Raw genomic sequence first — 68,595 nt, 5'->3', positions numbered from 1 at the left:
GCCCCTGCTCGAAGCTAGCGAGGGCACAAGGGCAAGGGTAGCCCTTGCTTGAGAGCCAGTGAAGGAAAGAAGAGAATAGAAAAAGGAAACAAATTTAAACAATTAAAAGACTAAAATCATTTCAAGCCTTTATTTGAAGTAAAATTCATTTTACACCCTTATTTGAGATAATATAACCACTTCAAACTCATATTTAAAATAAGATCTACTTTAAACTCTTATTAGATAAAATGAAAGCATTTCATGCTCTTATTTTAAATTTCCCCTTAAGTCTATTGAGAAATACGCTTGGTCTTTTGAAAAGTATATAATATTTTTTTTTTTTCCGTTACACATTTCATTTTCGTAACGTGTTGCTTAGTTTCAACTAGTCAGTACTTAAATTACGTAATTCTTCACTGCGGTTTATAATTGACCACATATTTGGTGGGGCGCTGCATAAACAAAAGCCGTCAGCCATGACTTCATCACTTGAAGAACTTCGCTCGCCAAGTTCCAAGTTCGGAATACGCGCGTGATTACGTATGCATGATCGACGTAGGGACGTGCGCACGATGCAGCTGTCGGATTCGCACTTTGCTTCTTCTTTCTTCGACCGCTTTAAATAATCTCCTCCCATGTCTCGTCCCGCCATCTGATCTGCAGCGCTGCACACCGGCTCGATCTTTGCTATTCGGAGCCCATCAACACACGCTCAATCTCTCTCTCTCTCTCTCTCCAGCTCCGTGCAATGGCCACAGAAATCAAGGCCCACGCGGTCAGTCCCGCTCCGCTTCCCCTCGAGGGCCGCGTCGCCATCGTCACCGGCGGATCCCGCGGCATCGGACGCGCCATCGCCTCCCACCTCGGCTCCCTCGGCGCCCGGCTCGTCGTCAACTACGCCTCCAGCTCGGCTCAAGCCGACGCCCTCGCGGCCGAGCTCAACTCGTCCGGCTCCGACCCTTCCGCGCCTCCGCGCGCCATCGCCGTCAAAGCCGACGTCTCCGACCCCGATCAGGTCAAGCGCCTCTTCGACGAGGCGGAGCGCGTGTTCGGATCCCCGGCCCACGTCTTCGTCAACTGCGCCGGCGTCATGGACCCCAAATTCCCCAGCCTCGCCAACACGACGGTGGAGGAGTGGGACTCGACCTTCAAGGTCAACGCGCGGGGCGCGTTCCTCGGGTGCCGGGAGGCTGTGAACCGGCTGAGGCGCGGCGGAGGGGGGAGGATCGTGATGGTGACCACGTCGGTCGTCGGGGGCCTCTTCCCCGGGTACTCAGCCTACGCAGCGTCGAAGGCGGCGGTGGAGACGATGACAAAAATCGCGGCGAAGGAGCTGAAGGGGACAGGGATCACGGCCAACTGCGTCGCGCCGGGGCCCGTAGCGACGGAGCTGTTCTTCGCCGGGAAGACGGAGGAGATGGTGAAGAGGGTGGTGGACGCCTGTCCGATGGGCCGGCTTGGGGAGGGGAAGGACGTGGCGGAGGTGGTGGGGTTCCTGGCTAGCGATGCGGGAGAGTGGGTCAACGGTCAGGTGATTCGAGTCAACGGGGGATTCGTCATTTGAATCTGTCACCGTTTAAGGGCTAGACATGTTTGATGAAATGCGATTTTGCTTTGGCTGAGCAATCACATCCCTTTCTCTTCTCTCTTGTAATGTAACTTAGATTCCCTTTTTTTGGCCGATTGCAATGTACTTGTTTACAATAAAGCTTGAATATTTGATTAAACCCTTTTTTTCTAAAATGTGATATGAACTTTCAAAAATAAAATTCGATTGGAATATGAATGGTGTGATCCGGGACAAATATTCAATATAATTTCGGTAATAGTATGAATTTTATGATGTCTTATGAAGTGTTCGAAAAACACCTCACAAAGTGTTATGGCAAATTATGAAAAAGTTATCTGGCTCTGCTTTCATACATTGCAATTCCAATATATGCACTATTAATTAGGTAAGTCGTGACGGCTCACGACATACAATACAAAACAACAGAAAGTTCAACTAGAATTTTCCATTCGACGGGAAAAGAGAGAAAAGTACGCTGTAGAGACGTAGGTTGCCCAATCTTCTCGGAAGCGACAGAGCCCAGATGAAGTTTTAGGCCGAAAAATCTGAAACGGGTTCGAACTGGGCTGCAAGGACTCCTTGGAGAGAGATGCGGAATATGGGTTAGCCAATCCAACAAGGCAAACGAAACGACTCGGGAGGGAGGAGGAGGAGAAGATATTCGGAGGGGGACGACGGAATAATTGGACAATTTATGTGGCAACGGTTTCTTCCGTGAAAGCGTTCTTTTTCTCACTTCTTTCTCTCACGCTCCAAGACACCCAAGAAAAAAAAAAATCAAAGACTTTCTTGCTTCATGACTTCATCTAATGTTCCTGGATAAATATAGGAACGAATCCTTCGCGGGTGTTGAGGAAATTGTTTTGAATTGGATAGAAAGGGAGAGTCTTGACAGTTGGAACTGAGAAGCGGTGGAGTGGATGGCTCAGTTCACGGCTCAAGGAACCATGAAGCTGCTCTTCAACGGCGAAGGTCGCTCGCTTAGGCAAGGATCGAAGGACCCATTTCGCTTTGGGCTCGGATCAGTCCATGTCCGCAAGCGCAGGCTCGGGTTTTTCGATTCCTCGGCCGAGCACGGTTCTTGGCGGCGAAACGGAAGAGCGCACGCGAAAAGTGCTAATAAGCACAGTGAGGAAGGCGTGCATGGAGAGGACGACGGGTACGACGGCGAGTTCGGACTCGATGATGAGTTGGCGTGCTTCAGGGGTCTGGTATTGGATCTTTCTTACAGGTTAGTTGGTTGATCTTGTCGTACTCGTCCTTTGCTCTGTTCAAGCTTAAATAGCTTCGGCATTATCTTTATGAAATTTTTGCCTCCCGTTTCCAGGTGATTAGCATTTTGATCATGGGTAAAAGCGACTTTTGCTATTTCCTTTGGTTTGCTGGCTTTCATATTTTTATCAGTTCTTCAAGCAAACTTTGTTAGGCCATTGCATGGGTTGTCTACGTTGTAGTTAGTTTGGTTTTCTTGGGATTCTTTCTTCTCTTGTTTGATTGGTTTTCTGATTGTTGTTAACCTACTTCAGGCCAGTCAATGTCGTTTGCTGGAGGCGTGCGATTTGCTTGGAGTTCATGGAGAAGGTTGTAATAAAAATGGCTCATTCGAGTGTTTCAGCTGAGAGTAATGCATAATTGCTAGGTTAAGGCCACGATGGTTGATCACATGCTTTTACTAGTTTATGGTAGTTATCTTCTATGAACGATTAGGTCGTTAGAGCATGCTGGCTTGCATTATTTGCAGATCGAAGTCTAATAGAAACAGAAAATGGAAAATCTCCCTTTGGAGTAAGTTAAAGAAGAGGCCACCACTCCGCATACCTTGAATGACAATATCATGCTTTTGAAAAATGGGCAGATGCAAATTAGCTTGGAATTGGATATATATGTAGCTGTTGGAGCATAAACATTCCTTTCGAACATGACAACCCTGCTTTGAATTTTGACATTAAAATATTGCCGTATGTCTTTGGCTGTCTTGACATGTTGAAAGATACCATTTAGTAATTTGATGACTATATGATTTAAAAATAATGGAGACTCCTTTCAATTTTACGTTCTCGGTTTCTATTTGTTCCAGGCTGATGTACTAGAATATTATGATCAGACAGTGAACTCTCCTAGTGGATCATTCTACATACCAGCAGTTCTAAGGGTATGCACTGAAGGCACATTTGTTGCCGGGGCTCTAAAAAATTTTCCACTGCTCTATGATTGTGTGAATATCTCATGTTCTTCTTGCTCATTCCCAAAGCCCTTATTCAGGATTTTTATCTGATCAATGCTCTGTTTTCAGTTTCTGCCTAACCATTGATGCCCATCTGCTTCCCTCCAGGTGCCACATTTACTGCAGGTTGTTAAGAGGAGAAGAGTGAATAGCAACCTTAGTCGTAAGAACATACTGTACAGAGACAGCTACATTTGCCAGTAAGTAATCAGCCGGTTAACACTATCATCAAACTCTACTCGTCTAATTAATTAGCAGATGAATTTTTAGTTGATGAGTTCTGTTTGCTCTGTTAGACAGTATTTGATCTAGAAAGCTCTGAAGTCATGTATCGTGTGCTTATCTACAATATCAGGTTGAAGATCAGTCCATTGTCTTTCTTTTTGCCTTTGTATAGGAGCAATGAGCCGTTGAGCCAATTCCTTTGGATATACCATCAGTTGACACAATGTTTAAATGTTTCTCAAATAATACTAGGCGTTGCTTGCTTTAAGAGGTTGATACTATGCCGGCTTATCGGCAAGGTTTAGTGGCTTTTGAATGACTATCCGACATTTCTTCCAAGAACATTATGTTGTTTGTTACTCGAAAGAATTGAATTGTTTGTGAACACTTGTCCTCAAAAAGGTGTGGTGTCATTGACATTGAAAGAATCACCAAAGCAGGCCATTTTTATTACTTGCCCAAGTGATTTGTGAGCTAAAAAGTAATCTTTTGCTCATTCATAGGTACTGCTCCTGTGGTGAGAATTTAACTATTGACCACGTTCTTCCAATTTCACGAGGTGGAAAATGGACATGGGAAAACTTGGTAAGATTTCCTTTTCACATCCCCTAGAGCCGTGCAACTTTCTTTTTAATCTGTTGGTCAATGCGGCTTTTCATTGCCAGGGTTTTTGTGAATCAAGGGTATTGCAATATAAATAAGTTAGTTTTCTATTGCAGATAATTCCTTTTTTTATATTGACAATTCGACGCTTTAGAGATACATCTAGTAATGATTTCTATGGTCCATTTACTTCGATAGCTTTTCTGCAAACCAGTCATCACCACTTTCTAATTTAGCATAATAACCTCAAGAAGAATATATATTCATATGCATGTCATTGAAGATTGAGTGCTCCAACTTTGCTTTGTGGAATCCCTCATACCTGGTTGAGATGCAGTATGTTCTTATTATGGGTTGTGAAGTTCTTTAGCCCAACCTTGGACTTGTAAAATTTGTCAGTTTTCTCTCTGTAGAATAGTTTTTGTCTTCCATATGTTTTCTGCAAATGGCGGAAGCTAATTGACAAACTGATTATAAGAGCATCGTGTCATCCTGGACTTGGTGAATGAATTGTACAAGAATTCCGGCTTCTGCTACAATCGCTTGCAAAACTTGCTGTGAAGTCAGGTTGTGCTTTTTACAATGTGTTGCTGTACTGTTGAGGGGTTCAGCATCTCGAATCTTCCTTGTTCCTACACTAAATTTTGTCTGGGAATTGTTTAGTAAGAAAGTAATAGCACTGGTGGTGGCTCCAAGGAGATCTTACTCTTGTTGACGTTGCAACAAATGTGACTTAAGAATGAGATAAACTTGCTAGAAAGTTAAGTAACAGTGTGTTCCCGGAAAGCATTCCTAGGAATTCTAGGATACTGCTGAAAAATGCTGCTCTGTGTGACAGGTAGCTGCCTGTGCCAAATGCAATTCCAAGAAAGGTCAAAAAACAATAGAAGAAGCAAATATGAAGCTGCTCAAGACCCCCAAGGTAATAACTACTGTTGAGACATCTAATTGGCACCAAGAAGTCTCCGTTTTACTTGACCTTAATTTAGTGATAACAACTAGATTGATAGCAATAACTAGATCGAGAATAAAATACTCTATTTTCATTTTACCAGCATCCTTCCTTTCTTTCTCCCTCCTCCCTGATATTGTCTCATGGTGAAAAAGAAGGAAAGAACGAAAAGAAATGATTTTACCTGATGTCTCAGGCTCCAAAAGACTTTGACATACTCACCATACCTTTGACGAGCGCGGCGGCGAAGATGTTGAGACTAAGGAAAGGCACTCCAGAGGAGTGGCGCCAGTATCTTGGTAGATCCTCTTCCGAGCCCTGACGCAATTTGCTGTGGCATTTGTACATTCTTATGCTTCGTACATACTAACAATAAGCGTATATGCATTCCGTTCCTTCGCATAAATGTGGAACGCCACATATGTATGTCTTACTTTTAGGCAAATGATGCATTACGCAAGACAATCGGAAGAAGAAAAGGAAAGAACAAAAAAATCTGATATTACTAGACAATGGCAATGTATATATATTGGTGGTCTTCTGTGCATTGACCTTCGACTCCCTCCGTTCCTTACAATGCTTTGAACTTGACTCCATTCTCGGGTTACTTTAATTTTACTTTAACCCTTTGTTCGCGGGAGCTAAATCCATGTAAAGATAAGGTCAATCATGGACATGGTCCTAGATTGTTCATGCCTTGTCTTTGTATGGTCAGAGCTACACGATTGTTTTGGCCAAGACACTGTTTTAAGATTGCATAGATCCTAAGGAACAGTGGTGAGAGCTCATTTCGTTCTCCTCAACTGACATTAGAAAATGATAAAAGATATCTCTGACGCTGAGTGAATTTGAAATGGGTGGGTGTGTGATGGAGGGAGAGGTCTCTTTCCTGGTTCGCTGCCAAAGTTCTTCGTTAGTGATGTAATACTTGTCACGGGTTTACTTACTGCCACAGGACTGTCAATGCTGGTGAATAGTTTCCCTCGAAGAAAGAATGAATCCAACGTTAGAAAGAGAGAGAAGTACTATTTCACGTTGCATTCAATTCGATTCAATTCTTTGAATTACATACATCTGCAACAATGAATACACCCCCTCCTGACCCCAATTCCAGTCGAGTCGTCCCACCAAAACCAGGCCTCTGGTCTTGCATGTCGTATGTCCCCTCTCTGGATAAGCCGACCGACACCTCCTTTGTCTCCGTCGCATAACTTCGTCGGCGAAAATCTCTCAATAATCCATCTCGAAAGCTTGGGGATTTTTATCGTTTCGTCCATCCAAATAGATCGAAAGCAGCAGAAGAGTCATTCGGATGCGCCAATGGTCTCTGGGTTTTTTGAAGGATGAGTTTGCCTGGACAGAGTACCGAAAGCTCTCGAGAAATGGAAAAAAAAAAACAGAGCTTAGCTTTACAAACACATGCAGATTGCATTATTAAATGTGCGTTTTGAACTGGACGATGTGGTGTGTGATGGTGATCATGAAAAGGGGGATTCTCATCCCAGTCAGTGGAATTTATCATGGGGTTTGGATCAGTAGTCCGTACTCGCCCCCTAAAACCCTAACCTGTGACACGCCGAGTCAGGCTCGGCATTTACTATGATTGCAGGGGTATTTGAAGCTCTCTGTTTTTCCTTTTTTTGAGAACTTCAAGAATCTTGCAGGTCATTTCTCATCCCTCACTGCTCAAAGACTGGTCGGTTTGGCTCCGGTCCTAAAATCCATCTTCTTCTTTTATTTATTAATCTTTTATTCTTACAAGAAATGGGCTTTTCTATTTTTCTTTTCTTTTCTTTTTTTGGCCTTTTTTGCTTTATAGATTAGAGAGAGGGAGAGAGGAGCAGCAATGAAGATGCCCCGTTGCCCCTGGGCATGCTCAAAAGCCTTGTGGCCCCTAGTGATGGACTCTGGCACAGCTGCCCTGAAAAAGTCTCTTCCATTATAGAGAGAGGGACAGAGAGAGAGAGAGATAAATTATTTTGCAATTATTATTATTGTTGCATAAAAATCAAGACTGTACATCCATATATCTCACTCATGCAACAGGTATGGGGTCATGTGCATGGGGGATGCAATTTCAGTATGATATAATTATAGCACTTAGTTTTATACGATGAGATGGATAAAACAGAGATGAGAGGTTGATTATAATTTAGAAAGACCAAGAACAGTAGCCATAGAATCCAAGATGCAAATAAAATGAAGGGTATATGGTAGACAGGTATTTCATAACTCATATATGAATGTCATGAGATTATTTATCTTTAAAAAAATAAACAATTAAGTTCGATCGTTTCTTTAGCATTATCAATCTGCCGACAGATATCGAGGCCATCAAAGATTTAAAAGGGTCCCTCTCTGTGTCTCCGTCTCTCTCTCTCTCTCTCTCTCTATCTCTCTCACTTTGAAGCAGCTCATTCGAGCACTCGACTCAATTTCTCCTACCTGCTCTGTTTTTCTTTCCCTCTCTCCCTCTGCAAATTGACGTTACTTTGCTCCGTTTCTCTCGCCCATGGAGTTCTGCCGGAATGTGTCGGTTCCCGGAGACTCGCAGCCGAAGCTCGGTGGCTTCGCAAGCAACAGTCTTGACGAGCTCTTCTCCAATCAGAAGCCGGTACACTCATCTTGCTCTGTCTTGCCTCTGTTCCGCACCCAGTTTATGTCGTCTTTCAAGAAACGTGAAGAGCGAATAAAGAACGGCACGGCCTTTGCTTTGCTTCATACTACCTACTGTTTTTTCTTTTCCATTTTGGCCGTAATGCATGGACTCGGACCGTCTTGGGCTCACCTAAAACCCACTTGTTACTCTGCTTCCATCTTCTCTGTGCTCTCTACTCCTGTTTTGCAAGTAGCAACAGATGCTGCACTTAAAAGACAGCATTTTTAAAATCGTACGGGCTCTTTAGTCTTACTATTTTTGCAAATTTATGCAACGTTCAGGAAGCTGATGTTAGCATGGAGTGGCTGTCAGTCTTTGTGGAGGACTGCTTGTCCAGCAGTGGAAACACACTCCAGGTCCAAACGCTACCGACGCCTTCCTCAGCATCAGTTCCTTCCAAAACGCCCAGCAAGCCTTCCTCGACAAATTTGCCGTCGCTCCACAAGATTGTGGTCACAGGCAAGGCGAGGAGCAAGAGGAAGAGAATCGCAGCCGCCAAAACCAAGAACAACGCGTTCCTGATGATGCCCGCTTGGCCCAACCACTCCGCCGACCCGCTCTTGCTCCACCAGTCCCACTGGCTCGCCGACAGCGAGCTCATTCAGCCCAAGAAGCAAGAACAAGAACAAGAACAGACCAAGAAGCAGGAACAAGAACTGCCCAAGACAACCACCACCAACATGCCAAGTAGTCCCACGCAATGCGACGCAGAGGAGGAGGAAGCGGTGGAGAGCAAAGAAGACCACTCGGAGGAGAGCGGAGGCGGCGGCGGCGGAGGAGCAGGGCAGCAGGGGACGGGGAGGAGGTGCACCCACTGCCTGTCGCAGAGGACGCCGCAGTGGAGGGCGGGGCCAATGGGGCCGAAGACGCTGTGCAACGCGTGCGGGGTGAGGTACAAGTCGGGCCGGCTGCTGCCGGAGTACCGGCCGGCCAAGAGCCCCACCTTCGTGAGCTACTTGCACTCCAACTCCCACAAGAAGGTCATGGAGATGAGGAGTTCGAACGTCTCCCTCCTCTCCCCTTCCGGCGAGAGGAGGTGAAAAAAAAAAATCCCAGAGGAAAGGTGAGGGGTTTTTCTCCAGTCAGGTTAGATTAGGTGATTATTAGGTAAAAACTTCTACGTTAAGATAGGAAAAATATTTGTTATCCATGGCGAAAAGACCCTTCGTTTAGTTATTAATTCTCAATGATGATTTCTTGAGGCTCTGGCTGGGTTTCATTTCATTCCATCGATGCGGTTCAGACATTCTTTTTTTTGGGGTTCTGGGTGTTGCGAGAGCATTTGAGGTTTTGGACTCGATTATGGTGTGACGATTCCTGGGCAATTCCTGACCAAATGTCAAATGTGTGCCCCAGCAATTAATAATCTGGACATGAAAAGGCCCAAAGAACCATTAATGCTCTCTCTCTCACGGGCTAGTAAATTAGGTTGGACGAGTCCTTCCCAACTGCAACCGCAATTCCCCATTCAAAATTTCACGGCCGGGCGCTTTAATTAGGCCCCCCCTCCCCTCGTCTCCTCATCAGCTCTGCTCTCCTCCGTGAGGGGGAAAACGCCGGGCGATCCTTACTCGCAATTATTGCGAGGCCGCTAGATGCTGCTGCTGCTGCTGCTGATGATGTTGTTTCGGGTACCACAGACGCATGATGTTTTTTCCCCACGCCACAAGGACAAAAGGAAAGAGCTCAAAGGAATCGAAAGCGTAGTTGAGGAGTGGGGAACATAGGGCGAGTTGAAAGAGACATGGCCTCTAGGCGACGACGACGACGTCGTCGTCTTTAGCTCGGACCAGCTTCTGCTCCCTCAAAAAGAGTGAGGAGAAAATACGCAAAACAGGGAGACCGAGAGCGCGAGTCAGAGCATCGCCAGCTTTTTGAATTTAGAGAAAGAAGAGAAAAGGGTCAGAGCTCTAGCGGCGAGGGCCAAAAGAGAGAGAAGCCATGATTGACGATGACCCGTAATTAGCGGAAAATTATTCTAAAACTCGCGTAATTCCGCTCTAATGATGGATTGACGGCCACGGGTATCCAAGGGAGAGAGAGAGAGAGAGAGAGAGAATCTCTATCCTCTACAAATTGCAGTGTGCGGTGCAGTGCAAAACAAAGCATGCACGTGAGCTTTCTCATCGTATTCTTTCTCCCCCACTGAACCAATGACTTTTCGAACCACCCCTGTTTTTGTAGAGATTCCTGTCCCCTCTCTACATCTCTCTCTCTCTCTCTCTCTCTCTGTGGTATCGTAGGAACGCAACCATCTGATTTTTCTTCCTCCCGAGAGAGCCAGAGGGTGCATCGGAATTTGCACGAACTTCTTCCGTGGGGTCGCACCGGCAGTACTCCCCTTGTCCCGACTCGATTTCGAATTTCAAGTTCGGCTCGGCAACTTCTGCCCTCTGTACAATTTGAGGGCTTCGCACGTAAGCCAGTGTGGGGACCTGCTCTTGGCGTTTGGCGTTCGGCTCGTCAAAACACATCGTGCGTCGACGGTATGTCGACCGGAGCTTATGCGTCAACATGGCACGATCGATCCAGTCTGATCAGGATAGAGAGTGGCTGTCGGGACAGAAGACTTGGACAAGAGGTGGCTCTTGATAGGCTTCTAGGATGATAAATGGATCAGGAATGAATCGAATTATACACCAAATTGGGAAGAACATTTTTGAAATATATGTGTAAACTGAAATTAACTCATGGAGGTGTCTTTTATTGTAACAACAAGATTTACATTAGGACTCAAAAAAGATACAATGGAAATGACCAAAACAGATAATACTTTAAGTGAGTTGATTAAGGAATGTCACAGTTCATCTGGTCTCCAGTCGTCGGTGTCTATTGAGAACAATAGATAATGCACAACACAATCAAATGACGCACTGATTGGCGATCTACATGTGATCTTCAAGTGCATCAATTTGTGGAGAAGATACGACTTCCGAATCACTTGCTTTGCGCATACACATACGCGTGTAATTTGTCTTTATTTTTTTTCTGTTCAGATTGGTTGGGAGCAAGTGGACATTTAGACAATAGTATTCAACACCAAACTCATCAACATTCAACGCCGGGATTCCGTGCAAGCACAAGGCATGGACACGTTCGTCCCTAGAAAACAAAGAACAAGTTACGTCGGAGCATGTAATTTGGAAAATCTAGCTATTTGACTGGGAATAAGGAAAATCATGAATTTTGCAATTTGGCAATATATCCTTATCGCACAATCAACGCATCGGGTCTTCCTTCGTTATGCACGTTAAGTGTTTTCGGCGCACATTGATGGGACGTGACCGCGGGACCGATTAAAGAAATTACGAAGATAGTTTGTTTATTGTAAAAAAAAAGTGCGAAATTAAATATTGCACGTCGATCAATTGCTTTGGCCGCCAATGCAGCGCATCCATTCAAACGATTGCATTTCGTGCAGGAACACGTAGCGGACCCAAGTCTCGAGACGGGGAGCAATTTTTCCAAATTAAAAAATTCAGGTTTTTTTTTTTCAAAATTTATATTGGGAAATTATTCCCACAAAACGACAAAAGAAATGCTACGATAATGACCTTAATGGAAATGAAAAAATTTTAAAAAGTAAAAATGTCATATGAAGATATAGCTAGACGACGATGAGCAAATTGAATTTGCATAATATATAAGGATTGGTGGTCACTCGAGTTGTTGGGGGCTACGACTTTAGGGGCAGGGGCAGCACATGAGAGTCCATATCCAATAATTCTTTCTAATTATTCTCGAATTTGTGCAATACAATATACATATATATGTATATATATATATAGGGTCCTTATCAAGATCAATGGAGACAATAAACATTATAATGATGGGACGACATCATACTTTGAATGACTCAAAATAATTGATGACTAATTCCGTAAACACTCCAAAATTCCAAATTGTTTCACATAAATTATGCCATTGCACCACCATTTTCATTTGACTCGGTTCGCAAATATTAATGATTTAGAAAAATAAAATTTATAATTTTTCATTGTTTATGTTTCTTATCATCTACACTTCTCAGGCATTGACTATTGTTAATAATAAAAATATTTATATCCACTCATATTTTCAAGGGCTAAGAATTATTGAGGTTGGGAAAATCTTTTCTTGAATTATTGACTTCTCACAAAGCAAACGGAACCAACCAAATGAAGCCAACTGATCAAAAACATTCGAAGCCTCTCTCTCGCGAAAAGCTTTGCCTCCTCGGATGTGATTTCTTTCGTACCAATAAGCTACCAACTCCGTCAATTTCTCGAACTGTACACTTTTCTTTTTCCTCTTGAAGATAGGAATAAAGATGTCATGGAAGGAAAAAAAATCAAATACCATAGTCAAGGGAAGAAAAAAAAAAAAACTCTGAAAAAGAGACTGGGGTACGGATCAAAATGGAGAGACACGAGCAGGCAGATATCATCTTTGCTTTCCCAATTCCCATAAATTCACCACCAACTTCCTTTCTTTTTACAGCCTTGAGTCATGTCATACCGACTAAAGTTTGGACCGACATGTCCTATGATTTTCGTGGTGGTGGGTTATTTCAATTACGCCACCCCCACTCCCCTTTGTCCCCACCCTTTCCTACCATTCATCTCCTTGTAAAATTCGACCCCATTAAAATTTTCTTTTTTCTTTTATTTTTGCTTAAATGTCAAGAATTGGATTTTAAAAGAGTCGCCACAATTCTTTTGTTTACACAAACAAAGACACCAATGATTTCTCATTAAGGGTGATTGGCTTTCGGATGAATAGTTCCCATCTTGAAAATCAAGAATCACTCACCAAAGACCAATTATAAAAATGGCAACTGAAAACCATCTGTTGGTCCAATAGAACTAAATGAATAAACCTAAAATGTTTCTATTGCGTGTTGTATGGACGTTACATTAAGCACGCGATTCTAATGAAGGAGATGATGTAAAAGGGACCTTAATGTTTATGTAGGAGTGTGGTTGGCGAATCAATCCCCTAAATTGAAATCCTTATCATGAGATTATGCTAAAGTTTCGAGCTATGGATGTTAGCGTGAAGGCATTGAAGAAACGAGCAAGAGAAAACAAGGACCCAACGGAGAGGACAATAATGAGATAAGTCTCAATTTAGATAGCAAGAAGAGGGCATCAATGTCCTCATTAAGACATCGATGAAAGTCTTTGTCGAGGACTTTGAAATTGGTAGAATACATTAACAACACTTATCTAGAAAATGCAGAAAGAAGGGGAAATTTAATTTCTTTTCAAAGTTGCAGAAATCATTTATCAAAATATACAAATATAAATACCAGTCCAGCCCAAGCGGGCGATTCCATCCCTTGAATTGGGAATCGGACCGGTCCCCATGGGAACCACTAGTTCGATTCTAAGGGGTTCTTGATTTTTTTGCATACCCCTAGTTCTCATTGGAATCACCGTTTTCTTGCCATCTTCTTTAAATTCAAGTTTGGAGATTCTAATGGGTTTATACCATCAAAATCTTAAACTAATATACTTGTGTCACATTTACTCTAAACTAATTTTTATGCTACTAAAAATTCCAAATTGGTACATCTTGGCATATTTATCCCAAACTATAAAAATCTCTTATCATATGGCTATAACAAATTTGTTCTCCATTAGCTTCCGTTTAAAAATCCTTGTTGAAATTCTGGTGTGGAAATGCACTAGGCAAACAACTTGGATGATTAGCATGTTACGTGGAAATTTACCATAAATGGGTTTCCTAAATGACGTCATTACGGGGAAGCCAGATTTGAAGAAAATAAATCGAGATTGGGAAATCTGTTAGTTTTTTTTTTTTTCTATATAAGCTTCTTCACGTTTCGAAAATTCCCTAAAATCCCTAGATTTTGCTCCAATTTTGCCTTAAAATTTTTTGATAAATTTGTCACAAATGTATAAATTTGAGATTTTTTGCAACACGGATATTAGTTTGGGGTGATGTGACACAAATACCAGTTCACTTTCTGTGGTATTTTCACCATTTAGTATTTTCTCTCTCAAAAGTGCTAGATATCATCGAGTTAAACAATTCCACTTTCGGCACAAGTCGCACTAGTCAACGGTGAGCGAACCAATCTCACATGCTAGGCATGGGAAGTCCATACCCAAACGGGATAGAGCGACATGGAGCGACCGACGATAAAAAAAAATCCGCGATCTAGATTGGCCTCATTTTCCTCAAACTGATGAAAGGTGGATGGTATGGACCCAAATGGGGGGCGTTATCGCCCTGTCCCTATAACCTTATCTGTGCAATGTATGTACCACAAAAGCACTGGTCGCGCCTCCATGCTTTTTGGTAGGACATGTGCTCTCCTCTTGAGGGAAAAGCTCCCTTGTCTCGGCCACTAAATGCTGTCTCGACAACTTCTTCTCGCGAGGCACATGCAATGCCCTCCCTCCATCACTTATTGTCCAGGACGCGCAAATTGCAAATGCTTCTTCACACTCACTCAACACTAAAAAGAGTCAAAAGACCCTTTATCAACAAACATGGATGCGGAAGAAGAGGCGAAAGGGAAGGGGCGGAGAGCTCGTGCTTGCATAGGATTTGGCTGGTTGGTGAGTTCGGGCCCTCATTCAAGACTAAGTCTGTCGCTCCGGGCCCTTATTTGAAATATAAATATTCACTCTAAGCCCCTTTTTTGAGAGAGAAAAAGATTTCACTCTAGACTTTTATTTGAAGTTTTTGCACAAACTAGTAAAGATTGCGGCGATGTTTGTTTTGTTTCTCTCTTGAGTGTACCTTTACAATTGTAAAGCTCATGGCGAAAATTGTGCCGTTGATGATGGTAATTAGTCAAAGTTACCTTGTCACCGCTCATACTTGGATTTGGACTGGTGATTAGTCAAAGTTTACATCTTTTGTGTGTGTGTGTGTATATGTTATATATAAATTATAATCTATATAAAGCGGCTTTATTTAGAATTTTAGATGGCGGGAAAGGTTTACAGCTCACAGCTTATGTAATGGATATGGGGATACACACGACAAGAAAAGGATAAAGGAGAAAGCTGATCATTATTGGGGCGTTGCATCCAAAGATGGAAACTTAGAGGAAAGTGCGAAACCTCAAATCAAGTATTCATTGTTTGCTCGAATCTTAAGATTACAAGCGTGTAGAGAGTCGTTTTCTTCTCTAAGTGAGAAGTCCTCACTGCTCCAATTATTCACAATCAAGGGCATCGTTTGTCACATCGTCATTTGGTCCGCCACAGTGAAGAATAATGCTACCATTAATCTTTAGGCGAAAAATTAAAAAGAAACCTTAAGTGCATCGTGTAAATTGCATCCAAGATCAGTGCATCCCCTTGCTCTTAGATCATACTATTGCGAGAGGCGAGAGGCCCATCGAATGCTTAGAAATATCATCGCATCCTTCAGGACGGTGCAAGGATTGCTCAAATTCTCGAGCTAATATGGTCCACGGTTTGCATCACACCCGGCGCATCCCAAAACTTCGAACCTCGCCCGATTTGTTTTAGTTAGGGTTTCTAAATCGAAAATTAATTTCAAATATAAGGAATTTATATAGTCGAGTATTCATCGCATCAAATTTCAGGCCCAAGGTTGGTTTTTCTTGGCAAATTTCCTTTCACGAAGCCAAATTCATCCACAGGTGAAAATTCGTGCGTTGAAAAGTTCCAAGGCTTGCCAAAAAGAACATAAAAGGAAAGTTAGATGTTTCTCCCATTTTGGGTCCCCTTCAAATTCTCTTTTGGAGCATCATAGGCTACACGGAGTCCACCAGATGCATGTACGCATCCGAGGATCTCGCTTATGAATTTATGGGCCCTTTGTTTCTGCGGAAACGACCAAGCGGACATCAACGATGATGAAATTGGACTCAACCAATCGAGCCCATCAATCCAAGAGATTACCTCGCTCGTTTTGTAAATTATGGTGCACGGAATCGATCACGGTGCAGAAATGTATATAGACAAGTGTAGAATTCACTCTTGGCGAGCTGTGTTATCGCGATATATAGTATGATGAACGTAGTGAATAACCGCTCATCGAGGCGCAGTTATTGTCTGTCGGAGTTTCACGACACAGCTGTTGCCTATATCTCCCCAATCTGGTTTCGGTTCAACCCGAGATTGAAATTGTGGATTGTTTAACTTGCTCGTTAGCTAGCTGCTTTCAGCGGTGCGGAAAGTGGCTCGTCTACGAATGTTCTGGTTTTATAACCTGGGGTGATTGGCTTCGCAAGCTCGTGTTTGTTCTACATTGGCCTCTCTTTCGGTTGGAACAAACTAGCAGGAGTTGGCCCATCGACGCCATAAATCCCGCAATGGCTAGATTCCTAGGACTCTTCATCTATGCCGGACTGGTGCAGCCTGATCAGTGTGGGGGTAATTCCTTCAAAATGACAAGATATCCCATGTTGTGGATTCTAGGATGATGCCAGGACCGCGGTTCGCCTTTCTGGTGGGTGAAGCTTTCTGGATAATCGGTTATCGAACACGACATCAAAGCCCGCTTCCCAGTTTCAAATCCTGGCTAAACCTCTTCTGCTTGGTCTGCTTCCGTTTGTCAAGCGATGCTGCTCCTGTTCTCCTGCGCTACGTTCTTTCAGCACTAGTACTTCGATTCTGAGACGGCAATGAATGGATGGCGGTCTAGAGAGAAGCTCCAAGTTTGCAGCTCCCGACCATGGCTACAGCTATCTAAACCAACTGTTTTCAAGACAAATCTATTTGAATTTGTCACCCGTTCTCGACCTCGAGCTTGCGATAGTGCTGAATAAAATCACATATCACATTTGAATATTATCGGGGCAGGTTCAAAATTCGCTACCATCATGGTAAATGAAGTCGCCATTTCACGGCCCTAACAAGCCTTGCTTTTACTCTCTTTAAATCCTTGACACAATGGAGCTCGGGCATTTTCAACTGATCACGCCTGGGGAAGCATGATGATTCACTTGATTAATGGGCGAATATCTACAATATTCACGACCTACCAAGCTCATGTCAGACGTACGTGCACCAAACGGACATTATGAATTTAAAGTATGCATAGTCCAATCATTGAACTATCGTTACATTGCTAATTTTAACTCAAGATGAACTCTCTGTAACTTTATTGTGTTCAACAATGAAAAACAATGAGGATACAAGAGAGTATCGAAAACCCAAAAAATCAGAAATAATACATACGGAAGCTATCTACAAGGACAAAAAGGCTATTGGAAAAGGAAAGCAAACACCGCCGATAGCACTAGAGCCACCAAAGAAGGCCCCAGTGAAGAGGATGGGGAAGCAGCAATCTGGATGATAAAGTTGCACGTGCCTTGCGATATGTTCTGCGTCGTGACAGTGGCCAAGCCTTCAAAGTTGCAGCTGAGAGGGTTCTGATTTTGAACCTGGTAGTACATGTTGAACGCGTATGACGCGTTGCCATTGGCATCTAAGCTGTTGCAGGACGATCCGTATCCTAGGGATGTGCAATCTGCAAAGGTGCAAGCATAGTTTATGTTCGTCCCCAGCTTGCTCAGATCGTTCGCTTTAGGATTCAGCACGCACCACTGCTGAGGAAGATAATTCACATTCTTAGCGGCAACAAGGAACTTGTTCTGATTCTGGCCAGATAGATCTAATGGGAACTTGGGCTGCCCATCGTAGCGGAATATCCCCCAGTGCCGCTCAAAACTTCCTGGGGCGATGCTCTTCGCATCCTCATCAATAAGACCAAAGAGGTATACTTCAATGTAACCAGGCCGGAGTGGGGTCCCAGTATTGGCCGCGAGCCTCGGCATAAGACCGTTGTAGAATCTAACAGCACTAGCTATATTGGCATTCTTGTCACCATCTGTAGGCCATCCCACTTCACCCACCATGAGGGTCATGTCCCCATGGCCCACCGCCTTAAGAGCCGATACTAGAGTGTCGAAGTTGGCATCGAACACGTTCGTGTATTGTATCCCGTTGTCCACGACTGGGGTGGCCCCATCGAAGAAGGCATAGTCGATGGGGAAGTTGTCGTTACCATAGAGACTCAGGAATGGATAAATGTTGACGGTGAGAGGTGCGCTGTTCTTGGCTAGGAACTCGACAATTTGGGTCATGAGATCGCTGATGTCAGTCCTAAACCTCCCAGCGGATGGTACGGGATTGCTGACGGGGGAGTTGTACACGTCTGCGTTCACAGGTACGGTGGCCTTAACGGTGTCCCCAACCCCTACCTCATTCAGGGCATTTTGGATGTTCTGAAGTGCTGGGAAGGTGACATTTAGGAATGAGCCATTGTAGGCTGAGAGAAATGGCTCATTTCCAACTGCTACATATCTGTGTTAAGAACAAAGTACTTCATCAATGATTATATTCCGTAAAACAGCAAGTTCCGAGTGAGATATAGATAGATATACATGCATTTGTGAGATTGCAACAGACATTCTCACCCCAGTGAGAGATTTTCAGTCAAATTTTTCCATGTTGATTTCACTGGCAATAGAACAATCTACCACACATAATGTAAGACTACTCAGCAAGTAGTGAGAAGGACAGTTACCACAGGAGGCAGAAGAAATAATTTTATTTCATTGTTGAGGGCCAATTTCTCATCATAATCTTCTGCTTCAATCAATCGCATATATCAAGGCACGAGTATAGAATGAAAAGAAAAGGCCTTTGCGCTCTGCAGTTGTGTTACAGCTCCCAAAAAGGTATCACGGTTTAATCTAATCAATGGATGTTTCTAACCTCCTAACGACACATCACCCAAGCTTGTTGATTGCTACTGTCTAATGCACACATCTCACCTGCCAAATCATGAAGGGAAGCTTACTCTGGTCCGACTTACAAACAAATTCCACCTTACATAGTAGTGACTTATCAAGAACCAAGTCACAAATCCACAACTTCTAGAGCAATTTGTTGCTTGCTCGTATTGGTTCTTTAATCCTGTTTAACTCCATAGCTAACCATGGGGAAGAAATTTCAAGTTCCTAAAACTTTGTCACAGTGCTATCAGATGGCCACAATTACGCGATCAAGTTATTGGTTTCCTAGAAGAAAGATGTCACAGAGGGTTCACTTTGCAATTTTTTGTATCTTCAGTCCGGCCGCGTAGAAGGAATCAGGCAACTAAGATCAAACTGGTTATGCAGGACGGACATCATCGAAACAGTAAATGCTGAAAATTTGCAAATCAGCAAGAAATTACGACTTAAACATGTAGAACTGAATTTTCAGAAGAAGATGCCCAGGACTCCCCTTAGAATTAAGTATTGCGGACTCTTCTTTTAAGGACATTTTGGGACAACGCAAGCATTGAATGCACGTCAGATTTGGGCATCAACAACTTTATACGCAAGAAATAAATAATTTCTTCTGCCACGTAATTTCAGACAGATCAAGAGAGTCAACAGACGAGCAGATCCCAACAACTATCAACTTTAATCATAAAGAAATGTCCAATGGGTTCTTTTCTTGTGAACAACCGCATTAGCTAAGCTAACAACATATTCTTCCATTAATGCAAACCTCACGGCAGAGCAATTTTCAACAATTTGGTCAATTTCAAGAGGCAGAACAAGGAGCTTATTGGAGCAATAACCCCTGGTAAAAACCGCACTCGATCAACCAAGTTGACTCAGATTTTCAAAAACTTAAGCAATGAGAGAACCACGACAGCTAGTCCACCAAACTTACTTGATGCTAACTCCCCCATTGAAGTTGTACCGGGTGACGTTGCGCTGCACCCACTGCTTCGCCCTCTCGTAGCTGGTCATGGAAGCGAGCTGGTCGTTCGGTATGGCGACCATGACCTCGATGTTGCTCCCCGCGAGGGCGCTCAGGGTGTACTGATCGGCATCGAAAAGCTTCACCTTCTTGATCCCATTGTCCTTCAACATTTGCACCACTGTCCCCGGGGGCAACTCGTGAGTGGCCATCGTGCCCCAATTCACACCAAGACCCTCCACGTGAGCAACAAAAACGGAACAACCCAACAGCCCCAAGCACAAAACCCACTTGGAAAAATTCATCCTTTTTCCTTATTTTCCCCAAAATTATTTTTTCTTTTCACCCTCCTTAGTGAATAAGGGGGTCTCAACTAGAGTGCTGATTATATCACTCTGTATCTCACTACTCTGAGAGATATAGACAGAGAGAGGGAAGCAACGGTTTTTTGAAGGTTGGACGGCTGGTGACAGCGATTCCCACCCACAGAAATTGAGGACGTGAAAATATTCGCTCTTTTAAAAGGTTAAACACAAAATAATGTAAGAATTAGACCAGAAAGCAATACAAGGATAAAGGAAGAGTAAGAAAAAGAGAAAGGGGAATTCTCTGAATCTCAAGGCAAAAAGGTGGGTATCCTTTTTTATTGGCCAAAGAAAAAGCCCACAGGTAATCGGTGAACGAATGCAATAGGTGGATTAGCAATATTGGAACTTGATAAAACCTCGAAAGAACGAGAGAGAGAGAGAGGGGATATCACCAAGGAGACCCAAAATGAGAGCTTTGAGCAGTATTAAGCGAAGAGGATGGTGATCAGACAGAGACGAAGGATGGGTTTTGTAAATTTAAAGATTCAAACCGAGAAGGAAAAGTATGATGAGCTGAAACACAGAGGAGGTTCTAGAAAACAGAGCAACGAGCTGGAAGAAGGAGCTGAGCCCGCTCCATTCTATAGCATCCACCTCCAAACTATGTGTTCCCTATTCAGAGAGAGACAGGGCAAACGTGAGGAGGAGGAGGAGAAGAAGAGCGAGAGAGAGACAGAGACAGAGAGACAGAGAGGTGATAATGAATTTGGGAATGGTGAGAACTCCTGCTGTTGCACTTGCAGTAGGAGAGAGACTAAGGAATAAACTTTGAGTATTCATCGAATAAAATTAGTACGAATCTTTACCGCAGAGAGAGAGGGAGAGACAGTGGGGACGCAACTAATGCTAACAGCAAATAACTAAAAAAACTATTGTTTAGAGTCGACCAGTGGAGGAATAATGTCAGGATTTGTAAAGTTTGCTTTCTTAGATTTCATTTTCGTGGACCCTTTTCCTTCTTCTTTTATAATCTCTCCATTACCAAAGGAATCAACTGATCTCCTTAATGGGGTAAGAGAAGGGCAAAAGAATCCGACCGCTGATCTGACTATGAAATCACTTACACTTCATGATGTTGCGAGAAACTTTACCCTACATCCTGCGTATGATTTTCATATACAGCTTACTTTTTTCAAATACTTAACACAACCTCCATTGTATTAACTTCATCAAGTTTTCCATTTTCCAAACCGTTGAAAAATTCACTTGCACTTGATCCATAAATGAATTTAAAGACCCGCATATCTTATGATTAGAGTGGCTTTGCGAGGATACGATATCCAAGAAATCATATACGACTCGACCTTATTGAAACACGGTTCAAAGGGTAAAAAAATAGATGATAACCAATAAATAATGTACGACTCGCCCTTATTGAAACATGATTCAAAGGGTAAAGAAATAGATGTTTGATATGAGTAAAAATTCTATTATGTGTCGGTTACTGTTATATTTCTCTAAGGATCTTTCATACGACAACAAGAAAGAAACCGCCAATGCAAATCTCTACTCGCTCTCTCTCTTTATAGGTTATGGTTCCAGTTAAATTAATAATGATCTATATGATTCTAGACGGAGGAGTTAGGTTCGGCTAAAAGAAGACAATGGTGGTGGGGTAATACCTTTCCAATGAACCCAGCCCCACCCCCTCCCCCTCCCCCGCCCCCTCCCCTCCCCCAAAAAGCTCCGACCTCAGTTAGATTAGACGGGTGGAAAAATGTGATTTTGATGTGGCGAGGGGGTCCACTAATCCCTCCAGCTCCTCCCTCCTCCCGGTGTCGTCCTAACGAAGGGGCCTCACTGTCTGCGGATCCACCTTTTTTTTCCACTACATGTGATTCGCACCATTTGCTTTATCCTATGGCAAAGTGTCGTAGTTTTCCAAAACCCTGCTCGCTGGTCGGTGGCCGACGCGTTGCGGAGGAGGAGGAGAGAGAGAGTTGGCCACACAAGTACGCTTCAGGCTAGGGCCACAGGGAACCCCTCTTCGTGATTAGGGCAAAGAGGAGCCGAGTCATGTGTCCCGGTGTCGTCCACGAGATTACGCTGTCTATGCCCTGCCCTCGAAAGACGCGTGGGGTCTTCGGTTCGGCTTTCGCTTCCTTAGGGTTCGGAAGGAACGTGCCTGGGAAAAATGATACCTAATAGAGTCTAAGTTTCAAGACGGATGACCTGTCCTGATTTGTGTATTCACAGAGAGAGAATTTGTTACCATGAACCAATAAATATCAATTTGACTTTATCCTTGATTAAAGAAAAACATCTATTAAGAGTCCATTTGATATTAATATCCATAATATTGTCATGTCATGTAGCAATTAAAAAAAAATCATAATTACAGCATGACATTACAACATTATTGATACCAAATTGAAGTTTATTCACTCGTGGTGACAAATTCTCTCCCTATAAAAATATAAGTAATGGATAAGTCATCCGACTCAAAATTTATGTTAACAAACTCTCTCTCTCTCTAAATAAATAAGTAATGGATAAGTTATCCGACTAAAAATTTAACTTTGATTTGGTATCAAAAGTGTTATCATGTCGTGCCGCAATTACAATGTGGATGAGGATAAAATGTGCTCGATGATCTTTACAAAAAAAAAAAAATGTGCTCGATGATACGTGTTTTTAAAGCAACGATGCACCGAAGCATTTGGAAAGCGACTTCTGGGAAGGCGACGATGAGGTGCTTCGGTTATCGAGGCACTTTCATCTTCCAAATATTTGTCAAACCAGTAGTACAAGCTGAAATATGTCCTCTAAGAGTAACCGTTGCCCAATATAAATATACCAATAAACCTTGCGTTGCAGAAAATGATTCTTCAACTTTCTTATCAATTTGTCTATTTATTTGATTTAGCTATTTACCATTGTCCAGGATTTGCAACGTGGATAAATATTTTCTACCAAAGTTCCTTACTTAGAGTTATTTTCATAGTAGAAGTCTTTGTAGTATTTGGGTCAAAAAATATAGGCTACAACAACCGGTTCACAAGTGATGATTTCATTATTGAATATTATCTACTTGGTTGTTTCCGATCTAAATTGACTTTTCTCTCCGTTCTCTTTTGATTTTCTCTACTTTCTATATTTCTTCCCTTTTCTATGACTCTAAATCCATCTTTAGTATAAGTGCTTCCATAGTTCTTGATCAGTTGGTATCAAAGCTAGATCCTTTGTCGGTCCGAGAACAAACATGAAAGGAAAATCTCAAATTGTCCTTGTTTAAAGGAGAAAAGAAAACATCTCTCTTATTCTTCATTCCACTCCCATAGCGTGATGTACATTGAGCATTTCAACAACTCTCATTTTGCACTCACCATAGAAGAGAGAGAGAGAGAGAGAGCTTATGCTAGAAACTCAATTGCATTTTGAAATTGGCATTTTGGTAGGTAAAGTGACGTGGTGCCCAAACCTAATAAAAGGTAGTTATAAATTTCCTCCCATCTATTTTTATTTTTTTATCATCGCCGGCCTTAATTTGGCCGACGCAGTTGCACTTGGAATAGTCCAACTCCCATCACTCAAATTAAACCAAATAAGCCAAACTAAAGTTGTCTGAGCCGCCAAAAACCAATTAAAATGAAAACAGTTCCTTTTTTTTTTTAAATATTTTTTTCCGAAACTTCTTCCCTTGGACCAATCCTTGAAAAGGTTAAATGAAAAGAGAAAAGGGGGATGGCACCTTATCGAGCGATAAAAACCTTGGCTTAAAAAAGGGAGAAAAGGATGACTTTTTTCTTCTTTATTTCCCAATTTTGGCCTTTGAGAAAACTAGTGGCTGTGGATTCATCATTTTTCTATTCCAAGAATATTAATGGATAAGGATGGCTACGTCCCCTCCCACCGCAAACCCCATCATGATACGTTCACACTTTCCTTCTTCCACAAGGCCATTCCTTTCCTTTTCCCAATCAATTGGATCCTCCCGTGTGTGAAAATGGCTAACTTTCCAAAGAGGTAGATGCTTTGTCAATTCGTTTGATTCCCAGAGAACGACTTGAGTTGAAACGGCGAGTTTTGCGACTAAAAGGGAAAATTTTATTAGGGTTAATATCACGATAAATTTGTGACGGATTTATCCCAAATTAATTTTTTGACCGCCAAAAATTTTAACTTAGTACATTTGTAATAAATTTATTCTTCGTTAGTTTTCATTAAAATATATTAATATCACAAAAAACTATTTACGCATGTTGCTAATGGAGTAAAACTCCAAATTAATACATTCGTTAACTATCACGTGTTATCTAATTTAGTAATCGACGATAAAGTTTAACAAACTAATAGAGAATAAATTTATTACATATGTATCATTTTGGGGTTTTAGATTATCAAGAAATTGATTTAAGTTAAATTTATCATATATATCAATTTGAGGTTTTTTATGATATTAACATTTTTTATTATATGTCACCATGAATGCAAGTTTTGTTGGTACCGAGATTTTGCTGTAAAGTTCCTTTTGGTTAAAAGCCAATACTAATCATATCTTACAAAAAAAAAAAAATTTAAAAAATATAAAAAATATTTTTTGTTTACCATTCTTTTTGAAAATGCACCGGTCGGAGAATTTTTTGCAATCGCGTACCACTCTTTTTGCATACACGGATGCAGTGACGAAATGACTTATCTTTTTTATTTTTTTTTTTCTTCTTTCTTTTTCTTTGGCGGTCGCTAGTGATGTGGAAAGAAGGAAAAAACGGGATGATAGCTGCGTCGAGCTTTAGTGCACATCTTTCTCCAAGAATTAAATAAATAAAATAGAAAAATAAAATAAAAATATTAAAAATAGCCATTGTTTAATCAACGACATTTGGTAAATTTGTAAAAAACGACTGCGTCGAACTTTAGATTTCTCCAAGAATTTATCATAGCCATTGTTTAATCAACGACAGATCCTTTAAAGATGTTCGAAATCTGAATCTAAATATGCTTTATTTTGTCAGTGGTCGAGGAGCTTCGCTTTAGCATCATTCGGTGGCGAGCTGAAACGACGGCCCAACGAGTGGATGTCAAAAGGGCCTACGAGGTCGGCAACGTCGGCCGTGTGCGGCTTTCATGGACACGTAAACGTCCTTCGAAGTTCACACCGAAAGTTTGTCCGGTGCTTTGAACCTCGCGACTCTGCTCGGTGCATCCCCGGATCGACATCATTCGGTGGACCGTGTCGTCCGATAGCGACTTAAATCAATCTCAAATTCTGTCGATTAATAATGTCCCGTACGTGCTAGAACTTTTCACTTTCCAAAGTTTGACGAAGCTAGTAGCTGATTTCCCGACGTGCTTTGTCGGTTCGACTGTAAGGCAATCCTCGCCGACCACGTTGTTGTTGCTGCTGTCATGTTGGCAACTGCTCTTCCACTGTACGAGACGTGGCGAAGGCATGTATTATTTTCCTCCCCGTTTTTTCTAATGTTCTAATTAGTTGGTCGTCACCATTTTTCTACGACGAAAATTTAAGTCAACATCAGGATAGAGGAGATGAATGATTAGCATGTAGCAAAATTACAAACGAATAATACATGTTTTTTTTGTCACCATTAAGAAGACGGCCGGCCAACAAAGGTAGGAGCTGGCTGATTACCTTAACATGTCTAGAATCAGGTAAACGCGCGCGGGGTGCAATCTCGTCCATTAAACATACTCATTAATCAAACTTAGAAAAAATTAATTTTTAGGCACCAGCTGTCAGGGGAAGCAGCGGGTGGGTGGGGGTTTACTGAGATACAAAACCCTAGATACAGGAGAAAAAAATTCTGGGGTTTTTCAAATTCAAATCTCGACAAGTGAGGAGCATTTCCAAGGTCGATAAACAGTCATTTCGTTAACAGCCCTCGAAATACTATTAAAGAAAACCGAGCATTCAAAAGAAGGTGGTGCGGTCGTATTGAACTTCTCTGGCCATACTGGCCTTGGGAGGTTTAGGGCTGACAAACGAAATTTAATTACTCCACATAATTATCTAATTAATAATTATTTAGATAATTTGGTCTGTTCAACTGCCGCTGCCTGGAGTCGCATCTTTAGCAATTTTTTTTTAATAAATGGCGAAGTATGGTGAACTTGAATATATAGAATTATTTCAAAGCACATGTCCGAATCTGTCCCTGCAAATGGCTCCTACCGCTACAGAGATTAGGTTCGGCTTCTATATTGTGAAAATTGACTAGATTGGTGGGGCTCGCCCTTTGATGTCTTGATCTGTAGGAACTTTCTCATTTAGAGATCAAAGTTAGGCTCTTAGTTGAAAAAGTAATAAGTCTTAGGGAAATCCTAACGTTGAGTACGCGCTATCTCGTATGTAGGCATGCAACGGTTTTACGAATCATAGGAAGTGACCGAATAAGTTTAATAGTGTTTTAAACTCAATATCCCCAAGCAAATGATCTGCATTCCCATGTGGGGGTATTCGTGGCGATAAGGGACACGAAGGGATGAAGAAATTAAACGCATATGGCGCACAACGTTGCCCCGCGTAACAATTTTTGTGAGGTTCATATGTTGTGTCTTTGCTGGAAGTTTTTCCGGTGGGATTGGAAAAAGTGAAGCTGCAAATATGACAACCAAAAAGAAATTAGAGAGAGAGAGAGAGAGAGAAATGGTCGGCAATGCCAATAGCCACTTTTGAGGAGCACACGAGCCATGCCGTGGCTGTGACTCATCAAAAGAATCGAAATCTTCAGTTCTAAGGAACAATGGCACCTTTTTGGTCAATGGCAAAAAATCTTATCGTTTGTTTCATTCAGAATAATAGTACTTTTGGTCGACCATTGCCTTCTCTCCCTTCTCTCCCTAGTCCTTTAGGATAAGAGTTTAGTAGAGGTGTTAAGATGGGTCATGAACCAATTTTTGGGCTCATATTTTATTTATATGGATTGTATATAGGTCAGAAAGTTTTAAAAACCCAACTAAACATGGGTCTAAAAAGTGAGTCTAATTTAAATGAGTTAAAAATTGATAAGAAATTGTGACTTATTTTCGATCCCTTTAAAATATTAAGTGGGTTGGAACCTTAGAACCCATTTATAAATTTAACCCAAGCCCCACACAATCTTTCCTCTTTAACTTTATAAATATATATATTAAAGAAATTGAAATTATAATTATTTTCCATACTTCAATTTTCTTTTTTTTTTTTTTTTTTTTTTTTTTTTCTTTCTTTTTCCTCCTTCCTTAGCCGGTGGCCGACAGGACAACGGCTGGCTTTTGAGCTCGCCCGCACGTGAGCTTGTGGTCACCGACAACGGGCGAGGCTCAAGCCCCGTCCGACGCCGGCGAACTCAATCTCTCCTGGGCCAGTCGTCGGCCATCGTCATTGCTGGCGGCTGGCCAAAGAATAAGAAAAAGAAAAGAGAAATAGAAAAAAATAATAATTAAAAATTATATTTTAAAAAATGAAAATTATAAAAATTATATTTAAAAAATAAAAATAATTCAAAAATCGATTTTTAAAAAATTATAAAAATAAATTTTCCATTAAATTTGTATTGCATGAAAGTGTTTTAGCAATACTTTTTTTTATAAAAAAAAATCATAAAAATGAGATTTCTTAGGTTTAGTTAAAGATTTTTCATGTTACAGTTTTCAATTGCTCAATAGTATGTTCACTTTAAATAAGAGAAGCATGTGCATGGTCTAATTTTTTTATAAATATTTTAATTTATAGGTTTTTTTAAACTTTTTTTTATTTTATTTACTATTTTTTATTTAATTCTAGTATATTAATAGGTTTTAACAATACGGGTCAGGTCGGATATAGGTCACTTAATTTACATTACATAAATATGGGTCAAAAATGGGTCAAACCCAACTCGACCTGACCCACCCATTTGACGGGTCTAGAGTTTGATAACTTCTTCTCGCATCTTACAACAAGAAATCGAAACTGGCGAATTATCAGTGCCGGTGACTTGGCCCAGCGCACAAGCCATTTCGTGTTTGTGAGTCAGGGCCATCTGCCAACGAGTAAGTTCGCTATCCAGCATGTGTTCCGACCACAAGGATGGCTTCAGACAGAGCAGTTGACCTAGAATAAGGTCAAGATATTCTTGCAGGATATCTCGGAACTGCTTGTTACTGTCGTGGACTTGTAAATGTTTGGATGGGTTCGTGTATCTGATTTCTTTGTATATATGAGCCTAGGGCGTGTCAAGGCCAGTGCATGCACGTTTCTATCAGTGTGATAAAGGCTCAAACAAGGGTTCGTATTCATGTTTGAATAAGAAAAAACACTGGAAGCGTTACAGCATCTTGTGCATTTCATCTAACGCATGGCGTGCCTTAATGTCCAGGCATTTCCTACACATATGTTCATTACTGATGTGTTGTCTATAAACCTGGGTACTTTGAATCATCTACAACCAAGCAAACTGGCCAGGACATGGATAATAAATAAAATAAAAGAAAAAAACTGGCCAGGTCGAGTCATGATTAATCCAGTGTTCATGAACCGGTCATAAGCGTTATTGGGTGTGCTGGCCCATACAAGTGGAGCATCATGCCTAATTTGAGTGCAATAGTGCTGTGGAAGTGAACAAAGGGGCAAGGCTCGGATTGTCCATGCCCATGTTACATCGTGCTGTGCGTCACATGACCCGTGGAATGTGCTCGCGATCGTGTTCGCTTCCGCTCAATTGGGTACGACCTGGCCAAGGGATGGTGTGCTCGGCAGCATCATAGGGCTGAGAAATCCATGACATTCCACCATGGCAGATCCTTTCGTAAGTCGATTTTTTTAAAGATACACAGGCGTAATAACCCAAAGCTACAAGTACGACCGTCTGTATACAAACTAATGATGCTAACTGCGACTTCTGTAAACATGGTATGTACCACATAGTTACCCCATTCTACACATCGAAAAATGTGATTGTCCCTAGATCCCACGCCGCTGCATCAATAGTGATATGGTCTTCAATGAGAATGAACAGTGTGTCCCTGGTTAGACAGGGATGGACCCAACATAAATGTGCACCACTATGCTAACATTTGACCGACCATGCGTCAGTAACTTGGGAACAAAAAACAGATCAAAGGCTCAAATCCATGAGGACAAGCTGATAGAAATGCAAAGCGCTTCCACTGATAAGACTGTTCTAGCAAATGAGACACATCCTCCAAAAACTGGGATACCAAAAGAAAGAGGAATTCATAGAGTATAAAAAACTAAAGGGTGCATTTTACAAGAGAACTGTCACATTGAGCTGGGAAGAGAAGAAAAGCTTATTTACCAAGAGAGTTGGATAATAAACCATAACTATGGATTGCATTAACGGTAGCGCAACATCTTATACACATCTGTTTACGACATCAATTCGTCTTCAAGGTAGTTATACTCGAATCTGAACTCAGTCTTGATCCTTTGACACCTGAGGCCCAATCAAATTACGCAAGGTCACAATAAAAGACAGATGTATCTTGTCCTAACTTACAGGAAACAAATGTCAATGCATTAATTAATTAACGATTTAAACATGCTATATACCAATGCATTAAAGCAGTCGACTTTTTTTTTTTTTCCTTCTATTTTTAAAAGCAAGGAATCTTCAGCAAGACCATGAAATAACATATTTTCAGAATCTCAGCCATCAATAGAACAAAAGATCAAGGAACTTTTGATGAAACACAAACTAAATCAACAACAAGAACTATCATAAAGATCACCCTTCGATGATGTATGAAATAATAAAAGAATTGATTTAAACAAAGGAAAAAGATTTCAGAGGGACAAATGTTAATTTGAGTGGAGAAATTGTTGAACATACTACTCATAAAAAGTGTGTGCTTTGTAGAGGGATCAAGCCAAATTAGTAGTGAGAAGAGATACACTGGGTACTACAGTCTAAGAGGAAGGAAGCATGGGAAATTTCTTGGAAGAGAACATTCTTTTAAATTGGAGGATTTCCTTCTGCAATATCTTTCTTGAGAGCCCATGTGATGGAGCCAGCGGCAGTTTTTCTTCAGCTATGTAGTATAAGTATATAGTTTCATTCTAATTGTTCTTGTATTATCCTATCAAAAACCCATCTGCACCTTCCTCAAACTAGAGTTTATGCTGCTGGAGTGTGTGTTTCTCAACCTGTCCTCCAATGAACCACCATTTTGAATAAGAAAAACTCATAATGGTTCAGGATACAAGTCAGGCAAGTATTCCCCTCATAATTCAGAGTTCTATGCATTGCATAAAATTCTGACGCGTCAAAATAGCAACTTTTAAGTGAGATAGAGCTTTGACCCCAAAAATTTAAAAAAAAAAAAAAAATTTGAGATATTGCACAGATTATGAAGGGAAAGTTGATCGAACGTACCATCCATGTTTTAGGTCATCATTTGAAACATGGAAATCAAAATAGACATAAGTTCCTTGCTCGAATTCATCAGTTGCAATCTGCGGCTCCTCATGCCGCTGAAACCATGTATTGTATTTCTTGTGATATCTCCAAGATTGCTTTTTCAACTCTTTTGCAGCTAAATACTGTTGATAGGTGTTCTGCAGATAATTATTTATATGATGTCATGCTCTGGGAGTGACTATATCATAGTAAAAGGAAACAATCCCTTAAAATTATATAGAGGAGAATCACCTGCTGATAGTAAAACGCAAAGAAAAGTGTATCAGGACCTAATCTTTCCCAAAAGAGAGGGTTATTGACAAGTGGTGCCTGTACTTGAGGAAAGCTAGGAGGTGTCATAGTAGGGTGTCTCTGAAAGAAGAAAACATTTGAAATAAGATGAAACGAATGGCAAACCAGTCTAAGATGCTGCAGTGCTAGATGCTGTGCAAATGTAAAAAAATTTAGCAGGGATCATACCGGAACGTAGCTCCTCAGCCGTTCAGAGTCCTTGGGTTGAGGAAGTCTGTGATATGCAGCCTCAAGCATTTGGAGATTGTATAACTGATCCTGCATTCCTCCACTATTAGTACTAACAGTTGATCCACTGAGATAATCTCCTATAGCACCAAGATCAGAAACACTCTTCCGCCCAATGACACCAAGGCTTGCAGAAGGTTGAGCGGACAGCAGAGGTTGTCCAGGAGATAGGTCAGTATCCCTAGGCACTTGAGAAGGCTCAGTGAAAGAAGCAGCTGCTCCAGCCTGTATAATGGTAAACAGCAACAATGTAAAACCTCTCTTTTTTTATCATTTCATCATGGTCTTGTAGAATTGCTTTTGCTCCGTCTTGAATCCCAAACTAGTTAAATCATACCAGAACAAGATCATGCAACCAACCTCACAAGGCTCGCTGCGGTTCAATCATCTAAATTTCTCTCTTTGGTCATCAATCATCTCAGTTCGATCTTTTTTCAACCACCCTTGTAGAGCTCCATTTAGTTTTATACATTTTCAAATTAGATCAATCATCAAACTAAGTGAGGATGGGCGCATCAAAAACATGTAAACTAGTAAATCGTGTTAAAAGGAACCCCACTTGACCCCTGCCATATATAAACTAATGAATCACATCCAGATTCATGATGTAAATTCGAATCCAATCCACATAAGAGCAGACCTAGCAGTGGTACACCAGATCCTTAAATTAGTTATGCACTTCAACTGTTTTTTCTCTGCTATTATATGAACCCTAACCTGGACCCATGCCACGTGGGAGCTTCGTGAATAGGCCTGCCCTTTTTAGCAACCACTTATATAAACCACCAACATTCCCATCAAACAGTTTATATATTTTCTTTTTTAGGAGAATTTTTTTTTTCCCCAAAAAATCCATGTGATCTTGTCTTGTAATTCCTAAGAAGACAATTATGGCACCAGATGACTCTCTCACTGGCAGCCCACAAGCCATTACTTCTAGGATTTGGTGAATATAAGTAAAACTATCCTCAAAAAAGAATAATGATAAACTGGAAAGAGCTTAACACTAAGTGAAGCCACTGTCACCCGTATAAACCCTGACCAGGTAATCTGATATAGCACTATACAGTTGCATGGTACATAGGAAACGGTTCACTCATATTGAAACGAAGACAATATTCTAAACTACCTGGGTTATCTTGCAAATCTAATGATTACCCATCGTACACAGTAAACACATATAATGATACCCCTAACCTAACAAGTTAAGTTTCCATCCCAAGGTGAAATCTATATAATAAAAATGGTGATAAAGATGGCTTTAAAAAGGACCACTGGCATTTATCCATTAAATTAAAATCAGAGCAAATTAGTCGTATGTGTAAGAAATTAATTGATTAATTGCACCTTACAGTATATAAACAGAACAAAAGAAATAGTGAAAGACCATTAAAAGTTTAACTAATAGAATAATAATTGCACGTACAGAAGCATCTAATGGGCGTGGAGATTTCAAATCATCATCATTCGTGCTCTTGCCAATTCCAGTAACAGAAGCAGGCTCAGCAGTTGAATCATCGGGCATATTCTGCTGTTGCTGCTGCTCCTCCAGTTTAGCAAGGCCAGTTCCTGCAGATAAACAGTTCAGTCCAACATGCGGTCACGATAGAGTCAAGGCTATGAATGACTGTAAAATCCATACGGAGAAATCTACACCATCCATTGTTGCATCTACGATAATTCCCACGCCCCCCCCAAAAAAAGAAAAAAAAGAAAAGAAAACCAATCCACCAATTAAAATACTAAAAGATAAAACTCAATCCTTGTTCTAAAATGAGCTCTTTATAAGAACATCACAAATTTAGGAACATCAAAAGAACCACATTCTAGCCATGCAGTAACTAACAGAAGCACAAAAGAGATATCATAAGGAAATCAGTGCCAACAGACTGAAAGGATTAACTTCCTTCCTCCTGTGGTAAAGAAAATAGTTGTTCAGTGATATTCACAAAACACCCCTAGCAGAAATAAAATAATGCAAAGCCAAACCTCCCTGAGATGCCTCCTCCCAATTTCAACGAACACATCACAACCATAAAATCAACAATACAGGATGTAACTCCTAAATCAAAAACGATCTGTTGGATTAGTGGATGTCAGACCTTGTGGACTAGACTGTTGGATGGGACTTGGTTGTTGAATAGTGGCAGCCACTGCACCATTAACACCTGGTGTCTGTAATCCTAATCCAAGACCACCTTGAGGAGCAACTGATGCGGTTGGAGCATTGAACTACAAAAATGAAGTGTCTCAGTTAAATAACTAACTACATGAAACTAGACAAAAATATCATAAAAAAATCGAAGCTGAAATCTGATGCTATATAAACCACGTGACAGTTCACTAGGAATTGAATCACACAAGGAAGCAAATAACTTCATAGAAATGGTTCCAGCTACAAAGCACGAAAACCATCACCCTCACATATAAAAGCATTCTTAAATCTCAAATCAGGTTAGTCTGACTGTGTAAGAAAGGTCTCAAATTCATTGCACATAACTAGATGCACATTCTTCGATAATCCAGCAAATGCAAAAACTTTGGGTCCATTGTGTTCACATTACATCAGGAATCTTTTCAAGCTTAAAGGCATGACGCACTAAAGCAAACTTTCACCAGAATCTCAACCGAAACAATCAGCTTGAAGTTAGTCCCAGGGAAGTATGAGATACTCATCAAAATTCTAAGAATTTTTTTTTTTTAACTGACTCAACCAAAATTAAGGAATGGATCAAGCTACCAGGCCTACTGTTGAGTTCAACTCTTTATATCTAAATTGGGCTCTTCTAAAGGGTACCTTCATAAATGAAAGGTGAGGAGGAACACTTTATCTTCGCCCCTAGCACAGAGATTTTATCATAGAAAGTGACAATGCGACAATATAAACGTATGAGCATAGTATAAAGGAAAGAAGGGGCATAGCAGAGAAAACATAGAAGAATGCAGCAGATAGAAGCTATTGGGTAAGGAGATTTAGACAGCACATGCCGTGATAACATTACAGCAGGCAAGGATAAGACAATCGAGCAGCACATCTTAGGAAGTCGTAATACTAAATCTTTTGGGCCAAAATGATGTTATGTATCGCCAAAAATGCCAATCTATCTATATCTGTGCACTGAACTGAGAGCCATGTCATGCACAGAACAGTGATAAAGAGATATGACCATACCAATGAGATCCACTTGCCAAAATTTCAGTTACCATTTGACATCCTAAGTTTTGGTGCGCCATGTCAAATTCCTTAAATTGGAAGTAACATCTGACATCCTAAATTTTTGTGTTGACCACAGACATGCCACCTAAACAGCAGTCATGGTTCATCCGGTGTATGACACATTATCAACTTATTTTCTTTTCATCCAAATTTGCAAGAAATCCTAATGCCATCTCGAGGAGTTCAGCAAAATATATAAGATAGAATTGGATGTAACTGGCCCCCCTCCCTTCCACTCCCCCACCATATGCTCTGGCATTGCTTCTTTAAGAGTAGCATATCCACCTATTGCAACATATCAGCATACTCAACATAACCAAACCCCCTGCCCCCCTAAAAAAGAAAAAAAAAGAAAACCACAACCACTACACAAACATAGAGAACCTGTGGCAAGAGTGGGTTTTGCTGCTGTGGAGAGAACTGCTTATGGTTTCCTCCTGCCAGCGGAGGCATGCCCAGAATGTTGCTGTGTCCCTGCTGTTGTACTTGTTGGAGCCGTTGCAAAAATTTCTCCCTCTGGTCAGGTGCTATTTCAGTTCTTCCTCGCAACTGCACCTAGGAGATGACACGCATAAAGTATATCCAACAAGGGAGCATGATACTGCTCTAAACAACACAATAGTAAAGCATAATATGCAGAACAAAGCAAACATTATGATTCTGGAAATACTACAAGTATGACCTGGATGTAGAAACACTTAAACAAGATACTGACAAAAGAAAAAGCTAAGCTTATTACAGGGGGAAATAACTTGAAAATCCACAAGAACATGGCTGCCTTTAAATAGAAAAAAAAAACAAAATGAACTCCTGGAAAGCACAGGATAGAAAGCAAATAGCACTCATACAAATTTGTAAAATTACCCATCTCTAAAACGACATCAACTTTAAGGTTCCTGAAGGACCAACAACTAAGTGGCCTTCACAGAAATATAGTGGCTATCGCATAACACTGGGATCACTTCACGTTAAATTGGAGGCTCAATGTGGACCCCATCAAAACAAAAGAGACTGTGTGTTCAAACAGTAGTGATGTACCGCTTCATTCTGAGGAAAGGAACTTCCAGGCCTCCACGGCATATTGGACACTACAGGAGGCGAAAATACTCGGCTGGCTATTGCTGTGTTGTCAACACCACTAGCAGGATCAACTAAGGCGCTTCCGTCGTTAGCCTTCATGCTTTGTGGCAAAACCTGTCTGTTACCAAACGGGGATACTGGAGGCTGCACCAAGCCACTGCTACCGAGTCTATCATCAGCTCCTAAAATATTCCTCTTTGCCATGTCAGAAGCAGAAGGAACTGCACCAAGGGCTGCATTGCTAGATACAGAATTACTTGATAGGGGAAGATTGGATAATGTTTGGCTGGATAGAGGACCCTTTCCTATTCCTCTAACAAGTCCAGCATCAGCTAAAGCCGGAGATGATCTACGGGCAGGATGGTTCCCATTTTCCTCTTCTTTAATTGGACTAGCAAGGCCTGCAGTTGAACTAGAAGCACCTGCAATTTCGGAAGTACCTCGAACAGAAGGTACACCTGCCGTCGTAGTTGATGCTCCCGTCACGCTATGAGAAGGAATATTGGATGCAACAGGTATGGCCTGACCAGCAGGTGCTGCTGATGGAGAGACCACTACATTAATTTTCGCAGGTGGCATTTTTGTGGGAACATCAGAACTGCCATCAAGAGAGCTCAACTCCTCAACTTGTTCCTGGGCTGGTGTAACTTGTTGGTGACTGGCCGTGGTAGTGGTCTGGTAAGGAAATTCTCTTTATAAATATTTACCGAATGTTTCTATGACTATTCTTGCAATGAAGTATATGTAACAACATAAAACAACCTACCCCTACTGTTGGTTGAGATGCTGTTGCAGTCAGAGAAGTCTTTAAGCCTAGAGGTGTTGCCTGCCAATGGATATAAAAATACTCGTGTAGTAAGGGCAGTGGCCAGAAACTCAAAAGAGGGATTTAAGTATCAGGCAAAAGAGAGCAGAAAATTCAGCTTAACCATTTTTCAAATGTCTCAACAAAACCAAATGGTATCAATGTCACAACTAAACCATAAGTTAACAAACCAAAACATATTGTAGGCATGTGGACACCAAGAAAATAGGGTACTTTAGAGCAATCATCACAAAAAGGGTGTCAATGCTTCCTCAGAAACTGGAGCTTTCAAGATAAGCTTGATCAATTCCGTAAATTGGAAAAGAAGACTTAAGAAATGAAGCTCGAGGTACAAGTTCCAAAGCACTCCACCATCTCCATTTCCCAAACAAGGCAGTTGAAATTGTTGATCAATAACTAAAAAGAGTTCACTTTTCTTCTGAAGTTCTCAGAATGAAAAAACTCTATTGTCTACACGACATAGGACAAAGCTACCTTCGGAAATACCAAAAGAAAGGCAGGTTTCATGCCACCTATCTGTACTTTTATGCCAATTTCCCCAGGCAACCCACAAGAGAATGGGGAAAAAAGATCACTCATAATGGAGATTGTTCTCTGCATGCAATGAATTAAAAAAGCAAGGCATGTTTCACTTTAAAAGATTTACCTTGATGAGACCAGGAGGACCAATGGTTACCAATTCTTCAAGAGATTCAACCTTATCTAATGGTAATGTGCTATAGAGTTCCTCAACATCACTGAATTCGTCAAAATCGTCCTGCAGATATCATAGTTTGAACTAAGATCAGCATACAAATAAAATGATCTAGAGAGACATGCGGTACAAAAAACAACCCACATGCAAGAGGATAAAAAAGGAATAGCAATTTCGATTTTTATAGACACCAACCTGATTACGTTCAACATAATCATCCAAGAACTCCTTAACATCATTGACCTGGTCAGGACTCAATTCATCATTATCCAAAAGTCTCAAAATCAGTTCCAACTTTAATATATGAGCCTTGTGCCGAGTAATAGATGTCTCTAAATGTGTCTGCAAAAGTAAACCAACATCATTAGAAAGACCATTGGATAAGAAAACTTCCATGTCAATTGAAGCGCCTTTTCACACTAGGTACCAATCTGGCAGGTTTTGTTTTTCCTTTCTTAACAGATAGCCCCTCAACCTCAGCTTCAAAGATATCAATCTGGGTTTCCAATTCCCCAACCTACACATTCCACACAGTCATATCAGTCAAACAAATGTTTTTGACAATAGGCACTCTGTGAAAGATAAAACAGATGAGCAAAAGATCCATTTCCATACCACTGTGTTCAACCAGTCCCTAGTTTCTGATTTAGCCTTCTCTCTTGGATCCTGAATGAGACAACGCATTATGGGTTTAGACATAAACCATAAACAGGAAAGCTAGTTGCAAAAATATGCCACTACTTGACTGATAGAGCTGATTTCACGAAAGGCTGCATGGGAAATATGTATGATGTCACCAAAAGATGCAAACATAATACATACATCAAACAAGGCACTCAACAGCAGCTTACCTTAACCATGCAGAATTGGGAAAAGCCAAATCTTAGAATGACAGCATGGGAAACTGAAAGCAATGATAAGTACACACAAACTGAAACAAGAAAAGGTGCTCTCAGATAAATCACTACAGTGACCACAGCGTTCAACTTGAATTCATCTAAATCCTACTTTCCACCTACTGACATAACCAGTCAAGAGAACAAGGCCAGCGAGGTTGCATGTCTTACAGTTTTTGGTTGTTGACCCAGCCCTTCCTTAGAGAATGCTTTTGTTTTAGTCTCCTTTTCGCAGATCTTAAATCTCTCCATTTCGCGCTCAATAAGCTTGCGTGCATCCACCAGAGCCTGCTCATAAGAGGCACTAACCTATGTCAACATATAAGCAAAAGAAGACATATTAATTGCCATCTCGAGGTCCAGAAACAAACAATCAAAAGATGATACAAACACAAAGCAAATATCAAGAAACAATGGAAGATGAACTCAATATCATACGCAGAAAACGAGAGAGAGAGTGAGAGAGAGCCCTAATGACATGAGTGACTAACAATGCTCAAAGTGCTCTACCAGAAAACAGAGTTCAGGGAGAATCAAATACACAAAGCATAGCAAACTGCAAGAATATACACATCATTACCCACAACATAGCAACGAAAACACATTTATACATGCCACACAGAGAGAAAAACGTGCATTTACACACATAAACCAGGAATTCCTTTGTCAAGGTGAGTTATCATGAGTAAAAAGACAAAAGGAAAAGGAAAAGAGAAAGAGAAAACAAGGGTTGTTTTGTCTCCACAATCCATTTCAATGAAACAACAGAGAAGCTACCTTTTACACTACATTATTTTCACATGCTTGATCCGCAAATGGACATAGAGTTGATTACAAATATTATACATACATAGGCCAATTTAGCAGTCCTACATATCTACTGCTGGACCAGCTATTATCCCTTTTCTCTTACCAATGCCTTAGCATCCCCTGAAATGTCCCTTACAGAAGAGGAAATAACGTCAGTTGTTGCACACACTGCGGATTGATATAGCTCATGCTAATCAATGTCAGTGTGGCAGCAAAGCAACTAACCCCCGCCGCTTCTAATTTGGAACACAAGCTGCAATAGACTTTCAGATGGTATGGTCTTATTGGTCGTCACAACACATTATTTGATGACTGGGTGTGTGACAACATCGAATTTCTTTCTCTTCCTTTTGCCACCAATAAAAGGGAAAATACAACTTGAGTAGAATGGTAAAGGACATTTTCTCCAAATATAGATGCTAATTGACTTCTTCTTAACAGCAGATAAATGGAAGAGCTAAAAGGGAACACATGAAGCAACAATTCAATCATGATATCTTATAATGTGTGAGCGTGCACCACCTAAATAACAGAAATAAAAGGACTTATTAAAGTACCTAGTAGTTTGGCAGTCATCATCCAGGAAATGTTAGCTTAGAATCAATAGACACGTTTTTTTTATGTTTAGACTGTCACAATGTTAAAGCAACAATATAACCCTATTTTCCAAAAGTAGCGCATACTAAAAGAGCATAAATCATGCCAATTTTTTGGTCTCTCAGGTAACATATTTTTGCATACGGTTGGAAAAATCAAATAAAACATCAATTTGTGAGAGCTTAATTTGTGGTTCAATACAATCATCAACTCATTATGTGGAAAGAGTTCATCCTGCCACCATGGCATGGCTGACTCTAGAACTAGGTATTATTTGCCCATTCTGCTATGGCTTACCCAAAAAAGGGGGAAAAACCACCTGTCATTATCCATGGATAAGTGAAACTTCAAAATGAGTTCCTATCAAAGGTTGGTAATGAAGTCATGGTCTCGACTTCATAGACAGTGGACTGGCAAAATCTAAATTATCAGTGCCATGAAATACAATTGATTTCACATGCACTGAGCATAGATTCTGCCCACACAACACGGAACGGAACTTATCCTCCCGTCAATGCAGCAAGACTAACCATCAATGTTAAAGAATGAAATTCAAACTTCAATGTCATCAATGCTAATTGATGATATGACACCATGCTTGTCACACCATTGTGATCAGACCACCAACTTTTTCATTGCCAAAATATCTCAAGTAAAAAGTACATCTTCCAACACAAAGGGAGTCAAAACATGTTAACTCATGTCACTTTAACTTTTGAGTTCACTTATGGGTAGTGGCACTAACTTCATTCCAACTAATAATTCTTTTCTGAAAGTTTCAACAAAACCAAAACAAACCATAGACATGTGACCCAAACCAGACAAAACTTGCACACAACTTTAACTACATTTAGTGATTTGGAAGTGTTGAACCTCATCAGATTAAGCAATTGGACCAATTTAATTACTTAGAACCAAAGGTTCTTTTCAGCTCCAACTTGAGCAAACCTTTAACTTCTCATTTTGATATCTACTAATTTTTCAAGCTAAAACAAGCACAAACCAATTATGATGCAGCCTGGGACATCAGTTCTCCAAACAGATGGACTGAGAAAAAAAAAACTGATAACCCAATTTTTACTCAGCCCAAAATCAGAAATAAACTGATAAATCTAAATCATCAGCTGGTGCATTGTGGCTTAGAAATAGATTATCGACCATTTCTTTTTCTTTTTCTTTTCCTTTTCCTTTTTTAAAGAATAATTTTAGTCAAGTGTGTTTGTGTTGTCTTATGAAGTGTTTCTATCCATTGAACCTTCTGATGCTCATGCCCAGGGGGACTATCTCATTAAGCGGGTCATGTAATTTAATAGTATTCGCAATTGCCAACCCTACATTCACATCGCCAGCATCCTAACAACACTGAACTGCAGACGATTAAACGAAGCAATAACCAGAAAAGCGTCGCTTCCACGGAACGCCCAGAGCAGTCGAAGAACTGATTATACAAAGAACATAACGGCAGACGAAACGAAACGATCGGCGGACGAGAAAAACTCCCGCGACTCCAAACGACAAAACTACGCCGAGAGAGTGAAACGCAGAGACCACCTTCTTGTCCTTGATTTCGCTGGACTGTATCCACGTCTTGATCTGGTCCCTGTACCTCTGCAGCTTCTTAATCTCCTTCTTCAGTTCCGCCTCGAACTTCTCCTTCTGGTTCGCATTGTCCGTGTCGTAAACCTGAAAGCGACGGAGAAGAATAAGAGACAGGGCGATCGATCAGCAAGCTCGGAGAAAGCTCGGCGCGCGGAGAGGGTGGGGAAATCCACCTCACCTTGTTCCAGATGCTGTCGAAGACGTCGACGCCCTCCTGGACCTTCTTCAGCACTCTGTCGATCTCTCCCTGAAGTTTCCGGCTGGCTCCCATGGTGAGCTGTGAGCTTGGGTCGTCTTCCGGCTGCGCGGCGGCGTCCGATCGACGGCGACGGCGAGGTTCGTCGTGCGAGGCGCGGGGAATCGCTCGGGTGAGGGCGATGGGTTTCAGTGGATTTTGGGTCTCTGCTCAGGTCGGCTTCTGTTCGCTCGGAAACTGCAATGAAGAGAGAGAGAGAAGGAGAGACTGGTTCTGGCGTTCGGGCTCGAACCCACCGGGTCAATGGGCTGGGCTTCGAGGTGGCTCCCGCCTTCCTTGGGGCGAGTTGTAAAAAGCCAGAACTTGTTGGCCTTCCCAGTAATATAACAGGAACTATTATTTTTGGGAAAAATTACATAATTGATCCCTAAACTTCAGTCCAATATGCAATGTATACCCTGAACTTTTAGGCCCTGTTTAGTTCAGCATTTGGAATGGGCATTGAGACTCTAAAGTTTCTTAGCCAAATGTAAACGTGATTGGTTCATGTTTTTGTTCGACTTTAGGAAAATATAATTGCATCTCCAAAGAACTTTAAAGTCTTAATCCAAAACAGGTCCTGAGATACTTTAGGAACTTGCATTTTTGAAATGCAAGTTGGTTATTGTTCATTTTTTCCAAAACCACCGCACGGAAAAGCTAATCGAAGGCCAACGACCGCCGGCCAAGAGGTCGCGCGTGCTGGCAATCATCACCGAACCTCAGGTGACGGTCATTGGGGTCGAGCTACCCCAGGCGATGGCCGAACCACCTAGGTGTCACCCGACCCAAGCGACCAGTTGCCTGAGGTCACACAACCTCAAGTGATAGCATCCGGCGACCAAATTCATCGGTCTGATTGCTAGATCTAGCGGTCGATCGCCGAGATCCAAATGGCCCGGCAGCCAAATCTAGCCGGTCGGTGGCTAGACTTAAAAAAATATATACAAATGTTTTTTTGTTTTTTTAATTTAATAAATTTATTTATAAATGTAAATTTTACCAAATAGTATTTTGCCAAAGTTGTTTTTCAATACATTTTAGAATTACAATTCACCAAATGCTATTTACATTTCGAAAAACTTAATTCACCCAGAGGTATTTGCATTTTTATAAAGACATTCCCCAAAAGCCAAACCAAATGAGGCCTTAATTTATTTGACATAGTCTATTAATTTTTTAATTATTTGATGTGGACTTTGGATTTTTTGTACATGTTTACTCTAGCCCTTAATGATATGAAGATATTTACTGTTTTTTTTAAACTTGAATTAATCAAATGATAACATTAAACATTTTCATTTAGATAGAACTATATTGAACACACTCCAAAAACTCTTGAACACGAATGAAAAATCCAAGAATCATATCGAATAATTTAAAAAATCCAACAACCACTTTAAATAAATTAAAAGTTAATGCATTACACTACACATTAAATTAAAGTTTGGGGACTACATTAAATAAATTAAAGATCCATGGACCATATTGCGTGCCGGGCTAAAGTTATTGGACCATTTATATCATTATCTCTTATTTTCAAGACCTATCAAAGAATTTTCATTCCTCTTATCTCAAAAGAAAAATTGCAATGACTTGATATTGATAAAATAATACCAAAAAAATGTGAATTTGTTAATAATTTTATATAAAATCACGAGCCCTTATGATCATGCAAAGAGTCCATTATGCATGACAACTGATAATCGAATTTAAGCAGTGTATCAAAGAACAAGAATTCACCCTCCATAAAAATAAAAAAAAACGAATAAAACGACTTACATAGTGGATAAAATTGAGTTGAGATTTGGAAGTTGAGTTTATGCACAAAATCATCTCGTGCTTCAAATTTTCGCATGGAAATTAATTTCTTGATTAATTAAGACCTTATTTGGCAACATACCAAATAATAATCGATTATTTTGTTTTGTTTATAATAAAAAGCACAAAATTCCATTTAATAAATTTTTTATTCCTAAAAACAAATTTGTTATCGAATAGATTTTGAATAGAATAAATAAATAAATAAATAAGTTATGTTTTTATTATAGAATAAATAAATAAATAAATAAATAATTGTGTTTTTATTATCTGAAACAACTCTAAAATCAAGAGGAATCATTTTTTTTTCCTTTTTCCTTGCTTCCTTTCCTTTTCTCTTTCTTCCTTTATGAGAAAAGGAAAGAAAAAGAAAGGAAGAAAAGGAAAAGAAAATTAGAAAAATATAATAAAATAAAATTTAAGGCATAAAAAAAAATTTAAATGTTATATCAAACACATTTTTATCATAGAAATAAAAATTTTGAACAATTACTAAGGGCACGAATGATAATCATTCTAGCCATAAATTGATTTATGAAAGAGAAATAATTTTTCTATTTATATTTCTAGATAAATTTCTAAGTAAAAATATGCATTTTATAATGACACAAAATTTCTATTTTCAAAATAGAAATTCGTTTAATAACGATACAAAATTTATCAATTTCCGACGATCGGTGGACGAACGGGTGATTGATGGGCGGCAACGAGCGACCGGGCAGACGACGACTAGTGGTTGGCAACCAATGGCGGTGGCCGACGGCTGGGAGTGGCAACAACAGATGGTGAATGGCGGGGGCGATTAGTGACCAACAACGGCCGACGGTGGCGGTCAAGAGTGGTGACAATGGACGATGAATGGTGGATGGCGACAACAAATGAACAACTGACTAATAGAGAGGATAAAGATCTAGAATTTTTTTATTTCTCATTTATATTCAAGAAATATAAAAGAAAAAAATTTACTTCTAATTTTTGTTTCAAACCTATTTTTGAATATAAATTCGTTTCAAAAATAGAAAAATGAAATAATTTTACCAAACAGAATTCTATTATAGAAAAGTCTCGAAATAAAAAATAGTTATGGAATAGAAATAGAATGTTTATCACGCGCGTTCTAAATGCCTTCAAATATTCAGAAATTTGTTTAGGGAACAAAATAAAAATAATTATATATATAAATAAAAATTATTTTAAAAAATAGAATGATTATCGAATATATATTAAATTGAAAGAGAAAATTCTTATATTTCTCAATTCCCTTCTCATTGAATTGAGAAGTAATCTATCAAATGGGAAGCCAAAAACAGATAGATAAAAAAAAAAAAGTGCGGTGTCAATTCCATTCATCTCAACTGTCGAAAGGTGTCTAATGGAAAAATTTACACGATCCAAGTGAAATATATTCCGCAAGCCACGAGAATCTACAAATAAAGAAAATTGGACAGGAAATATTCTCTAACCTTTTTTGCATGGTGGTGGGTCTTGTCTTTTTTTGGTCGGTCTATGGTGGGTCTTGTCAAAAGCATTGCAGAGTCGTAAAGGCATTTTGAAACTGATCACGTTAATTTTGTGAGAAAAATAAATAATATATAAAAATCATTTTTAAAATAGTAATTTATATTATTTATAAAAATATCATTCAAATTATTTACTTTTTAGGAAACAAACGGAGTGACATTATCACTTTTCACTTTCATAACTCGACATTATGATTTTTATGCATTCTTTTGCAAATAAAAAATGATTTGAAAAATATTTTGGTTAAAATAATTATTAAGATAATTAGTCAATAAAAATATTTTGATTATTAGAAATTTTTTTGTTCAAAATCATTTTTCCTTATATATATATTATATTCTAAAGAGTATACACTTCGACGTTGAATATTTCGTTCGAGAAATTTTGGACGAGATAAGTTTTGTATTTTTTTTCATTTTTTTCCTTAATTTTTTTTCTTTTGTGTCGAGTGACACCATATTTTTTTCGTCCGTTTACGCACTACATGACCATCTTCCCGCTCATCAAAACCTCACTAAAAATATTAAGTGAAAAGAAAATGCGGAAAAAAAAAAAAATCTCTAAAAGCATCTGGTTTGTTTTTTTTTTTTTTTTTTGGTCGAACTAAAAGCATCTGGTTCAATTCGCTTTTATTCTCACTTTCCCGCTACAGACTGGGCTACGAAGTCGACGGACGTCCCCCGGCGCCAAACTCCGGCGGTTGCTCCGGCGGAACTCGGCGACGCGAACTCTCTTCGTCTCCTCCTCCGTAAGCTCGCCGCGAGCGCCGCCTTTTAGCTCCAGCCGAAACCGTTCAGGTCTTCGTCGCGAACGTTCAGGTCCAGCTTCGATCGGAGGCGAGAGCTTCCGTAACCGAGCGACAATCCCTCGCGTCCCGCCTCGATCGAGCCCGTCTCGTCGTCGCTGGTTCGTCTGGGGCTCGCGAGCTTGATTTTCTCGTCGACTCGCCCGTTCGTTCCCTCGGAGGAGCTCCGGTAACCGCAGGTCGTGGATAAATCACAAATCGCCCTCTTCACTCTCTCTTCCGCGTCTTCGGGAACGGTCTGACCCCTCCTGCGATCGTCTGCGATGTCCGACGGGAGCAGGAACGGGTTAGGATGATGATCCCTCGATCGCGATCCGTCGACGTCCTCCTCCCGGTCCTTTTGCGGTCTTTCGCACGTCAGGCAACTGTCGAGCGAACCATCGGTGTTCTGGTTCATTTGCATCTGGTGAAGATGGATGTCGACCACATCGGGGAATGTGGAGCTTAGGCTATCGGCGGACACTTTAGAGACCAGCTCGGAGAGTTGATATTTGGCCGCTTCGAGTCCGACGGAGCCCGAGTCGTGTCTTCCGAGAGTCTCTTGAGCTTTCTCCAGCACAGCCTGTAGATATTTTCCCTGTGCTTCTATATGCAGCTGCATGTGTCTCTGAGCCTGCTTAAGTTTGGCGCACAGATTCTCAGTCTTTTGCGATGTGCTTCAGATTCTTTAATTTTTGAACGATACAGAAGTAACAAGCTAGAAATATCAAGTACTCAACCTCTAATCGAAAGCTTATAGTTAGTCGAAAAGGTTGGGGGTGGTGGATATTATGTTCACAATAAGTTTGTCTCTGGCCTCAATTGTTAAGAAAAATCTTGATACGTGGTCTTCATTTTCATGCTTTCAACATCGAACTTCATATTGTTAATATATCTGAACGGAGCAGTTTTGTAAATGAATATGATTGTAAATTCCCTTTTCACAGATAAGTATCGACAGATGAAATCTATTTATAAATCATTCTGTTTTAGCTGAACAAATGTGTTTCTCTTTTCTAGGAAATGGTAGGTATGTCACGGACTAGTCATTTTTGGAATGTTTCCGCTTAGCGTGCATATTGGTCCTACTTTGACACTTAAGCACATGAGAGTTCCTTCTTTAGCATCATTTGAATGTTTTTCCTGACATATTCACATGCACAGCGTCTCTGTTGAGTCGTTCTTGATATTGTTGGGAAATGGTCCATTCATTCTGTCTCTACATGAATTTTGAACAAATACTATACCTCCATTTGCTCATGCAGCCTTCTCTGCACTTCAATTTGGACCTGAAATGCTTCGCTTATATGCAAGTTTCTGCATTCAAGAAGTTCACTTTCAGAGTATGAATTGCTTAGGAAATATTGCACATGCCAACTTATGTAGACAAGTGAAAATAGAAACTCTTTTATGTTCTTACTTGTTAACTTGTATTCCAATACTTGAATTGTTCAGATGAGGTCCATTTGCTTCTGACACTTTTACTTCTGCCACTGGTTACACAACAATAAGAAAATTGGTTTGTTAATTTGTTTATTGCTCAGTGCTCACTGAATTAGGGAATAAAAAAGAAACAATTGAAGAGAACAGATTTTGTTTTACCAGCTCTGTTTGTCCCGTTGGTTGCTTGTCCATGCAGATTCTTGCTAAGCCTGTATTTCTGCCACAAAAGTACGATGCTAGGATTTATTATACAAGTTTATGCTCACGGCTGTCAAATCAGAGACAAAATAGCGATTTGTACTGCCTGTTGCCATAACCTGATTTGTTTCTCTCCAAATCTCATGTTGAATATTATAAGCTCTGTGGGACTATGTGAAAAGTTTACCTGTAGATGACTCTTTAAATGGTACAAGGTAAGTCCTGGAATCCCCATAGCTTTCAAAATTGATTTTGGAGTAGCCTCTGTAAATAACACGACGAAATAAGCATACTTTGGCAATGTACTTATGAAAAACTTTAAAGTGATCTCATCTTCCATACTCACTATCTGCTCCTCCAAGCTGATTGACTGCTTCTACAAACCTTTTATGGAGGTCTGTGGTCCATTTTAGCCTAGGCTTAGCATCGGTTGAGAGTATGAGTCCTGAATCTCCAGGGCCATTTGCAGCTTGCAGAAGCAGATGCCTTTCTGAAAGGATGGACATCCTTGAAGAAGGATGGAAGTTCTTTCCTCCATAGAGACTATGATTGTGCATTATCTACAACAAAGAGAATGTAACTAGTATGAAGCTTAATCATAAGAGCTGTCCAAAACCAAACCTGGTTTGAGGTCAGTTATATATGATTACCTTTTCTCTGTCCAAATATGCTGGTCTTGATATCTGGAAGTCAGTGCAGTTACGTTGTTGCTGAAGAGCTCTAGGTCTGGTTCACTGCATTAAGAAGACTTTCTTTCTAGTGCCCTTTCTTATGTTGTCCCGTAGGTCTCTCTTGAATGAAAGGCATGCTTGTGCATGGATTTATAGGGCTTTCTGATTTCCCCTTTTGAGAGTTTGTGAGGGTATTGTGGTCATTAAGGCATAGAATATTTGTCACAGCAAAAGTAGTGGACCCAATCCAACTTCTACAGGGACTTGGAAAAAAAAAAGAATTGTTTGTTCTGGTTTGCTAACAAGCTCTAAAATCCATCTTCAATTTCCTATCTCAGATAATCTTACTCGTTTGGCAAGAGGCATAAACTAATATACATATGCAAATATGTTCATTGTGCTTCCGTGCATTGATGCGTTTCTTTCTTATTCGTCTGCTTGGCAAAGGTTGGAATCATATTCCCATGGAGGCATTCTCTGACTCGGATTGAAAGAGTCCACTGGTTTTGTTGTCTTGACAACTTCATAGTCATAAAAAGTTTTTGTTCTAAGAGTGGATTTTCAGGATTCCAAGCCTCTGCCTGAACTTAAGAGTAGTGGGAATTTTGTTTTTCCAAGACATTGCCCTAACTAATCGTAAAATGAAGGAAAATGAATTGCTTCATTTCTGCCTGGCAATCCATATTAAGGGCTGTAGATGTAGACACCAAAGAATGTCTTTATTTGCTACATTTGGAGTATGTAGGAGAAGATTCTATTGACTGGTCATTAGAGGCCTTTGTATAAGATACGCTAAAAAAGGCAAAGGGGGCTCCTCCCCCTTGGAGTTTTAGAAGGCAAGGAATAAATTCCACTTTCTCTCCATCAGAAGTTTAGTACTGATTCAGCTGTAAGGGAATAAACAAAAAGTCGTTCCAGATTTCTTTTAGTTCTTTAGTTGGCATAAGACAGCTGGTCTAGCCCCAGCGAATCTATGCATCCTAAGCTCCAGGAACCCAGTGAGAAAACAAAAGGGGGACTGTACTTGCTTGCACACTTTTATTAGTAAATGATAGGACAATAGTGCCTTGAGTGGACCACCTACCTTGTCCTTGACTCATCCTGCTTCAAATTTCTAATCGCTTGCCCCATTTTGCAGTTTCCTTCTTTCAAATTGTTTTCTTATTTTCTATATGCAAGATGCTTCTTGGAAGATTCACAAACATAAAAAGAGTTTGTTGCTGGATGCAGTTAAAGACAACTTTTGTGTGCAACTACTTGCACTGATATGTTCGCAAGTTAAAGAGAGAGAAATAATGTCAGAATTGGAATCTGCGGTTAAGTACATTATACATACTAATGCTAATTATTGTACTCTCCATCCAGGTAGTTTCTGTGGGCACCGACAGTTTGACACCCATCTATGACTGAACAGTATGTACATTAAGCCTTCAGGTCAAAGCAGTTTAAATTTGTAAATGGTAGTGCTGTTGCATTGTGTCAATCTCAGAGGTATACTGGCTTGTTATAGTGTGCATTGTAATGACAACTGTGGTTTTATGGTGATGAGTATTATAGTGCAACTATACCCTTATGATATAAAGTTTTGAATCTGCAAATGAGCGTGATGGATGCTATAGCCGAAGGACAGTTCATTGGTATCAGTGTAACTGTAGTCGTGTCTGAAAGATTAATTTGTTTAATGTGCAAATCTGGGGGAGCCATTGCATAGTTAGACTAATTAGTTGTACCTACCTTAGTACCTATAGGATAATTGGAAAGAATATCATCTATGCTTCTACATGATCAACATCTAATGTGGAATAAATATGTATACCCGTGTGATATAGAGTGAATAAAATTTACAATAGAGAATGATGAATGCTATAGCAGAAATGTACTTCATCAAAACCAGTGCAAAGTAGTCAATTCCACTATATATTAATTTGCTTAATGCGCATCAGTGTGAGAGCAGTGGTTGTCTGGCCACATTATGCAACCATGCCTACCGATATAATATTTGGAAAGAATAATATCTATGATGCTGTAAAATCCACAGCTAATGCAGAATAAATTCATACATGGGTCCATAAAGACACAAGCTACTATTCACTATCTAATTACCCTTACGGCAGTGATCTATAATTTATCTATCGGTGAAGACATGGTCGATAAACAGAACCATTTAGTGCATTTTAGTGATGTCAGAACAAACACTGCGAACTGCAGATCAGAGCAGAGCTCCAGAATTATGGATGTATTCCTTGCAATGATGAATTTACTTTAGTTCTGCAGCAGAGATCAATCAATTTGGTAGGGGGATATCTTATGCTATCTCGAAGACTCAATGAAGTGGAGGCCGTTACCAAACTGACTAAGTAAGAATGCCTAAATAGTTTGTTAGCATGTTGATGGAGTAAATTACTCAAACGTCATTTGGTCTTCACAAGAAAACAGAGCAAATGCTCATGCCCTCTAAAGTCAATTTCAGCACTCATTGATTTTTATTTGTTGTGATTTATTATTGGCACCATTCAAAGGACATTTAATAGCATGCTTCAAACTGAACTGTTTATTGCCAGGGGTTCACGATTATACTTCACCAAATTGTAGTCTATTACTTGTGGATGTTTTCTTTTTGCCTCTTTCCGCTCTAGTTTTTTCTTGCTGATAAAAAAGGTCTGCTGATAACTTTTGCTTCTTCAGAGGGAGGAGGCTACAGTAGCTTCACACTGGAATTGTTCTAGTTTTGATGCTTGCATGAATATGCTGAACTAATTTTCAAGAAAATCATATGAAGTTGATATATGTGCACGATAGTGTTATTTTCTTTATTCTTTTGGCAAGAATGGCTAGTGCTATTACTTTCTTCTGCTCGCATATCTGATTGGTGAGAGGTACTTGGAAAAAGTGTTTGCTTTTACTTGATGTTGTCGTGAAGGCCTCATTTTGGTCTCTCCCCCGTGGACGAAGGCATTTTCATCTTGCGGAGAGTAAAGGAGGGAGCATCCATCGAATAATTATCACCACCTGTAGAAGCTCTTTGAGCTTCTTATCCTGTAGGTTTCCTTTTTTTTTTTTTCAAATTTTATTTTATTTTTTAAATTCTTTATAGAGGAAATGTTCTTTGTACTTAGATTTGCTTTTGTAGATATTTTATCATTGTTAAACTTATTCTGCAGGTACGGCTTGGTTCTGAAAAGCAAGACATCATCATCGGCTCTCAGAATCATTTTAGAGACTATCATAAGCAATGGCATCGCAAAATGCTTATTGGTGCTTATCTGTCTTGTGACGCGCCAACGCATTAGCCAAAAAAGGAAGTGAGCATAATGGCTACAGGAAAGCTATCCCGGAGGATCAAAAGCTGGAGGAGGGGAAGGAAGATAAAAGCGCACAGATTCCATTGAAATCGAATGTAAGAATCTTAACTCGAACTGAAATGCATGAGCCATATTCTCAAGTTAAGAATATGATTATTCGTTTCTTCCGAAAGCTACAAAGAATGGATGCTCACTTATATGCTCCTTTTAGCTAATCAATCTGATGCTCTTCAAAACCTATGATTACTATATTGTCATTGTATTTCCTCATTAGCAGAGTATCACCGCAAAAGGAGATTAATATTAATAAGCCCGAAGTGACATACAGGGATCCCCGAGTACCATCTCTCACCCGTTCTCTTGAGCAACTTTGCCTTTTGAATTCAACTTGCAGGAATATATAGGGGCGCTTGTGAGTCTCTCAGAAATTAGGTTTGGCACTTGCTTGCATCCTTGAATCTGTTGCGGTCAAGCGGTGAGAACATCAGCATGTCGAACTATCCATATCTCATGCCTCAGAACTGTTCAGTATGATTATTCTTTTCTGTGATCGATTCCACCAAGACAAACAAGAATTTTCAGAGCTCCACATGTCAGCTTCAAAAGAGTAATCGACTTTTAGAGTTGCGACGTCAGGTTATTACTCTCAGAGTTAACAGGCTTAGCTCTGTGTATTATTCTAGAAAAATACATCTCAGAGGAAGTGCAACTATTTTCCCTTTTTCAATGTCAAGCTGCATTTGGTAATTTAATCGGTTTTCCTCTAGTCAGAGACAGTAATCTAATGTTAAAAGACTTCCATTTCCTAAAACCTCTGGTGCCTAACGATTCCCCTAGTCCCATGATTTTCATTTCTTATCTCAGATGCCATGTTAAATTATAGAAATTGACAATGGTCTCTAAGCACTACGCTTAGAAAGAAGGAAAAAAATGCCTCGGTTTGCTTTTGTGCCTAGAACGAAGAATGTTTTTCACAAAGCAATCCCTTCCAACCATGCCTTTTCTCTTTTATATTCTCGAATCAATCCGATCTTAAAGTACAGGATTCATCCTGGAGCAAGCGTCCCCATCATGCATATATTCCTACCCCCCCAATTCATTTGTTTTGTTACCCGAGATCTAATCCAAGAATATCAAGTCCGCTGCGGCTGTGCTGTATGGTCCTACTGCATCTCGCCTTTCTTATCGGCCTCTATATCCATTCTTTCCGGTTTAAGGAACATATGCCCTTGACTTTTCAGTTCGTGCCGTAAAGCTGATCCAAAAGTTTCCCTTTTTTCGTGTTTGTATATGTGTATGACCCGGTACAGATTTATCGGCGTACTTGAGCCCCCCCACAGGAACGAGGATCATGTCTTCAAAAGGGATCCTGAAATCCACAGGAGGCGGACCGACCGACCGACGATATGAGGTCGTGAAGACGAGTGGAGATGCGTCGCACCGTTAATTGCTCGCGTGGCGATGAAAACGGAACGTGGTTGATTCGATTTCGTACTTCAGGTTGATCTGCTGAAGTGGTCGTGGGATTATAGAAAATGATAGATGGTTTGGATAAAAGTGCCCATCAAAATAAATTCTTATAACACTATCGAATCTTTTAGATCATGGTATAAATTTTGTAGTGGAGTCGCCCTCCATATGAATGACTAATGGGTTGCATGGCAATACTATAATCTATTGATATAGTGTTTTACATCAAGAGCAAACAAAGTATGTATTTTGATGAAATGATTCGATTGAATTAATTGAAAATAAGGAAATTTGAATTGGGATAGAAAAGAAGTTCGACGTAGGATTTGGCCCCATTTGATATTTGTCTAAGGTTGATAACGTTAACAGACACTTGTTAGTCCAAAAAAAAAAAAAAACGCACTTCAAAAACTTAAAACACGAGTCCATGACTTTTTATCTCTATTTTGGGACAAAACATCCACAAATAGACAAAATCAAGAAGCATACACATTCTCGTCTCAATTCCAAACATTACATCGATATTGACTTCCCACAATCCGATCATTTCTATTATGTTCTCTTGAACTTAATCAATGAAATGCTAAGATGGATTGTGGACTCTTAAGCTTGAAAAGTTGTCGAATCCACTTTCTCGCTCATGAGTTCGTAACTTTAGAAATGAAAATGATGCAAGTCACAGTTATGATTAGATTATGTATGACTAAATATAATGTGGTATATTCCAATCGAATATTTTAAAAGTTAGAATTATATTCGATTCCCGATAAAATTCCGGCAACATCACTTTAATATATAAATTCTCTTTAATGTACATTAAAATTATTCTTTCCATGTTGTTCTAGTTGACGTGATCCAAATGATCATTATTTGGGACCCTTCTCCTTGGCGATGAAAAGAGAGAGAGAGAGAATAAACAGTTGCTCCACCGAAATAGAAATCAAAAAAGAGGAGGCGAAAAGAAAAGAAAAGAAAAGAAAAGAAAATCGGTGAAGACGCCGCGAGAAAGCTTGCTCGTCGCACGCTGCGCGTAAGGGGCTTAGAGAGGGTTTACGAAGGGTGGGGGCAGCAATGGCGGATCCGAACCCTCGACCTCGAGGCGGCTTCCGATGTCACCACTGCGCAGGTCCTCTCTCCAAGGACATGGTATCTCTCTCTCTCTCTCTCTCTACTCTCTCTCTATGGTTTCGAAGCTCTAACGGTCGCTCGCCGGATGCGCGCTCGATGGTCGCAGGAGGCTAGCGATTGGAACGTGTCGCCCTCATCAGAGACAGCTTCTCCATGGTAAATCCTCTCGCTTCCGCTTCGTTACCTGCATCGCTCGCGATCGCCCGAGTTCTGTTTGTTCGTCATCTCGAGGCGGTTGTCCTAGGTCGCGTCGTCTTCGGCGTGCGATCGCGTCTTGTGCGATTCCGTTCCCTTTCGGATTTTTTTTTTTTTGATTGTTTTGGCGTTGCTCGTTTCTCAGATCGGTTCGGCTGTGGGCGGTACGGCCAGCGCTTTCTATGGATTCAACCATGGTACGTGATGTGAATGCCCTGTTCTCTCTGTTTCCCTTGCTTCCTTATCCCGTTTGTTGGCTAGGTGGATTCGATTGATTCTGCGAGCAATTGATGTGATCCGATTCGTGATGTGAATTCACATGCTAATGTACTCAGGGGGACCATGGCTTTTCCGTGAATTCAGGGGAGTCGTGTGTCCTAGGTTTTATCAGTATTGTCAGTTTCGCTTAGAAACACGGTTTCTTTAGCTTCTGTTTGTTGTCAGCTGGTAGCTGATACCCACGTGCCAATCGTAGTCACTTCGACCTAGCAATTTCGCCTACTCGATCCTTCTCCTGTATTGGGGAAGGACATCTTTATGGCAGTCTTCTTCTATGGTAATTTTGAGTTCTGGCCAATTATTTGTAATGAGAGCACTGTTATGTTTAGACAAGTTTGGAAAAAGTTCCTCTTTATGACTTTGGGAGAAGTCCTCCAACCTGTTTGGTTTTCTTCTGATATTTCCAGAAAGTGAAGCTGCATAATTTACTTTATGGAATACATAAAAAGAGGACCTTCCTCATTGCCTCCCCAGCCTTGCCCTTTTGTAACAACCTCGATTCCTGAATCTGATGTTCCAGTGGATGCTCTTTATTGCAACTTCATAACATCTCGCAGTTGATGAGGTCTGAGTTTAAGAGATGAAAGCTTCTATGAATTGCCTATATCATATCTACTTTGCTTCAAGTTATTTTCCTAATAAGGAGATGGTAAAATGTGTGGTTGACTTGCGATGTTGAATGTTGACTAGTTATATTGAATGTATGGTAAGGCAAGCGTCCTGTCTTATCTTTTGTTTCCTAACCGTTTATTCGTTTATGTGTTTGCCATTGTAGTGATGCCGATTGTCCGGAGATGGGTAAAAGGGCCAATGTGGTTGCATTTCCTTATTGGTGTAAGTTCCTTATGCTTCTTTTTCTCTATTAGTTTCTTAGCTATAGCTCCTTCCTTATGTTCAGCTGATATGACATTTGCCTTTTCTGGGACTCTACGTTGTGCTGTATTTTCTCCATTATTGACTTTTCATTTCTAGACCATGGTACTTCAAATTCTTCTGTTCAATGAGTGATTGCACGGTATGTGCTTTTGATATGCTTGTTCCTGCTAGTGACTCCATCTGTAGAACACTTGAGAGCATAATTTCTATTGGTGTAAGTTTCTTATGCTTCTTGTTTCTCTATTAGTTTCTTAGCTATAGCTATAGCTCTTTATGTTCAACCGATACTAAATTTCACCTTTTCTGGGACTGTATATCATGCTATATTTTCTTCATTATCGACTTTTCATATTTAAACCATAGTACTTCAGATTCTGCTGTTCAATGAGTGATTGCTCTGTTATTTACTTTTTGATATGCTTCTTCCTGCTAGTGACTCCATCCGTAGAACACTTGAGAGCATAATTTCTAGGATGAAATGCTTAGTGCTCCTTTTTGTGGAAAGGCATTGGATTATTGAAGATTCTACTTTGAGAATCATCTAGTGGGCGATTTGATCTCTCGGACAGACAAAACTGATTTTTCTTCTACTCCTAATTATTTTTAACAAATTTTTAAGTTCCTTTGGCATGGAAATGCGCTCTATTTTTGATTGCTCAGTGCAGTCTGGTGATTGAAATTTTTGCAATGCAGGCACCTCCAGTGATAGTGTTCTCCTCAGCCTGTGCAGGATTGGCAGGTTTCTTCCCTTCTTTATTTTCTCCTTTTCCTGAATTCATTATCAGTTTATAATCATTACTTTTTTATGGATGAAAAATGGTATGCTTTCATATTTTCCCCCCAATTCCATAAAGGAAAGTCAGGTTTTGTGATTATGATGTGGTGAACAGGAGTCTGATACTATGGCTAGCAATTGAAATGACCTTTTCTTACAAAAGTTATGTGTTTAGGGCCTCCATGATCTATCTTATATAAAACCTCTATCGTTATCCAATTACCTTAATAAGCATGGAATCAATTTGTCTTTTCGTCTGTGCTCAGTGTCCAAGGTGGCACATTAAGAATCACTGTGATTCCCAGGAGTGTATTTTTTTGGTTATGTTACTATATCAAGTGTGCAAGCATCTTAAAGTGAATGGTCTTATGGGGAACATGCAGGTGGTGCGGTACCTGCTCTAGCCCAACTTGCATCTTCATCTTATCATGCAGCTGTGTCCTCCCCATTGCCTCCGTCAGCCTCTCAAGATGATAAAATGCACAAGTCAAGAACTTCATCTACCCTGTAAATATTATCCCAGCTCTCTCTCTAAGCTTGACTGTGCATGGGTGCCTGGGTGCTTGGGATAAAGAAAGAGAGTGAGTTTGCCTGTGCAGGTTAGATAAGCTTTTGGGAATTTGTTCCAGCAACTCTGTATTTATTGATCAACTCAAATGTTAACTTACATGTCAAAGCTTCATCTTTTGCATTTTGATCACTTTGGGTATGCTGTCCTTTGCACCTCATTCCATATGCTGGAAGCAAATTGGATCTCTTGCTATTTTGTCATCACTGACTCACTTGGCTTGATGCATGAATAAAAACACCGGTTATAATCGCCTAAGGTTAATGCTTACATCTCCTTTCATTGCACGGCTCATCAGTTAGAGCATTGGGATTGAAGGATGAATCGATGACATAAAAATTGAACTGCCCAATTCTGCTTTCAAATGCTTCATCCTCTATGAGCCAATCATATTTGTTTCTGCGGAACTCAAGGGCAACTGGGAAAGGAGATTGTTGCTGCTTAACCTTTCAGTTGGTGTTTTAAGTCTAGTCATGGTGGTAACGGGTTTTAACTGAGCTGTTCTGTTTATATGGGGCCACTACTTCGTATGCAGTCTTGTGTTAGAGAGCCTCAGAGATTTCAAGTATTGGACGAAGCAGATGAATTGTTAAATCATCTAACATATAATAAAGGGAAAAAGCCACTAAAAATCTAAACTTTACCAAATGAGACAAATTTATCTCGATTTTTTTTTATGACATGAAAAACTTCAAACTTTATTAGTTGTGATGTATTTACCCTAACTCTATGGCTGAAGGGCATTTTCGTCTTTTAGTTTTTTAATTTTAATTTAATTTTTACTTTTTTCTTCTTTTCCGGCGGAGGGAAGTCTGGTGGGGCGAGGGTGGCCCTCACTAGATCCGGCAAGGGCAACCCTCGCCTGACGCAAGTGAGGGTGACCCTTGCGAACGCTGATGAGGGCATTCCTTGCCAGATCTAGCCCAAGCGAGAGCTGTCCTCCCTCGACCCAGGGGAGGCCGCTCTTTTCCACCCTAGCGAGGGCCTGCCCTCACCCAACGCGGTCGAGGGTGGCCTCGCTTGAGTCCGGCTTCCCTTTGCCATGGCCGACGGAGGGAAGAGAGAAGAAAAAAAAAAAAAAAGAAAAAGAAAAAGAAAATTTAAAAGTAAAAGACGAAAATACCTTATAGTTTGGGATAAATGTGTCACTCGAGTATAAGTTTGGGTTTTTTGTATCACGAAAAAAGGTTTAGGATAAACGTGTCATGGTTAGCAAAGTTTTGAATTTTTTGCGTCATAAAAAAGTTTAGGATAAATTTGTCATATTAAGTAAAGTTTATGATTTTTGGTGGCATTTTTCCTATAATAAAAGTATCCGTCTATAAGGATCTCAAATGTGGAGTTCTTTAGATGAATGTGCAGTTCCTTTCGGAAGATGTCAGCTTGTCTTGTCTAACTCGTATATCCATCGTTTTACCAACTCTAGTGTTCACCGCCCGAATGTCAGAACTATGGTAGGAGTACTTGCTGATTCCTGACATGTATATTTACACCATAATACAAAATCTTACACTTTCTGGACAAACTGGGGTCGATACAGAAAAAGGATATATACATGTGGTAGCGGACTTTACAATGTGCATCTTATGGTATTTTTGCTCGGCCCGGTGACAGGACAAATTTGTCATGACTATCCTATAAGAGGCATACGCCTCGAGGCATTCCGTGTTCGCTGCTCTTCTCCTCGAGCATCACCTCTTTCATCCATAATCCCAAGTTTCTCGATTTTTGCACATTGGGGAGATATTCTGCATCTGCAAAGGGGGCAAGAACCGTGCAGCTCTAACCAGAAAAGATGCACCACCCATGGAATCTATGCCTACATCCCGTCTCCTTCGCTTCTTCTCCCATCTCGAATTCCTCCAAACAGATCGAGCATTGCGTCGTCTCTTTGATGGTTACTGCTGGCATGGCATCAACTGCCTTTCGAGCCTGCATGCTTTCATAGAAGCGAGAATGTCGGTCCACCCCCAGCAAATGCTGCTGAAGTGCATCCAAGTGGGTTCTTAGGAAATAGTCGGCCATGGAGGTGCGACCCTCTTCATGTGCGGCGCGACTCTGATCTTGGAAGACCAAGCCGCTATACAGTAGGTCCTCGAGCAGAATCCCTTCACTGCTCCTCTCCCAGTCATCTTCTGAGTCCGTCAATCCGCTCTCGGAAGAAAGATCACCACGTGAGCTCCTCCGAAACGAGAGCTCGATGAACCCTTCTGCATTATCTTCCCCAGTTCGATCCACATCCGAACCGATGTGCGCCGCTGCCGAGGTGATCGAATTGGGAGAAGAGTCTTCATCACCAGCCGCACCTACCAAGCCCAAAAGTATGGGAGACCAAATTGGAACTCTGTCCCCTGGATTTGGCATGGTATTATGGCTACTGATTCTTGGGGTGCGCATTTCTTGCAAGAACTTGCTCTCACATTGAGGGCATTTGATCTCAGCTTCCGTCAATGGGTTTACCATCTGAGAGCAGAAGTAACACCAGTGACTAACCACCCCGGAATCTTCCATATTAGCAATCTCTCTCTCTCGACAGCCTGACCAGCGAAGAGGAACTAGAGCAGATGAGGAAGAGAAGGCCAAGACTCTAAGGTTGTCTCCAACCACGGTCTGTTCGGATAGCTATATACACGTATGTATGCTAACGAAGGCTGCCCAAGAAAAGGAATAAAACCAATGGAGACAAATTAGTTGTCAGAATATAGTAAGAGACGCGAAGTCCTAATCAAAAGATGTGGTCTATTCTAACAAGCAAGGATGGACTAATAAAAAAATGATACTCATGTGAAAGACTATACGCTTAACTAATTGAGGGATTAGCCGCTTGTCGAACCCCTTGTTCAACGATAATATATGACCAATTTCTTTCTTACCAACTTTGATGTGATGTTTGAATGCAATCTCAACCTAAGTGGGTCGGAGTGGACTCTTAATATTTAGTCGTAAGTAAGTCTCTGTAAATTTTACAACGAATCGATTTTCTTTCTTTTGCATTCTTCTACATCTATTTCATTAGAAGGTCGCCATCTCTGTTTGTTTAGCCTTTACTCTCTAAGGTCGAAACTCATTTTTTTTCTCTTATTAATTTTTTGTTTTAAATATTTTCACTATCTTTTGTACTATTTTGTTTATATTTCTTGATTAAATAGTTAGATATATATATCCTACTTCAATTGGAAAAATTCTAAATAAGGGTATAAACTGAAGTGTCATTATTTTTTCAAATAAAAGTCCAAAGTGAACCTTATTTCAAATAAATACCTCAAATAACCATATTAGTTTTAAAGAATGGCATGGACTCATTGACTCATTGTGTAGTGAAAAACGATTTCGTCTTTAAATTTTTTCCTTTCCTTTTTTTTTTGGAAAAAAATAAACAAAATTAAAACTTTCTTTAAAAAAGAAGAAGATGAACACACATGGGAATGAGGCTCTCTCCTGCTTGTGGCTGCCACCCCATTGTCGTCGGTGGGGTAGCAATGATGGCTGATAGGGCCGTTGGCCCTTAGGCGAGGGCTAGTAACCCTTGCCCAGGCTTGGTGGCCTTCACCCAACGCCTCCCAAGCGTTGGGCGAGGGTAGGTGACCCTCACCTAGATTTGGGAGAGGGTCATCACCCTTTCCCATCTTTGGCAAGGGCTTGCTGGCCTTCACTTTTAGTTGGCAAGGGTCATTGGCCATTGCTGCCACCCCACTGCAATGGGGCGACGGTCATGGGTAGGTTTAATGCTTTTGCCTTTGCCTTTTTTTTTTTTTTTTGTAATTTTAAAATTTAAATCTAATTAATATAAATATAAATTATATTTGTACAAAAATATTCCTAATCGATTGAAATTTTTTGTTGGCTGAGGCACTCATTTAAAATAACTATAATTACTTTAGGCCATTTTTGAGATTAATATGGTCATTTTAGACTTTCATATGAGAAAGAATTTCCCCCTTTTTTTTATTGGATTTTTTCTTTTGTAAAAGTTTGAAAGTTAAAAAATGTCTTGGATTTGATTGATAATATAGAGAGACTTAAGCCATGTTTGGTAACACTTCAAAAAGTGTTTGATTTTATTATTTTATTCCCCCAAATAAAAAAAGAACAAAAAATCCTTTTTTGTTTTTTGTTTTTGTTTTTGGGAATAGACTTAGAATAAAATCAAGAAATATTTTTTTTCTTAATTCCTAAAATCAAGCTTTTTTTTTTTTTTTTGGTTTTTCTCCTCTTTCCTTTTTTTCTTCCTCCTTTTGGTCAGTTGTCGACTTTAGCCATGATTGACGATTGGCTAGATGAGAGCCGGTGATCTTGTCGAAGTGTCACTACTCCTAATGACACCGAGCCACGACAATGCTAATCGGTATGAGCCTCCCTCTGGCTCGACGAGCTCAACCTCAAGAGAGTTGGGTGAGGTTGATCTTGTCGGGCCATCTCTAGATTGGCTAGTTGAGCTTAGCCTCACTAGATCTAGGCGAGGTCAATGCGTTCAACCAAGGCAAGGTCGAGCCTCGCCCAACTCACGACGAGGCTTGGGCCAATGAGCCTTGCTGTGGCTCAAGTCAAGGAAAAAAAAAAAATTAACAAATTTATTAAAAGATAAAAAGAAAACGGTTTTGATTAGAAACTTTAAGGGTTTTATCAGAGTATTTCTATTCCCACAATAAAAATTTTGGGCAATTTACTAAGTGTCTTCAAATGCTCATAAATTATTTTTTTTTGAGCAAAAATCATTCTCAAGAATAAAATGATTATCATCCGCACCCTTAGTATATTATAAAACTTACACACTCACCAGTTATTTCGCTCAGTTTACAGAATTCAATTTTAATTTGCATTTGCAATTATCTTTTTTTGTGTTTAATTACATGCGAAGGAGTGCTATAAAATGCACACGAACCCTAGCGAGAGAACCAACTACTTGATCTTATCCGAGCAGGGGAGCGAGGACTCTCGAACGGCGGCTGAGCCACCCTGCCTCCGCCGCGGCCACGGCCGCGGCCGCTTTGGGCTGCTGGCGGCTCTCCGTCGTTTCGGTCCGTCCCGTCCTGCGATGAAGACAGCCCGCGGTCGGAGCCTCTCTACGATACGTAGGATGTGGGCAGTGATGGCCTGCGCGGGCTCTCCCACATCATCAATCTTACACGATTTCGTTTCTTCATTACATGTACATTTATATACGTATGTATGGTACGCTAGTCAACTGCAAATGTCGTGTTATTTCTGCTGGTGAGTTTCGAGAGGGATTCCGCGCGTAAAGGTCGAGACTTTAAGGCGCGCACTTCAGGTGTTTGTGAAAATGTCGCTGGTTGGGCATGAACGTGAACTCTTCACTCGGTCCTTTTTCTCAGAACTAACTTTTCACGAGACTCGTAAAGCTAATTTTTCCCGGAAATTTTCTTGCTGAATGCGGATGAAATGAATCGAGTTTGGTGCCTGAAGTGGCGGATGTAATTGTGTTTGGAGCTAGTGTCTTTGGAGGAGCTGCGATGTCTATCATTGAACTTGTCCAGGAACACTAGCTTGCCATTGAAACTTGTGCAGGAACGCTGGCTTGGAAACATTATGGTGATGTATTGTGGTAGGTGAACTCTTAAGGGCTATATGAACATGGGTATGATGCGAGTGTTGTGTAAGTGGAAACCTTGGTTTCTAGGTGCTTGAATGATCGAGTACTCACGCATTTGGGCTGGTTGACTCGTTGATTCGTCTTGTTTGTCTTGTTGATTTGTCTTGAAATAGGTGGTCGCTGATTGCGTTGGAGCTTGGCATGTCGGTCCAATTTGGTGGTTGATATTTGGTCCCCAGGCTGCTAGTGTTGAGAAGGTATTTTTGCCACCTTAAGCCGAGGCTGGAGGAAGTTGGATGATGCATCAGCAGCTGCTTGAGCTGCTGAGGGCCACGCGAAGGTAGCGCAAGAATGGAACATACTTAGCCAAAAGTCATTTACAGAGTGATGACAGGGTGATTCTGGCATCATGGGATACTCGAGTTACGCCATGAGGAGTTTGTCTTTTGTCGTCAGGAAGTATTCATTGTTATGATCGTTAAGATCAGAATGGCTTTCCTTGTCCACTGATTAATTTGTAATAAAACAATCTCGTGACTGAGCAGTTGCCTAATTTCATGTTCTTGTATGGGGTTGTGTTTTCATGTTATCTGACTTTGATCCAAAAAACCGGAGTGACTTGGATAAGTACGATAAAAGTGCCGCATCAATAAGTTAAGATCTACATGCTGACGTTGGATTTAGAAAGCTGGAAAATAGGGAAAATCTCTGATTCGCAACACTAGTTTATTCATTAAGAAGCGATTCCTCTGATGTTACAATCTCTCGAGGGGCGCTATAACCTGAAAAACTGGGTACCCAACCCTGTACATGGAGATACCCATGGCACGAAGTAGGATTGAACAGCAAAAGCTTCCCTCTCCTCTGCTTATCAACCATCGAGAATCGAAAACTGCAACTCCATTTGGTGAAGAACAGGTTACCCAATTTCAGTCCAGATGAGGGTACCTTCGCCCGTACTAGGGCAACGAATTGTATGAATTTGTCAACAAAATGCAAGAGCAATAGCTAAATGCTTAGGCTCCCACGAACCTCTAGCATTAACCATTACAAGTGCAACAACTGTTTAGCACCCCACCTATGCACAAAATCATGTGAGAACTGCTCAGTTGCAACCATGTGACCTGCATGAGCTGCTATATGCGGTATTCCTAGTTCCACCATGACGTATATGTGAAATTGAAAGCCTATCGGCCTTGGTTTCTCAAAATGATAGCCTTGTGTGAGGACGGAGACTGAATTAATGCAGCACAAAGTGGATTAGAGGATAGTAGAAATTCAGCCAGGGTGGAAATTTTAGCAAGACATCAGTAATTTCATGAAAATCTCTACAGCCAATATTCCGAAACACCAACTCCTTTCCTTTTATCAAGTATCAGAATACGATGTCTCAGATTCACTAAAGCGACTTCATTCATGTCAAGCACAAAAAACCTTTCGGGTGAATGTATGCCAAAATATGTGCCTGACCAAATCTAACTCCACAGTTCATTCAAATGGACTGATTCAATCCTTTCCGTGGACAATTATAGCTCTCCAACTCATCTCATTTGAGATATTGCTGACCCCAAAAGAGGTCCAGGAAAATGTGTGACAACAATGCATCCAACCCGAGGCTAGTATACAAGAATGCCTACCTGGAAGTCGAAGCAAGTCAAGCAGGATCAGAATACAAGAAGAATCTATGGAGAATTAGAATCTCGATCCAGTATGAAGGTAGATGCTACATTACCTTAACTAGAAGAAACAGGACTACTGGAAAATACATGGTCCACGACTGGCAGCTTGCTAGAGGATGAACTGGCCTTGTCGGAGACTCTTTTGTGGCAAAGATCTTTACTACTGCTCCCCTTAAAAGTAGATGCCTTTTAAGCTGATTCCCCAATGAAGAACCACCAATATTCCAACGCTGAACAACCCAAGGCCACTTTTCTTTAATCTATCCTTAGTATGTGCTGAGGCTTTGTCATTTTGATCAAGCAGATCCTCATCTATCACAACCCCTCGACTTCTCCTTAAAGATCTTAATGCCATCTGCAACGACTCTTTCACAAATGGAGATTCCGAGGTAGGTCCAAGATACTTCAGGCACAAAGGACATGGAGGGTCATGAATCTGGGTTTTGGGGGTCATGTGCTCCAAGCAATCTGCATGGAACACGTGGCTGCAGGGAAGTACCCCAGCAATTGGCATGTCATTGCCACGTAAAATCCGATGGGAACTCCATGGTGACTTCTGCTGTAACAATTTTCCACAAATTCCACATTTCTGATCCACTCCACGGCCATGAGGTGATGCAGTTTCCTCCCTGTCCGTGTTATCTGTAATTACGCACCTTTCTCCATCAAACCCTAGATCGTAACTACTGGCATTACTCCACCTAAATCCATCTCTTCTTGAGCTTGTGTTGAGATCCGGAGAAGCCTCTAACTTTCGGAGCTCAGCAAGAGCTCTGTAAAATTTGTCCTCTCTATACAGACCATCTTCATGCCAGTAAGATGGCGAGATACGATCCTCACCAGGAGTCGACCTGCCGAGGCTGCTGGCCTGGGCATCATCAAAGGTCTCGAAGTCGGACACTGGATTGTGAAACAACATTGGGTAAACAGCTTTTGACAAGTGAGAGCGTCTAGAGTGACGACCAGGAAGAAAGTACGGTTGCTGTCGTGTTGACTCCCAGGTGTCAAACTCTGAGAATGACGATGGGGAGCCAAAACTGGGGGATGCTGCAGCTGCTTTCACAGGAAGATACCTCTGAACAGAAATGCACATAGGATTCAGTACTAATTCACAATGAAGGTAACACCGTTCAGAAGGTGAAAGTATCAGTCACCTCAGTGCACGGCGGAAATGGAGATGCTTCAGACCTTGATCCTGGTCAAGGAAAATACAACCATGATCATTAAGAACACCAAACTCAATCAGAAGGAACAGAAGGAAGTAACAAGAAGTAACACCTTTCCGCCTAATCCAAGAGAAGAAAAAGTTGGCACAGTTCTTCAAACCAACGCATGAGTTAAGACTGTCTTGGCCAATACACATGCTAATGATGATGATGATAATGATAAAGAGAATGACATGGATCTATGGAAAATGCATGCACACTAGAATTGATAAGAAGAATGCACAGAACACAAACAATTCCGAAGTCAACTTTTCATGCAAATCTCATATACTGATTTATATTCCTAGGGATACACACACTTAACATACATATATCATGTGCTTCAATTAACAATGTCTGTATTGTCATTTCGGGTTCTCCTCAAGCATGGGGAGCTCAAAATATAGCTTCAATCACGGATCTGTTTATCACTTGGCCAAAAGAAAAAAGTGCCTCTAAAAGGTAACATAAGAAAGACATGCTTCGTATCCTTAAGTCCCATTTCATCAAATAAAATTTAAGCAATTCCACATCACCAGCACATACGCACTGTGCATTTTTGAGACGTCCTACGGCACATGTGGTCAAGATTCATACAATAATCTTATACATAAACTAAGTGCACTAAATTAGAATTTAATGCCAAAGAACTGATCTGTCAATCCCTAAAAGAAAGTTTTCTGCCATCTTGTTGAAAAAAATTTACAATGTACACTTAGGAAAATTATATGCAGCAAAGGAAAAGAGGACCCCTTTTTACAGATGCGTATGAGCAAGATGAATAATCATAAGAAAACTGTCTCATGAAATTGAAAGGGCATTCAAAATCTATACATTCTAACCTAAGCGAAAACAGATGTTTAATCATCCTCATAATTAGCATCCAAAAAACCACTTGTAAGAAATTAGAATAACCACTAAAGAGAATAGAAAAGATTACCTCCAACTGAAGGACCAGCCATCTCGCCCACTTTGAATTTTTGTAATGGTGAGGTCCACCGCCTAGATGCCTGAGCACTATTTGGAGGGCCATCATTATAAGAAAGTACACCATCAGACACCGAATGGTGATGGCTCGTAATCCTATCACTACCCAACCTGCTTCTGCGTCTCTTGCGGTTCGAGGAAAATGATAACCTGTTAGTTCCATAACCTCGAGGTAGCACATCTGATTGCAATCTACAATCCCATATCCTTGACGGAGGAGGTGAGAAGCTAGAATTTGTCCGCCAATGTGGTTGACCTCTATCCGTGGAGTTATCGCCAACCCCCAATTCTGTGCCTGGTTTTGATCCATGTGGCCCAGCGGCCACACAACAAAGCGCACCCGTCTTGGTTATACTTTGCACCACCTAAAAGGATAGGCAGCTATCGAGTCAATCTCCGAGAATGAAGAAAGGAAGTCAGGATGCAAATTTTTCAGATGCTAAGTGGGACTAAATGGTGCCATGGTTAAGCAGAAGCATAGCCAACTCTCATTGCAAAGTATCAATGTAGTGTTTAAGATGTGGCTTGTAGCAGATGAAGCAAGATTCAACAAAGAATCCTCCAAAGAAATTCAGGCTGTACACTTAAGCTGGTTGACCATGCTTCTCACTTGCTTAAATCTATGTCCTCCACTCTTGAGCTGCACCAGGTATCGTAGAAAAGATGAGAATCTCATAGGAATTGAATTAGGGTAGCACAGAAGAGCTCCTCTCTCAGAACTTAACGCAATACAAAAGTATATAAAGTGAAAACACACTTCCAGGAGACAGAGTTCTCATGATATCGAACATGAGGTAAGGAAAAGGATGGCTAAACCTCGCTATTCTAATATTAAATGTAAAAGTTTGACGCTCAGTCAGAAGATGCAGCTCTTTTGTTGCAGATGCTGCACAAGAGCCAAGAAGAGACAGTGCTTTGATTACAAATCCGTTATGCCAGCTAGTCAGCTCATAGTGAACGTGTTCCTTAATTTGCTTGCCTCGTTAAGAGACATGGGTAGATATTTGGAAATTGGAAGAACAACCTTGATTACTTAGACATCATGAAGAGCTTGGTACCGAGAGGAGCACAATGGTCCACACTGATGCAAGTAGCCGCTCTCACTTTGAAGGTAAAAGCCTTATTCTTGTCATTGCTTCAAATTAGAATGTTTCCCCATATACCAACTACCCCCATTAGAATTGTTAAATAGCTAAATCATATGACTTTTAGGAAATTATTGCTCAAATGAATAGTAGTTCTGCTACATTTCAGATAGAATTGGATAGATCACATAGCTCTACAAGAGCAAAGATTTTAGGGAAATGTGAAAAATCTTGGAAACTTGGATATCCATAAAAATAAAAGTATACTGGCGGGGTGCCACCGTAGAAATCCCTCGGTAATAAGATGAAATGTTCCCTCACGAGATTCAAGAGTAGTAATATCTTTAGCCATTTCTGAGACTCATTTCTACGTAACCATAGTTGACAAACAACCACTTTGACCATTCACCCCCAAAAAGACATTCAGACTCATTAAACCATAGTTCAAGTGAACATTTTCACATATCAGAAATGAGTATATGGCTGTTCATTAAGCTTGAGAAAAGCTTACATTAGTTACCAGAACGACTTGTCTCAAGAAACATATTTTCACAACACCAAAATTTACAACTCCTGTTCAAACTGATCACACACTGCATTTTCCTTCAAAACTTGGGTCCGACTACTAACTGAAAATTACAAAAGAACCGAACCACCTATAATTTAGAAAAACATAGGATAAGGTGAGTTTAGATGAATTAGCATTAAAGGATATCTTCAAACAAAAGATACAAAGACAAAAGTCCCAGAAGGCGAATATCAAAACCGAATGCCATGGGATTCTTTCCTGCCCCTATTCAACCTTCCTCAACTCAGATGACTGTAATCTTCCGAAAGTAAGACACCACCACATTCATATGAGCTTCCCCGTTCACAACATGGAACAAGAACTTGCTAGAATTGCTAAAAGCTCAGACTTTCAGACAAACTGACCGGCCAACTGAAGCACCGACAAGAAGTACCCCAAAGTGTCAAGATATCTCATCAACGAAGCCTAAAAACATCAGCAGCAAAACCAACAGCCAACATTTTTCAAGAAAGGACAGGCACACACCAGAATCCACTTCAAACAGCAGAAATCCGTGAAAAATCGATAAAATCACAAAAAGCCCACGAAAGCCATACCCAGCTGAAGAACCAACAAGCTAGTCTACCCAAAAGAAGAAGAAGAAGAAGAAGAAGAAGCCAGAGAAGCTCATACTGGAAGAAGGAAAACAAGAAAATCCGCAGGGGCGTACCTCTGAATTCGAACGCGACGAAACCCAGCAACCACCCTGAAAACCAGGAGGAGAGAAAAAGCAGCAGAGAAACGGAGAACCCTAAAAAGGGTCGTCTGATTCGGCCGCCATTGACAAGTTCTCGTCCAAAAAATCTCGCCTTTTCCCGTCTTTCCTCCTCCTCTCCTCCCCCCTTTCTCGCTTTTCTGCGTGGAAAATGAGACAAAGGAAGGAACAGGGTGCCAAAAGCAGAGCCGATGATGGCGACGGCCCGGAACGCGCCCTCCCTTCCTCAATCAGAGATCGAATTATTTATAACACATTAATCATGATTGCCAAATTATCGTAGGAATCAGCCCGTTGTGGCATCTGTAGGTATACCCAAAAGGGTGATAACAGCAATGATAATGTGACCTCGAAAGGTTCGATTTTTTTCTTTAATTTCATAGGGGAATGCCAGTCTCTATCGTTTCTGGAATCTGCCCCCGTGGCAACGATGATGCTCTCTTTAATTATTGAACCTCCCCCCGGGCTAATGCTGCCAAAACCCGTTCGTTGGAATCGTATTATAATTTTTTGATGGGGATGTGTGGCCGGGGACGCCTTCTCGATAATGCCCCCTCCCTCCCTCCTCCCCCTCCTCCTCCACCCGACAAGACAACCTTTTTCTTAATTTGTTCCTTGTTTTCGTCTGTGATGAACGACATCGTCGACCGATTCCCCGTGACGG

At 40.6% G+C, this 68,595-nt stretch overlaps 9 protein-coding genes and 2 long non-coding RNA genes across 17 annotated transcripts; 6 read left to right on the top strand and 5 right to left on the bottom strand.

Annotated features, from left to right (window-relative positions):
* Positions 1-652: 652 nt before the first annotated feature.
* Positions 653-1,709, top strand: LOC104442820 (NADPH-dependent aldehyde reductase-like protein, chloroplastic). The gene has a single exon (XM_010056209.3). It carries the CDS (start codon positions 731-733, stop codon positions 1,544-1,546), a length of 816 nt encoding a protein of 271 aa, XP_010054511.2. The 5' UTR covers positions 653-730; the 3' UTR covers positions 1,547-1,709.
* A 528-nt stretch (positions 1,710-2,237) lies between these two features.
* LOC104442799 lies at positions 2,238-6,116 on the top strand. Of its 2 annotated transcripts, XM_010056196.3 has the most exons (7): positions 2,239-2,783; positions 3,079-3,133; positions 3,630-3,704; positions 3,885-3,976; positions 4,505-4,586; positions 5,443-5,526; positions 5,753-6,116. In XM_010056196.3, the coding sequence occupies exons 1-7, from the start codon at positions 2,473-2,475 to the stop codon at positions 5,876-5,878; spliced, it is 825 nt and encodes a 274-aa protein (XP_010054498.1). In that variant the 5' UTR covers positions 2,239-2,472; the 3' UTR covers positions 5,879-6,116. The 2 variants fall into 2 exon arrangements, with proteins under 2 accessions (XP_010054503.1, XP_010054498.1); XM_010056201.3 differs by lacking the exon at positions 3,630-3,704 and having other exon boundaries at positions 2,238-2,783.
* Positions 6,117-7,802: 1,686 nt separating this feature from the next.
* LOC104442789 (GATA transcription factor 2) lies at positions 7,803-9,442 on the top strand. The gene is made up of 2 exons (XM_010056180.3): positions 7,803-8,170; positions 8,497-9,442. The coding sequence occupies exons 1-2, from the start codon at positions 8,069-8,071 to the stop codon at positions 9,253-9,255; spliced, it is 861 nt and encodes a 286-aa protein (XP_010054482.2). The 5' UTR covers positions 7,803-8,068; the 3' UTR covers positions 9,256-9,442.
* Positions 9,443-17,232: 7,790 nt separating this feature from the next.
* Positions 17,233-21,116, bottom strand: LOC104442778 (glucan endo-1,3-beta-glucosidase 8). The gene is made up of 2 exons (XM_010056171.3): positions 19,879-21,116; positions 17,233-18,513 (listed from the first exon to the last, which is right to left on the bottom strand). The coding sequence occupies exons 1-2, from the start codon at positions 20,211-20,213 to the stop codon at positions 17,412-17,414; spliced, it is 1,437 nt and encodes a 478-aa protein (XP_010054473.1). The 5' UTR covers positions 20,214-21,116; the 3' UTR covers positions 17,233-17,411.
* An 8,226-nt stretch (positions 21,117-29,342) lies between these two features.
* On the bottom strand, positions 29,343-41,321 carry LOC104442756 (general negative regulator of transcription subunit 3). 3 transcript variants are annotated; one of them, XM_010056152.3, is made up of 16 exons: positions 41,054-41,321; positions 40,828-40,959; positions 38,041-38,178; positions 37,589-37,639; positions 37,401-37,490; positions 37,169-37,315; positions 36,926-37,036; positions 36,220-36,279; positions 35,412-36,128; positions 34,758-34,928; positions 33,259-33,388; positions 32,583-32,725; positions 31,097-31,381; positions 30,869-30,988; positions 30,593-30,774; positions 29,343-29,653 (listed from the first exon to the last, which is right to left on the bottom strand). In XM_010056152.3, the coding sequence occupies exons 1-16, from the start codon at positions 41,144-41,146 to the stop codon at positions 29,587-29,589; spliced, it is 2,637 nt and encodes an 878-aa protein (XP_010054454.1). In that variant the 5' UTR covers positions 41,147-41,321; the 3' UTR covers positions 29,343-29,586. The 3 variants fall into 3 exon arrangements, with proteins under 3 accessions (XP_010054454.1, XP_010054460.1, XP_010054465.1); XM_010056158.3 differs by having other exon boundaries at positions 34,758-34,922; XM_010056163.3 differs by having other exon boundaries at positions 38,041-38,157.
* Positions 41,322-44,834: 3,513 nt separating this feature from the next.
* Positions 44,835-47,687, bottom strand: LOC104442716 (myb-related protein 1). 3 transcript variants are annotated; one of them, XM_010056114.3, is made up of 7 exons: positions 47,528-47,687; positions 47,224-47,437; positions 47,065-47,141; positions 46,839-46,896; positions 46,657-46,729; positions 46,484-46,553; positions 44,835-45,873 (listed from the first exon to the last, which is right to left on the bottom strand). In XM_010056114.3, the coding sequence occupies exons 2-7, from the start codon at positions 47,432-47,434 to the stop codon at positions 45,226-45,228; spliced, it is 1,137 nt and encodes a 378-aa protein (XP_010054416.1). In that variant the 5' UTR covers positions 47,435-47,437; positions 47,528-47,687; the 3' UTR covers positions 44,835-45,225. The 3 variants fall into 3 exon arrangements, with proteins under 3 accessions (XP_010054416.1, XP_010054431.1, XP_010054436.1); XM_010056129.3 differs by having other exon boundaries at positions 44,835-45,870; positions 47,528-47,686; XM_010056134.3 differs by lacking the exon at positions 47,528-47,687 and having other exon boundaries at positions 47,262-47,402.
* A 185-nt stretch (positions 47,688-47,872) lies between these two features.
* LOC104442745 lies at positions 47,873-52,507 on the top strand. 2 transcript variants are annotated; one of them, XR_005546032.1, is made up of 4 exons: positions 47,873-48,961; positions 49,815-50,586; positions 50,710-50,945; positions 51,245-52,507. It is a non-coding gene; the product is annotated as an uncharacterized LOC104442745 (long non-coding RNA). The 2 variants fall into 2 exon arrangements; XR_725166.3 differs by having other exon boundaries at positions 47,873-50,586.
* Positions 52,508-53,272: 765 nt separating this feature from the next.
* Positions 53,273-56,289, top strand: LOC104442705. The gene is given in 7 exon segments (XM_010056103.3): positions 53,273-53,466; positions 53,555-53,579; positions 53,582-53,604; positions 53,789-53,840; positions 54,698-54,756; positions 55,492-55,537; positions 55,957-56,289. Coding segments are annotated over 7 exon segments (408 nt in total). The 5' UTR covers positions 53,273-53,391; the 3' UTR covers positions 56,085-56,289.
* Positions 56,290-57,647: 1,358 nt separating this feature from the next.
* LOC104414117 (E3 ubiquitin-protein ligase SIRP1) lies at positions 57,648-58,766 on the bottom strand. Its single transcript, XM_010025139.3, is given in 2 exon segments — positions 57,648-57,932; positions 57,935-58,766. Coding segments are annotated over 2 exon segments (879 nt in total). The 5' UTR covers positions 58,653-58,766; the 3' UTR covers positions 57,648-57,771.
* Positions 58,767-61,045: 2,279 nt separating this feature from the next.
* Positions 61,046-62,260, top strand: LOC108960617. Its single transcript, XR_001988566.2, has 2 exons — positions 61,046-61,755; positions 61,866-62,260. It is a non-coding gene; the product is annotated as an uncharacterized LOC108960617 (long non-coding RNA).
* Positions 62,261-62,401: 141 nt separating this feature from the next.
* Positions 62,402-65,687, bottom strand: LOC104414107. Its single transcript, XM_010025129.3, has 4 exons — positions 65,517-65,687; positions 64,526-64,566; positions 63,425-64,446; positions 62,402-63,329 (listed from the first exon to the last, which is right to left on the bottom strand). The coding sequence occupies exons 1-3, from the start codon at positions 65,536-65,538 to the stop codon at positions 63,544-63,546; spliced, it is 966 nt and encodes a 321-aa protein (XP_010023431.2). The 5' UTR covers positions 65,539-65,687; the 3' UTR covers positions 62,402-63,329; positions 63,425-63,543.
* Between the last annotated feature and the right edge of the window lie 2,908 nt (positions 65,688-68,595).

Source organism: Eucalyptus grandis, chromosome 1 (assembly GCF_016545825.1).
Source record: "Eucalyptus grandis isolate ANBG69807.140 chromosome 1, ASM1654582v1, whole genome shotgun sequence".
Classification (NCBI taxonomy): domain Eukaryota; kingdom Viridiplantae; phylum Streptophyta; class Magnoliopsida; order Myrtales; family Myrtaceae; genus Eucalyptus; species Eucalyptus grandis.
Note: the sequence above shows the minus strand (reverse complement) of the source record. Positions and strands in the feature narration are given on the sequence as shown.

Bases quoted from the DNA above. Each gene is read 5' to 3' on its own strand.
- LOC104442820 (XM_010056209.3), top strand. From the start codon at position 731: ATGGCCACAGAAATCAAGGCCCACGCGGTCAGTCCCGCTCCGCTTCCC.
- LOC104442799 (XM_010056196.3), top strand. From the start codon at position 2,473: ATGGCTCAGTTCACGGCTCAAGGAACCATGAAGCTGCTCTTCAACGGC. The intron at 3,705-3,884 runs GTATGCACTGAA...GCTTCCCTCCAG, and splicing joins ACATACCAGCAGTTCTAAGG to GTGCCACATTTACTGCAGGT. The intron at 4,587-5,442 runs GTAAGATTTCCT...TCTGTGTGACAG, and splicing joins AATGGACATGGGAAAACTTG to GTAGCTGCCTGTGCCAAATG.
- LOC104442789 (XM_010056180.3), top strand. From the start codon at position 8,069: ATGGAGTTCTGCCGGAATGTGTCGGTTCCCGGAGACTCGCAGCCGAAG. The intron at 8,171-8,496 runs GTACACTCATCT...TGCAACGTTCAG, and splicing joins TCTTCTCCAATCAGAAGCCG to GAAGCTGATGTTAGCATGGA.
- LOC104442778 (XM_010056171.3), bottom strand. From the start codon at position 20,213: ATGAATTTTTCCAAGTGGGTTTTGTGCTTGGGGCTGTTGGGTTGTTCC. The intron at 18,514-19,878 runs GTAAGTTTGGTG...TTCTTAACACAG, and splicing joins AATGGGGGAGTTAGCATCAA to ATATGTAGCAGTTGGAAATG.
- LOC104442756 (XM_010056152.3), bottom strand. From the start codon at position 41,146: ATGGGAGCCAGCCGGAAACTTCAGGGAGAGATCGACAGAGTGCTGAAG. The intron at 40,960-41,053 runs GTGAGGTGGATT...CGTCGCTTTCAG, and splicing joins TCGACAGCATCTGGAACAAG to GTTTACGACACGGACAATGC. The intron at 29,654-30,592 runs GTACGTTCGATC...ATTGGGCCTCAG, and splicing joins GATGACCTAAAACATGGATG to GTGTCAAAGGATCAAGACTG.
- LOC104442716 (XM_010056114.3), bottom strand. From the start codon at position 47,434: ATGCACAATCATAGTCTCTATGGAGGAAAGAACTTCCATCCTTCTTCA. The intron at 46,897-47,064 runs GTAAACTTTTCA...CTTTTGTGGCAG, and splicing joins ATTTAAAGAGTCATCTACAG to AAATACAGGCTTAGCAAGAA. The intron at 45,874-46,483 runs GTATAGTATTTG...GCCAAACTTAAG, and splicing joins GGCTGCATGAGCAAATGGAG to CAGGCTCAGAGACACATGCA.
- LOC104414107 (XM_010025129.3), bottom strand. From the start codon at position 65,538: ATGGCTGGTCCTTCAGTTGGAG. The intron at 64,567-65,516 runs GTAATCTTTTCT...TTCCTTGACCAG, and splicing joins GGCTGGTCCTTCAGTTGGAG to GATCAAGGTCTGAAGCATCT. The intron at 64,447-64,525 runs GTGACTGATACT...ATTTCTGTTCAG, and splicing joins CATTTCCGCCGTGCACTGAG to AGGTATCTTCCTGTGAAAGC.